General features: G+C 39.8%; 1 protein-coding gene across 4 annotated transcripts; it reads left to right on the top strand.

Annotated features, from left to right (window-relative positions):
- Positions 1-1,275: 1,275 nt before the first annotated feature.
- DHX35 (DEAH-box helicase 35) lies at positions 1,276-45,900 on the top strand. 4 transcript variants are annotated; one of them, XM_020798448.3, is made up of 23 exons: positions 1,276-1,373; positions 7,553-7,686; positions 8,957-9,049; positions 10,962-11,039; positions 16,517-16,621; positions 20,188-20,249; positions 21,795-21,864; positions 22,516-22,575; positions 23,122-23,234; positions 23,453-23,677; positions 25,039-25,135; positions 28,059-28,217; positions 29,389-29,599; positions 30,379-30,503; positions 32,623-32,677; positions 35,723-35,818; positions 36,692-36,786; positions 37,619-37,696; positions 39,156-39,285; positions 40,517-40,598; positions 41,120-41,191; positions 42,363-42,474; positions 45,003-45,900. In XM_020798448.3, the coding sequence occupies exons 1-23, from the start codon at positions 1,334-1,336 to the stop codon at positions 45,045-45,047; spliced, it is 2,337 nt and encodes a 778-aa protein (XP_020654107.3). In that variant the 5' UTR covers positions 1,276-1,333; the 3' UTR covers positions 45,048-45,900. The 4 variants fall into 4 exon arrangements, with proteins under 4 accessions (XP_020654107.3, XP_020654106.3, XP_020654109.3 ...); XM_020798447.3 differs by having other exon boundaries at positions 42,363-42,501; positions 45,003-45,193; XM_020798450.3 differs by lacking the exon at positions 23,453-23,677.
- Positions 45,901-58,335: the final 12,435 nt, after the last annotated feature.

Here is a 58,335-nt window from a genome sequence, read left to right as displayed (position 1 = left end):
AGTGATCAAAGACTTTTCAAATAAAAATGTTTTGGCTTGCTGGTGAAAGGACATCAAGTACAAACTAGTCTCCTTCTGTAGGGAGTACAAAGTCTGGAAGCAGCAACCAAGAAAACCCTCTTTCTTGTCTTCACCAAGTATGCTTCTGAGGGTGGTGGGGCAGACAGAAAGATCTCTCAGGATCTTTAGGCCCAAGGAGACATTAATCCACCCATCCATCCAATTTCAACCCACTTTTCTCTATGTGGAAGTACTCAAGACAACTTACAAAGGGTCTAATAGTGACAAAGATCCACACATAGCTTGAATCCCCAAAAGCTGATATGTCATATAAACATTCTTGAAGTAAAACTCAGATCTTACCAGATATGTATTTATCACATGCCCTTTTAGCACCATCTTCCTTTCTTCTTTCATTTCAGTAAATTGTACAGTATGTAGCGACATAAACCATCAGCAAGATTCCTATGATACCTTAAAGACCATTTTATCTTGCCCAAGCTTTTACAGACTGCAGCCCAGTTCTTCAGAAACAATTCCTATCCCCGAAGAAGCTCCAAAAAACAAACAAAAAAACCACCCCCCAAAAAAACCTTATGTGAATATAACTTGTTAGCCCCCAAAGTGCCCACGGACTTTTAATTTTTAAGGCTAATCTTAAATTTAAATCTTAATTAAATTTACTAGAAGTTCTATTGCGTTTAATGGGGCTTACTATGTACGTGAATAGCCAAAGGGGACAATCCTTTGGATACTTTCTTGAAGTAAACCCACTGAACATACTATTTGGAGAAATATTGGTTTTGGAATAATTACGCTATTTTCATATGGCTGAGGAAGCGGACGTGTCGACGAAAGCTCATGTTAAAAATCTAAGGTAGTCTTTACGGCACCACAGGTTTTTGTCTTGTTTCGTTCTGTTTCTTTGCATTTTGCCTGATAACGCTTGAGTTGTTAATTTTGCAAGCCTTTAAACCGTACAGGGCTCTTGAGGGTGCACGCAACCTGTAGGTAGGCACGGACAAAGGGGAATTCAAACCTACATTTAGATGTTCACGTTATTGCAACGGAAATAAGCATCCTGTTTCCTCCTCTACGTGCGAGCAAGGGCACGAATTTGCTAACCCCTCCCCTCCCCCCAAATGGCAGCGTTTTTCCACCGCACTCCATCCCCGTCCTCGGCTCCGCAAGGAGAAGAAGTTGGAGAGCAAGCCTGAAGGAAAGTAACCATGACAACCGCTGGCCAATCCCGAGCCTCCTCCTCGTCATGTGATTCTACCGGGCCGCGCTGCGGAGAGCCCTTCTTCCCTCCCTTTCGACCTTTCACCCCAAGATGGCGGCGCCCGTCGGTCCGTTGAAGTTTTGGAAACCAGGTGAGGACGGAACCTTTCGGGAGGGACGGGGAGGTTTGAAGCGGGACAGCGGGGAGAATAAACGGACAAGGGAGGAGAATTCTGCCGGGCTTTCTCCCACCGAGCCGAAGGACTTGGCCATGCCTTCGAAGGTGCAGGGGGCGGGGTCCTTCTTTGTAGAGGACAAGAAGGAGGGGATCCCCTTCATTGTTCTGGAGTTGAGGGGTTAGCTTTCGGAGTTTACCTCCTTGGTTACCCATTGAATGCGTGTGGAATATGGAAACTTAAGGCTCTGTAGACACAAGTTTGCAATTGCCCTGATTGATGATAGGAGAAAAGAGCAGTTTGTACATGCTCAGGAGCACCTTCATCTCTATTAACGAGGCACATACATCAAGAACAACAGATTGGAATAACAGAACTGTAGATCTGGAAGGGACACAAGGGTCATTGACAAAGCAAGAAACCCCACAGCTGAAGCATCCTTGGCAGATGCCTTCCTAACCTCTATTTAAACATCTTCGTGAATTGAGTCCACCGCCCTGTGTAGTGTGTATTCCATGGTAGAACAGCTCTTACTGTTAAGAACTTCTTCCTAATGTCTAGAACAATTATATTAAGCTGTACCATTAATGGAACAGTGTGTGTCTCTTGATGGTTCAGATTCATTTTTTTAAATTACATAATTGCAGGGGTCTCTTGCCATCTGAAGTGGTGTTAAGAGGTACTTAAATGCATCTGATTGGGCTTAAACTATGTGGTACTTCAGGAGGCTGCTGCTTTGAATTTCATTCTAAGAAACATTCACAAAGGAATCTGTTTGGCTCAGTGGGGGTAAAAGTAAAAGAAGATACAGTCTGACTTCTGTTCTAAGAAAACATACTTATTTTCACTTTTCATTTAGACCAGCAGTGCTTGGAAAGAAATCATACTATCAGCCTTCGCGAATACAATCAGACTACAATCTGTAGAATTTATTTCTGTTGAAAGATAATAAGGAATATACTTTAATTTTTCCCATCAACTGTTCTTTGGTTAAAAAACAGCAACACACATTGCTTATTCTAATTGATGTTAATTATTGCCCGATCAGTACAACAAACTGCAGAAGGCTATCCTGTATACTGCATTAGTTGTACAGAACTGTAATGATAAAATGGGATGTGTTTGTAACTTGGCACTTTGATGAATAGAAAGGACAAGGTTTTGCGTTAATGGACATTTGAAAATTACAAATAAAACTTGTCTATGATTAAAAGGCCAAGGTCAAAATTCTCTTCTCTCTTGAAATTGGATGCTGATCTCATTAGCTCATTGCTTGTGAAACAGTATGTACATTAGTTATTGTTGAGATAGCACTCTAGGGTTTTCTGCAGTGCTAAGCAATTTGCATACCATGTCTTTGATATTTGCATTATGCTCTTGAGGTGACTATTCTGGCATGAAGGATAATTAGTGCACCTTTTTAATGTGCAGGAGTGAATTTTTATAGGCATATTAATGTTTACTTAAATTAAACAGTTGCTCATTGCTAGGCATGGAGCAAACCTTCCTAACATTTATGGAACAATGTGTGGAACAAAAGCTTCTCTTGTTAATTTCTACACAGTCACAGGTTGCTTCTGGTCCAAATTGAGAGAACTGGACTTTCAGAAAATCAAAATCATAGCCTTCAATATCCTGTGGATGTCTTCTTTTCACAACTGTTATTTTCACTATCATTGGAGCAAATTCACTGTGATTCTAATCCCACATATAGAAAACTAAGTGCCATTGAAGCCAGTAGAATTATTTCTGTATAGATATTCCTAGGACTGAACTGTAAGTCAGGCTTAGATCTTGGCATTTTAGTGCTTCTCAGCTGAAGAATCTGCAGCAGTGTCTGTCCTTTTATGAAACTGTAGAAAGGTATTTGATGTTAGTAAAATGTTGTGTCAGTAAATGCTGTTACTTGTGACTGTATTTATTTTTTTTAACAGTTGGTTTTATACTGTGTTTCTTTTTGTAATATACTAACAGACCATATCATTTAATCCAGATAAAACTTGTTAACAGTTTGCCAGGTCTGTGCAAGAATGCTTTGCAACTGAACCTCACACATTCACTGGATATGCTAATTGCGGCATCTTCTTTCTCACCAAGGATTTTTACAGATATTGAACAAGTCTTACGGATCATAAAGGAAATTTTAAAAACCTGTCCCTACAGAGAGGATGACAATAATAATAATCGTGCAATGATTTATTTATAGTAATAAAATAATTGTGTGCCACTGTGGTGGCGCTGCAGGTTAAACCGCAGAAGTCTCTGTGCTGCAAGGTCAGAAGACCAAGCAGTCGTAAGATTGAATCCACGCAATGGAGTGAGCACCTGTCGCTTGTCCCAGCTCCTGCCAACCTAGCAGTTTGAAAGCATGTAAATGCAAGTAGATAAATAGGTACCACCATGGTGGGAAGGTAACAGCGGTCCGTGTCTAGTTGCGCTGGCCACCTGACCATGGAAACTGACTTGGAGACGGGGATGAGCACTGCGTCCAAGAGTCAGACATGACTGGATTAAATGTCAAGGGGAACCCAAGTGCCATCAAGGCAGTCCTGACTTATAAACCTTTTCAGGGTTTTCTAGGTCAAGAATATTCAGTAGTGGAATACCATTTTCTTCTTCTGGGGGCACACTGGGACTGTGCAGCTTGCCCAGGGCCATACAAGCTGGCTGTTGTAGGATGCACAGTTCGGGAACTGAACTCCCAGCCTCTTGCTCTGCAGCCAGATATGTAACTCATTGACCTATCCAGCCACCCAGGATGACCGTACCCTAAAGATAATCACAGACCTGCAAAGTATTTCAACCAAAAACATTTGTGATAGGCCAGTCCCTTTGAACTCAAGGAATTCAATTCTCAAGAAATATGCATACGTTCAGGCTGAGAGTGCCAGTTGTATAGATAATTATATGATAATTGCACATGCATGTGTTGCTGAATTTTATATTAATTAGCATTACGTATTTAGGAAACTGCTATATGATAGCAATCTGAAGTACAGTTAATGGCCTCTTCCTGTGAAAGATGCAAGTTTGTAAACACAAATAATACTTACCGTATATGTGTTGTATATTAAGTTTGTGTGTATTAGTTTACACATTATATTTATTATGTAGATAATTAGTGATCATTCATAGTTTAAAGTGCTCGATGAAAACATAAGTAAAAATCCAAATTTTCAGCTGAAACTGATACATCCACTCTCTATATTTTGGCATACTCCCCCCCCCCCCGATATAACTTACTGACATGAGCTGAGTTATTGGACATATATCAGCTCTTTGCATGTATATGTTTAAAACAGCATTTACAGTAGTGCTGTAAAGATTATATTATTCACCAAAGGAAGTGAAGCAGTTAATTCTGGATTGTTGTGCAGTCATTTTTGCTTTGTTGTTACATACAATGATGCAGAAAGCACTGAGAAGACTAGTTCAGCTGGATTAAGACTGCTGTGTGAGGGTGTAAATTATGACTCAAGTCTTTGCTAATAATTGGTGAATATCAATTGCTCTCTGTTTACCTTTATGTCTAGATGTTGAACAATTATTCTTATTGGTGTGTAAATTAATACCTTAAGAACACTTTCAGGGAATTTTGGAAATGTACTTAACAATTTCTTATAACTGTGTTTGTGTTTCATTCTGAGAAGTCTCAATAAGGTAGAAAGTGGGGAGGGTATAATGGAGTCCTGTAGCACGGTCCTGCGCACAAGAAGAACAGTGGTCCACTGTTATCACCTTCTGAAGTAGAGTGGTATGTTCTCTTGCAAAGATAGTGGGGTCAACAATCCGCAGCAGTTTCATATAAGGCGCAGAGGTTTCCTGTCTCTCCTGATGACAAGGGCAATTACAACCCTCTTTGTCCTGAAGGCAGATTGAAAGGGATCTAAAGATATTTCCCATGAAATATAATCATAATAGCTACCACTGCCATATCCTTTCTCCCAGATTGATTAATTTGACACTGGTGAATAGATATTAATATTAGCTGGAAATGTAGATGATATCTTAATTTGAGGCTTTCAAGCTGATACAAATTCTGCAAACCGTATAGCCCTGCTGCTACAATTTGTTCGCTGTATCAGATTTTAGGGTTTATAGTTAACAGTTTTCTAAATAGACTGAGAAACCTGTGAATGGTTATGAAAAGCTGTTTTGTAAAAACTTGATTTCTAGGCAGAGAAATCATCACAACCCATATGTGACTTATTCTTCTTCATGAAAAGCGCTATGCATATGGACAAAGCCTTCAGAAAGCTTTCAGAACTGTGACATGTAAAGGTGTAAGGACAGACTATTCATATTGTCTTTAAAATGGATCTTGAATGCTTAGCCTACATCAACTTGGAATGATTGGAGATCTCTGTTTTCTCTTTTTGTTATCCTCAGTTCTTGGTCTGGATTCTACAAATTAAATGGCGTAGCAACAAATGGGAATTTGCAGGTTGCGTATATCCATAATGAGGTTTTTTCCCCTTGTTCCATCAGTTCCATGATCCAGCACTTAGAATTGTCAGTACAGTAGTGTAGTTCTACTAATATGCAACAGTCCTCAGTTGTTTAATGATAAATGCTGCGTTCAAATATACGTTATATCCTTATTTGGAATTAAGCTAATTCTGAATTTAGTGAGGTAGACTGTGTAGATACACTGTACAGTACTCAGTTCAGTAGGAATTACTTTGTAGTAAACATACATAGGATTACAGCCTGCACATCCTTATTCAATAAGTGTGTTTTGAGTGGGAAGCTTCTGTACATATTTACTTGAAGGAAGTGCCGCTGATTTCATCATTTATTTCTTTGGTAGATTTGTATTCTACACTTTAAGAAAAGTTTTCTAACAGGATAACCTAAAATAACTAATATATAATAATATAATATAAACAGGTATGCTGATATAAAGAATATTGTAATTAAGATGAAAAACTCTCAATCACAGTAACTTTAAACAGAGGCAGAGAGGAGATTCACTAAATAGCACTCACACTCTGTCCCCCAACTAGAGATCACCACATAGCTGCACTTCAATTAAAGTTTTCCTGGGTATGAACAAACTGGAGTACACAAATCTATTTCCAATGCCTCTTTGGAATCCTTTAGTGATAGAGCCTGCCCAGTGCCAGTTAGAGCATAGTCCACAAATATGAGGGCCACCACTAAAAAGGCTCTGTACCTGCCAACCTAATTGCTTCCACAGGACTTGGAAGTAGACTTCAGTGGTGGCTCACTGAGGTGGGTAATGTTGGTCTTTCAGTTTACATGGTCTTAGACTACCAATACTTTAAACTGGATCTAGAAACATGTTGGTAACCTCTTTAATGGGTGCAGCATTTATTCTAGCTATCTGACACTCAGTGGTTCTTGGATGGCTGAATTTTTCACCGGCTTCTGAACTGTGTAAAAGCAACCTTCTGTTGCAGGCATTCACCATGTATGGATTTAACAGTTTAAGGTGGTAAAAAGAATTACTGCTTGCTGGTATTCTCAGAGCTTTACTTTCACTGGTAGCTGCCTAGAGTGGTCTTTCGACTAGACAGGCAGAGCATAAATACAATAAACAAACAAACAAACAAACAAATAGTTTCAAAACTTCTGAAACATTGTCTTGGTCCTTAAGAGAGAGTACACTGCATCTAAGACTGGTTGGAAACTACTATGTAGTAGTCAGTTTTTCCCTCACTGTACCCAGTCTCATCTGGGTTAAGCTTCAGATAGTTTATCTTCACTGAGCCCCACACTACCTAATTCAAGAGTTCCACAGCCTCTGAGTAGATGGGAAAGAAAAGTAAATATCTGTCTTATCTGCACATTGATGACATATCAGCTTCAAATAACTTTCACAGCAGTTTCAAGTAGTGTGGGTGACATAAGTAAAGTGTGAGGTGTCTGACAAGTCAGCAACCATGCATGGAATCAAAATCCTCTTGCACCATCGAGACCTGCTTTTTCACACTGAACACTGTTCAAAGCATGTGCATCCAAACACACACTTATATGTTCTTTCTGCGGTGTAAGTGGGAAACCATTCTTTCTCCCATGTACTTAACGGTAACTTATTGGGCCTGTTTTTATTATAATTGTTTGTATTTGTGTTTGTACAGAAATATTGTCATTCTAATTACAGTATGTTTTTTATTTATTTCATTGTGTAGGTACAGAAGGGCCTGGTGTCAGCCTTTCTGAGGAGAGACAGAGTGCTTCTGAAAGCTCTGGTGTTTCGGTCATCTATAACCCCTATATTTCTCTTTCTATTGAACAACAGAGGCAAAAGCTGCCAGTTTTTAAGGTATGAATTTTCATGTTACTTCAAGTTGAATTACTGTGAATGTTATAATTTCTCCATATACAGTGGTGCCCCGCATAACAGGCGCCCCGTTTAACGACGAATCCTCATAGCGATGTTTTTTGCGATCGCATTGCAATGTTTTAAATGATAAAACATCACCTTGCGATGATCGGTAAGCTGTTTCGCTTACCGATTTTCGCATAGCGATGTTTTCCTAACAGCTGATCAGCGGTTCCAAAATGGGCAGCGGGTAAAAAAAATGGCAGCCCGCAGTGTTTTCGCGCCCATTCCTCGCTTACCAGGCAGTGAAAATGGCAGCCGTATGGAGGATTTTCGCAGAATGGTGAGTTTTTTGCCCATAGGAACGCATTAAACGTGTTTTAATGCATTCCTATGGGCTTTTTTGTTCCGCATAGCGAAGAAACCATATAGCGCCGATTTTTCCGGAACGGATTATCGTTGCTATGCGGGGCACCACTGCATTTTAAGAATATGAAAATGGAAATTGATAATCATATAGGACAGTTGTATACTTTTATCATCTTTTGGCAAACATTTTAAAGAACATTCAGTTTAGAGTATGTGATTGTTCTGAATGGACAGAAATTTTTGTGGGGGACATTCTGTGAATTCTGAATGGACAGAAATTTTTGTGGGGGACATTCTGTGAATTCTGTGTGTTTTAAGGACTCTGTGCTGGATTGTATCATATCTGGTGGAGATTGCATGTCTTCCTCAACTCCCTGTGCTGCTGACCAATCTGGCAAAGAGGCAGGAGGATTAGTCTCCCAGCTCAGCTGCTTGAGTGGTCAGCAGCACAGAGAGGAGGGCAAACCCATCCAGGTTACTTCCGTGATTGGTGCAGTGCAAATGATGAAAGCCATGCATGTTGCACCGCAGGCAGTAAGTGGATGGCCTGGTTCGGTGTGTGTGTGTGTGTGTTTCCAATTGGCCCAGCCACCTGTGGTGGTGATATTCGTATTCGTCTCCCCTGGGAAACGAATATGAATCTCATCTATATAAAGAAATAATAAAGAAATAATAAAGAAATCATAATAAATAAATAAATAAATAAATAAATAAATAAATAAATAAATAAATAAATAAATAAATAAATAAATAAATAAATAAATAAATAAATAAATAAATAAATAAATAAATAAATAAATAAATAATATTCCTGTATTATTTTCATTGCCCTAACTTTTAGATTAAAATTTGTTTTCTCCACCACTGTAAAATCACTTTTGTGTATCCATTTTTGTTTCAGCTTAGAAATCACATCCTTTATCTGGTAGAAAACTATCAGACATTAGTAATTGTTGGAGAAACAGGATGTGGGAAAAGCACTCAGATACCTCAAGTGAGTATGAAATAATTTATATTTATTTTAAGAGTTTATACCTTACCCTTCAATCAGTTTCCCAGATTAACTCCCAGAATCGATGAGCAGCCTAAACACATAACCTAAGGTTAACATGGCGCAGATCATATTAAAGCACATATGACAAAATAAAAAGGTACTTATTAGAATCCTCTTGCTGTACCTTTATAGGACAGGAGGAGGAAGTCTTTAATTACTGAAAACTGCTGACGACCGTGAAGTGATCTCAGGTGGTGGCACTTTTTGGTAAAGACTTCCATGTCCCATTCTATATCTCTCATGGGTTCCTGATGATGAAAGAGATTGTATGGGAACCTTAAGGACTTTGAAAGAGAAATCTTAAATCATAGGTGCTGCTGTTATCAGCCTTTTGTGTTGTAAGTTACAGCAGCAGAATTTTAGCCAGTGGGGACTAGAAAAATCACTTCAGAAACATTCCATAACTGGAGCATCACCAGTATGCAGACGTGACCATTTCAGTTCATCAGTGTATCTCAAGTAGCAGGGGAATCAGGAAAGAAATCTTAATGTACAGGGAGAAACACGTGAAGACAGCTGATTCCTCACATATCTTATTCCCAAACTGTGGTCAAAATCCTCTTGCCTAGCTACACAAATGGTGTAACATTTGGAAACAAATTGCCCCAAGTTAAGAAATCTCTCTGTCAGTTGCCCATTGAGTCATACAACTCAGTATATAACTGATAATGTCTACAGTGATTTCTTAACTTGTGGCAATTCAAAAATTACACTGTTTATGCTATGAAAGTGTAATTAGGTAGAACTTCAGCCCATGGGTGTAACGAAATGGAGAGAAGATGATGATCATGATCTAATCAGAGCTAATCATGCCTAAATCTGATTAGTGTCAGTTGAAACTTTGGCATGTGGCTAGTTCTCTTCAGTTGAAATGAAGAAGATTTTAATATTAGTAATTATGGCTGGATCTCATGCACTGTATTGAGGGAGCAGTCATTGTCCTGAATCCAGGCTCAGTTATGCTTAAAGGAGGCCCAGTGAAATAAATGACAATTTAGTTATGACTAACTTGTCCCATTGATTTATTTGAGTAAGTGTGACAGCCTGGCTCCAACACACTGTACTGTATATGAAAACACCTGTCTGTGTTCTGATGAGTGATATTCTCTAAAATATGTTTTTGTTAATTAATGTATGCAAAGAGTTATTACAGAAGTCTCTATAGTCTTGGAGCCTTTTTTTCTTTTTCTAACAGTGTACTGAATGTTATCCTTCATTAACTTTTTAATGAATTTCCTTTCATCACCTTAGTGGTTCTTTTTTTTTTTTTACATTTAGCAATATACCTTCCTTCCCCTTCTTTTTGATCTTAACAGAAGCTTATGATTAGAGCTACAGTTTGCTTCCATCCGCCAGAGGATTTCCTGAGTTTTGTTCAGGATCCTCCGTAGTTTGAGGGGCAGTTTTGGCCAATTTCCTCCCCTTGCAACTTCCAGTGCCACCTTCCGTCTACTGACTGAAAGTATGGGAGCACAGATGGCTGCCAAGGGAGGTGAGAAATGGCTTAGAATCTCCAACTTTCCTGCTGTCAGAAATGCTTCTCTGAATCAAGAGTCGTCCGTGGAAGGAAGAAGCCTTTTTAAAATTTTTGATAGAAGGCAAAATCTAAATTTAATATAAGGTGGATCCAACAGAAAGATAGTGTAACTACTCCAGTGGCAATATGAGAGGGGAAAATGTATTTCTCCTTTTTCTTTCAGGTCTAAACAAATATAGGTTAACTGCCTTAATTTGCTCCTTTATAGTTTGTTGCTATCAGGGAGAAAAAGGGAGGGGGAAAAGTACCTTAAAGCAGACATTTGCTTATTAATTCTAAGTTTTTATATCATATCAACATTTTCCCCTATCACAGTATCTAACAGAAGCTGGCTGGGCTGCAGAAGGGCGAATTGTGGGAATAACACAACCACGTCGAGTTGCATGTGTTTCAGTAAGTACTCCCAGTTTTAAACATTATTCATTTAGACCAGTGGTTCCCAACCTTGGGTAACCCAGGTGTTCTTGAACTGCAGCTTCCACCCAGAACAGCTGGTGGTGAAGACTTCTGGGAACTGCAGTCCAAGAACACCTGGTTACCCAAGGTTGGATAACAGTGATTTAGACAATGTTGTAAGTATTTCTGCTGTTTACATAGCACCTGACATTTACAAAGATTTTGATCAACTTTGATACAATTCAGAACATTATTAAACATTCTCGAGTTTCATTAATATCTGTGTGATAGTGGGACTGGAATTGAGTTCTGGAACTGACTGGCTTTTGGCAAGGAATCTAACAGGTAAAAAAATAGTAAAGGCCATATGTTTTCACTAGAAATGTTTATAGCTGCATTGTAGATGGGTTTTCCCCTTTTGGTTATTCTTTCTGTGATGTATGAAAACCTATATCAATCATAATTGCACACAAGTTTTGATAGAGATTTCCTTATTGCTTTTGACAGGCTTGCTGAATATTATTATTCTGTGGAAGATTAAGTTGTAATGCTGTAGTTGTAACTACTTAGTGTACAAAGTTACGTTGTAACTACTTAGTGTACAAAGCTATCCTTAATTCTGACTCAAGAATACCATAGTTATGTATTTTTGATATCTAGACTAATAACTTGAAAAGAGAAAGATCTCGTTGCTATTCATCAGCATAAAGCAGAAGTAGGTAGCAGTTGATTTGTAAGTCTTAATTGCTGCTGTAAATAGATGTTGGTAGCCTGCAATCTTGAAAATGTGTGTTGTATTTTAAAAATGAGGATTGAATAGCAGTTTATTTATAGTAGCTGCAAAACAATCAACCAGCTTTCCAGCCGGGCCTGAGAGCAAGGTCACTATGCAATAACATTACAAAAGAATTTCCTTTATGCCTGACAGTTGAATTTATTTATGTTGCAATGTATTAATATGACTGGAGGTGGTATTTGCAGGTCTTATAACTGACGCTCTCTGTAGCTACAGTACTCTGGTTTTACAAGACCTTGGTTTTACAAGGCCTCAAAATGCTCCCAGGACAAAAAAAAATCTGGATGGCTGCGGCTGGTTATTTCTGTTACAGAAAATGCTTACTAAAGCTGAGCTCCAAAGAGCTATTTTGGGCATGCTGAAGTACTTGTGCATAGCTTATGTAATTTTAGTGAACAGAAGACCTACATGTTGCATCAAAAAGTGATTTGGAAAATGTTCTGTTTCAAAACAACTTTGCCATCTGCCATGAAGGTAATTTCAAGAAGTGTTTCGCATCGGTACTCCTCATCACTCACTTAGGTGTGCAGGAATGGTTATATAGTTCTTTCCATCCTGCTAGATGGAAAACTCTTTCTAGCAGTTTGTTTTCTTTTCTCCACATTTAGGTTGATGGGTTTAAACTACCTCACACTGGAATGGTTGCTAAAAAAGTCTTTTGCTTAAAAAGACATTTCAATCAGATACGAGATTTTGCTTTGAGAACTCAACACCAAATCATATATTTAGGTCTCTCAAAATTTGGCAATTAGGAAAGAAAAAAACATTCTTGGCCAATATTGGAAAAAGCAGACAATGAGTAAAAGTTCTTTTGGATTTATAGTCCCTTTGTAGGGCCTTGTGTTAGGCTGTGTAACATAAGAATTTTGTAGCTCTTGCTCATTTCTTAAATAGATTTTTTTTCAGTCCCATGCTTTACGAAGTTTGGATTCACAATGCACATTTTTTAAAAAAATAGTTTCATCATGGACATTGAATTTAGAGAGATGCTTCTTTATTTGTTAAAATGTGATGTTACAGACAGAAAACTTATGTATACATAATTTTTTTTCTTTTTCATTGTTAGTGTCACAGTTATTGAGATTTATCATGCAGCCCATTTGGACAAATGAGCTTGAAATATGCCTGAATATTTAAGCCTTTGGCACAGAAGACTTCTGTGGATACAGTTTACGCCTTTGTTTATATCACTCTGTAACTAATTGAAATTGATTTTTAGAGTGGGTTATTTATATGTTATACTGTACACCAATATGCCATTGTTAGACAAACTTGATGACACACAAGCATGAAACAGAAAGGGCAGTAGTTCAGTTTTAGAAACTATGCAAAATATTTTTTGTTTCTCCAGGACAGATCATTGCTTTTCTATAATACCAGCCCTGTTTGGGAAAATTCATCCACCTTTTAAAAAAAAATACTGTATGGCTTTCAAAAAAGTAGTTTCTTATTAGCAGTTTCTTATTAGCCTATTTCTTGTATCTTTCTTTACTATCAGTGTATTCAAATACAGTGCATTTTGGCTCTGAAGTACAGTGGGGTCTCTACTTAAGAACTTAATCCGTATTGGAAGGTGGTTCTCAAGTTGAAAAGTTCTTATGTTGTATCTGCATTTCCCATAGGAATGCATTGAAAACCATTTAATCCATATCTGCTCTTTTCCGTCCATAGAAACTACAGTGGAACCTCTCCTTAAGAACTTAATCTGTTTTGGAATGGTGTTCTTAAGTTGAAACATTCTTAAGTTGAAGCAAAATTTCCCATAGGAATGGACTGAAAACCAATTAATCCGTTCTGGCTGTTTTTTTGTTATGTAGAGGTGCGTTCGTACATTGAAGCATTAGTTCCCATAGGAACTAATGCAAAGCTGGTTAATACGTACTCTACCACTAGGGGGAGAATTTTTTTTTTAACCTAAGATGACCTACGGTTAAAAAAAAGAGCAGGAAAGGTTTTTTTTTCCTGTTCTTATCTTGGATTTCTGTTCTCAAGTAGAAGCAAAATTTAGCAAACGGAGCTGTTCTTAAGTTGGATTGTTCTTAAGTAGGGACGTTCTTAAGTAGAGACCCCACTGTAGCTGTTCTATGAGATGTTTGTTCACTACCTCCTCCCATCCACCCTCCTTTATTGCTGTTGATTATGTCATTATTTATTTCTTTGATTTCTTTATTAAATTTATATACCACTCATCTACTCAGAACCAGAACTCTTGATGGTTTACAACAATACACAAAAATAATGCATAATAAGATTTTTTTTAAAAAAAAAACCAATAAAAATATAACTACCAATATCTGCAACACAGCAGGATAAGCAGTAATACTTTTAAGAAAAATATTAAGGTATTCCATTGTTTTAGGTTCTGTTTCTTCTTTCCTCCTCCTTTCCTTAATTAAGGAAGTCTTCGCCAAATCTTCCGTGCAAAGCAATGTCTTTAGGAGTTTCTTAAAGGTCCAAATAGAGGGGGCCTGGGGTATTTCCTGCAGGAGGACATTCCAGATGAAGGGAGGCACTGCGAAGGAAGTAGAAATCTTGGTGTCGGTGCCTACAGATGTAAGGCCTGAGAAGGCTTTGCAGTATGATAATATAAAAAAAGATTGTGGTTGCAATATGACTGAGTTGGCTCTAAGAAAGAACTATTTGAGTAGGTATTTCAGTCTGTAGAAAACTGTGGATAAATCTAACTGAAGCAACAAGGTTTAAGGTTACATATGTACTGTTTGCATAGATTTATAACTAGAGATGGGGGGTATTTGTATTTATATATGAATATCCCCACACAGCTGGACTTAAAGAAGGTCCGGACGCTGGGGCTGGACTGTCCACTCATGCGTATGGTGCTGCTGGTGCCCCACTGATCCTTCCAGTCGCTCCCAGAGTGCCACTCTCTTTCCACTCTGGCCACTCAGCAGCCGTGCAGGGAGACTCGTCCTCCCTCTCCCTTCCTGGAGTGGCTAACCGAGCGGGAAGAGAGTGATGTTCTGAGAGCGATTGGAAGGATCAGTGGGGGCGACACAGCTGGACATGTGAGTGGACGGTCTGGCCCCAGGGGCTGGACGCTTGTTAAATCCAGCTGTGCGGGGATATTCGTATTTGTACACAAATACGAATATCCCCATCTCTATAATGGAAGACTAAGAAGCTAATCTAATCTGATGCTAAATTTCGATAATGTATAACTTTTGTTTTGCTTTGATTACTGGGTCACCTCTGTTGAGCAGCTGGTGGTTTTTCAGTTAGCCAGCTGCTTGCAGGCTACAATCATGAATTGGTATGGTCTGAGGGGTAGATGGGACTTATTTTCATAAAACAAATAAAATAATACAAAACAAATGTTTAATTCTTCTTCCATATATTGCTTTCATAATCTCTCTCACTCTCTCTCCCCCTCTCTCTCATTCTGCCACCTTTCTACCCACAGGGGACCCAAGGTGGCTGACAACAATTAAAATTGTACAGTGCTCACATTTTTAAAAAATACAATTAAAACTATATTTTAAAAAACATTTGTCAATATTCCAAATATTAAACAGATTTCTTAAAAAATCTAGATCAAAACCGGTGTTGAAAATATTTTAAAAAACAGTTTTTAAATCTCTATATTGAATAAATATAGCATTCCTGAGACTCCCCATTCATTGCTTAAAAGCCTGCCTTAAAAGCAGGGAGGCCAGCCCAGCTTTTTGGGGTGATGAATTCCAAAGCCTGGGAGCAGCCGCTGAGAAGGCCTCCTCTTGTGTGTTTGCCAAATGAGTTTAGGGAGGTGGTGGAACTGAGAGAAGGGCCTCCCAAGAAGATCTTAAAAGCTGAGAAAGTTCATATAGGTTGATAAGATCCTTTAAATAGCCTGGACCCAAGCCCTATAAGGCTTTATAGATAATTAACAGCACTTTGAATTGGGCCTGGAAACAGATTGGCAGCCAGTGAAGCTCTTGTAATAAGGAAGCTATATGCTCCCTCTAACAACGCCAGTCATACATCTGGCTGCAGCATTCTGAACAAGCTGAAGTTTCTGAACACTCTTGGAAGACAGCTCTACATTGCAGTAATCCAAACAAGATATAATCAAGGTATTTGTCTGGCCAGATCAGACATCTCAAGAAACTGGTGCAGATTCCTAGTCATACATAAAATGAACTAGACAAGATTTAATCAAATTACCCAGAAGCAAGTTTAATCAAGTACGTATGTCTCAAATTAACTGTATATTATTTATTCATTAAATTAAATTCATCATCAGAGAAACTGAATAAAATATATTCCCATCAATTTTACTAAAGCAGGACAATGCAAAGACTCCTCAGATTCCACTATTAGTATGCCACAACGTAGAGTGTTGCAACATAGATCTCCTGGATCCAAAGCTCTTCCCTTTTTCTGAAGAGGGGCTTAGATTGACTCCTTGAGAGGCTGTTTAGGTAACTGTAGCCTTCTTATCTTGAAATCCTAAATGTAGTTCTAGTGATTCTAAAATAAGCTTCTAGCATGTTAGAGATAATTACACTGAATATGAGCAAACTTGCTGAATACAGACATTGTAGCTCAGCCTGACTTTCATTTTTAAACATCTGAGTTTTTTGTTTTGTTTTTAAATAGTATAATGTAGTCAAACAATCAGTGTTGAGTAATTAGAAATGTACTTGCTCTCTGCTGTGTTTAATACTACCATATCTACCAGATTGCAGGCCGGGTAGCTGAGGAAAGGGGTGCCTTGCTAGGTCATGAAGTTGGATACTGCATACGATTTGACGATTGTACAGATCCACAGGCTACAAGGATCAAGGTAATCGATTTGAACAAAATGCTGGTGGCTCACAATTGTTTAATTGTTCTGCATCAGGTTTTCAAGGGGAATGGCATAGTCGTGCAAACAGAAGCCCATGATATTTTGTGAGAGTGGAGAGAAGACTCTTGCCCAGACACTGGGGTTTCCATGTTGATCTGGTAATTGTGAGAAATATTTGGATGAAACAGCCTTCCACATTTTGCCAGAGGAGATAAGAGCAGTCCTTCACACAAGTACCTTTGTGGGTTCAGGGATGGGAGTCTGGTACCACAGAAGGTAAAGGTAAAGGTTCCCCTTGACAATTTTTGTCCAGTCATGTTCGACTCTAGGGGGCTGTGCTCATCCCCATTTCCAAGCCATAGAGCCAGCGTTATTTTGTCCGAAGACAGTCTTCCATGGTCACATGGCCAGTGTGACTTAGACACAGAACACTGTTACCTTCCCACCAAGGTGGTCTCTATTAATCTACAGTGGTGCCTCGCTTAACGAGTGCCCCGTTTAACGAAAAAATCGCATAGCGATGGCTTTGTTGCCATCGCTTTTGCGATCGCACAATGATCTTGCCTATGGGGAAAAATCGCTTTGCGATTTTTCCCCATAGGCACCATTTTCCCCCAGCTGAGCAGCGGGAGCTTTGAAGCCCCGCTGCTCAGCTGGGGGAAAATGTCGGCAGTGGGCTGCGGCCTCGGAAGGACCCCGAAGCCACCGTCCCCTGCCGACAATTCCCTTCCGAGCTCCGGGGACAGGCTGGGGGGTGAATCGGGGAGCTTGAAGCCTCTCCGCGCCGCCTACCCCGGCCGTTCCCGGACTTCTGGAAGTCCGGGAACGGCCTGGGTAAGCAGCGCGGAGAGGCTTCAAGCTTCCCGATTCACCCCCCAGCCTGTCCCCGCCGCTTAAAGCCTCCTTGCGCCGCCTACCCAGCCCGTTCTCGGGACACCTAGGTGTCTGAGAACAGCCTGGGTAGGCGGCGCGGGGAGGCTACTGGCATCGGAGACAGGCTGGGGGTTGGACCGGGGAGCTTGAAGCTGATGTTTCTCCTTCAAGAGCAAAAATATTCCTTGTAGAGTCAATTCCCCCCTCCCCATCAACAAATAGATATGGTATTTATTAAATAGATAAAACTGAAATGGTAAACATGTTCCGTGTTCTCAAAAGTCATTTAAATGTTAGAAGGAGCCAGAAATCTCCTTTAGGGACTGAACATACTGCTTGTTTACAATCTAAGTTGGGTGAACAAAATGTGTGTTATGTGATGCGTCATCTCTGTGCTGTGAATGTATCATGTTTTCAAAATAATATGAATGCAGAGTGTTTTAAATCAATATAAAAGCAAATGGTTAGATTACTTGTCACATAATTTCTGCTAAGATAATATTTTCTCACTGTTCTTGAGCAGTTGTTGTTCTCTAATTTTATGAATGCTTACTCAGAAGTGATTTTGACTGAGTCAGTTGGACTTCTTCCCAATTAAATGTGTAGCATTTCAGTCTTGATTTATTGTCTTGCTGATTAATCATAATTCATAGCTGCTAATATGTGTATGTGGCTGATGCTGACTCTCACCTTCCTCCCTGGTTTGGCCCTCTTGTTTTCCTTATCACACATCTGTGTGGCTCATGTGACCATTTTTCTTACCCTTTCTGTGTATTTCCTTTTCCATGCAGCATTGCTTTTTTGTATGTAGATTCACACTGAAACTTCTAGTTATTAGAATAGGTAGAAGAGGGAAGGATTAAACCCTTATCTGAGTAGATTAAATTAGTATAGAGTTTGCAGAAGAGTTTTTCAGTCCCTTATTCTGTCCTTGAAAAAGAGCTGTCTGCAAGATAGGCAAAACCTAGACCATACAAAAAGTGGCAAGTGGCCTGAACCAAGGGATAAGTGGGGTACACTCCATAGACTCCACGGGGCGCAGCCTGCAAGAGATGCTCCTAGGGGCCTTGGTGAGAGGTTCAAAGATTAGCTTACTGGGTCGGCATCTATCCTTAATCTGCTGAAAAAGAGACAACCTTGGTGGGAGCATCTTCTTCTGAGTAGAAGGAGAAGTGGGAACACTTGGGGCCACTAGGGCATAAAGAGAAAGAAGGAAGAGCCTGGATGCAGGAGAGCAAGACAGAGGAAGAGGTGAGAGGAGAGGAATAGAGCAGGGCCTCAGAGCCAGCAGAGAATCCCTGTGTCTTGGCCATGCTCTCTACTTTTGATACCTGCCTGACCATCCATCTCTGTCCCCAGGGACTCATGCTTGGAAGTACCATTTCAGCTGGAGTTATGGCTTCCTAGACCATCCTATGGCCAAAGAACCAGAATGCCTTGGATCAGGTGCTGAATTTAGCAGCCCTCTCCACCCCTCACATCTTCACCCACACCAATCCAACTCTGTCACTGGAGGTGGCATGGCCAATTTAAAAGTCTGAATCAGCTAGAGTGGGACCTTCATGGTCAATGACACCAGCAACCAAGGGCCAGGGAGCTGAACAGGATTAGGAGAGGGATGTTAAGCCAGCATGGATAGTGACTTAGCTGCCAAAGTGAGATGAACTTGGGGAAGGGAGGGTGGTGGACAACACTACCCACCTGGGACAGAAACGACTGTGACATTCTTCATGGGTCCGGGGCTCAAGGCCTAGGCCCTGTGTGTATAATTCTGCAATTAAAGTAGCTTGCTTGTTGTCTAAACCACTCTCTTTTGCCATGATCAACCCCCACACCTTGCCCATGAAGGGTTTGGGGACATGCACCCAGGGATACAAACCATGTTATAGTTCCTCATTCCATAAGCTGCTGGCAAGACTCACTGTTGTTCTCTATTTACAGATCTTTCAATTTGAATTGAGTTCCATTTCAATCTGAATACTTTCTGCTGTCTGTATAACACAAGTTCACCCTGGTCACTCTGCTGAACTGATAGTAGGGGTTCCCAATGGAAGCTCAGAAGAGGGTCATCCCCAATCAGTTAATGAGAGGTTGAATTATCACTTTTCAGCCTTAACATGTTCATGCCTACCAAGACTAAGCAGAACAGTGACTGACCCAGCGGCTTGGCTTGGATGTTATATTTTGGACTTCATGAACCATGTGTATGAAGCTGGGGAAAAGCATTCATCTTCTGAATATGGAATATTCATTTCTCCTGCAGATGTAGGAATTGGTATTTCTTGGTGTGCCTGCTGAAGTAATTAAAAATTATTTCCTGTCACTTACACACAGCATTAGAAAAGGCAAGGTGTTAGTAATGAATGCAAGAGAAACAAATGGAACTTGCTGTTGGATTGTGGATTGTTTTCATTGTTTTACTCATGCTATTCTCCATGATTCTCCATTCCATTTCCCAACCCAGTGTTTTCTCCAAATGCCAGTCAATAGCCTGTAGTCATTGAGCAAGTTCTTTGTCCTCATAAAGCTCTTCATTCCATCTTCAAGATTCTACACATCTTGCTGTTTTAGCTTCATAGGGATTTACAGTCACCTTTGAGATTTTGAAGCAGAGAAAATGACTTCCTTTTCTGTGGTTAAAAGTAATTTAGAACAAGTCACAGACCCTGTTTTCTCCCACTGTGTTTTAGTTCCTGACTGATGGAATGCTGGTGAGGGAAATGATGTCTGATCCATTATTAACAAGATACAGGTAAACAGCCTAGCCATAATTTTCGTGTTTTATACATATTAATGAGGTAATTTATTTTGGGTTCATATTCATCCCTACTTGTTTTCATTCCCTTTTGTTGCCTTCTCTTTGTTAGATTTTAGACAGATACTAATGATGGAATTGCTTGTTTCTGCTTATTATTCTGTAACAGGTCATGTATATTAATCGTACTACATAAAGAATAGATAATATATGAAAGGTTCTTGCAATATTGACCATGAAATTATATAGCCAGTTTATGTGAAACTTTACAGACAGGTTGTCCTCATCTCCTCACTCAATAGTCTAAAAGCAAATATACCACATATATTTATTATTCTGTTGACTCCTTTTCAGGCTGAGGCTCCCCAAAGCAGTTTGCATAAAATTTTAAAAGACAATAAAAGTAGCAAAAACAGATTAATAGAGAAAATGAAAAACTACATAAAATGCAGCTACTGAACACCCTGAAAAACCTTGCTAGAGAAAATGGCACTCACTTTCCACTCCTCCCCTATATGACAAACTTGATGCCAGTCAAGCCTCTGTGGGATGGGTCTTCCAGGATGGGAGTGCCACAACTGAGGCCCTTTTCAAAGCTCGGCCATGATTGGGCAAAAATTGTCTTAATTTATGCATGGTCTCACAGAAGGGGATTTGGGAGGGTATCGCAGTAAGATACAGAGAAAAATAGCAGCTAGTAGTGAAAGATTCAGGGTATCTACATCAAATGAACATCCTCTTTTCAGGTACCATCATGTTTCTCTCAGATGAAAATTAAGGATAATTTTTTTTCATAACATCTCTGAACCTCAAAGAATAGTCCAGAATGCCAGGACTATGATGTGGAAAGTACTACCCAAATCTAGCCCCTGGTCATATGAATAATTGGGTTATTTGAAAGCCATTGAATAAGTTACAGACCAGAGTTAGCAGAATCAAGGTGAACCTGTGAAAATGCAGCTTTTTTACTGACACATTCTTTTGCAAATGTGGAGAAGAATTGGCACCCTATGTTTTGAAAATGTAGTTTTGAGTCTTCTTTGAAAGTAGCATCATTTGCATTGCAGTGCAGCAATCTAATTAGGATGCTACCAAAATGTGTCCAGATGTTCTCTGTCTACAAAATGCTGCAGCTGGCATCCTGTCTCCTGTTACTTTTGCTATCAAGGCCACTCAAAATAGACAATGTGTTTTTTATTGCCCACCTAATTCAGACATACTACCTTCAATTTATCTATCCTTCTGGATTGAGATTGAGTTTCTTGACTCTTATCAGTTCCATGAAAGAAGCTAAGGACTTAACTTCTTTAATTTTAGCACTTGCAGAGTTTTTTCACAGTAGTGCTGTTGCAACTCTCCTAAAGTTTTAAATTCTGTGAGTCAAAAATAATGTGACTTCCGGGATCATATATCATGCCACTTCTGTCATTGCAGTTATTGTAGCTATTTTGGACTTGCTAGGTTGATGTTTTATGGTGGCCTTCATTTATGCATTTATTAATACCTCATGATTGGAACTGTGTTCTTTCTCCTTTGTTTCAGTGTCATCATGTTGGATGAAGCTCATGAAAGAACTCTTTACACAGATATTGCCATTGGTCTGTTAAAAAAGGTTAGATTTGGATTGTACTTTGCACACCCAGACATTGATTTGCTCCACTAGGTAAAGAGTTGTTACATTTTTGTAGCTCTTAATTTTGAAATTCTGTTCAGATACTCTTATCAGCTGCCAGCAATTTGTCAGCGTATTCCTATGACCATATTTTCCATCCAGGCCTATCACTACCCCTTGACCCAATTGTTTAAGGTAGATCAATAATCTTTGCCGTACAGACATTTGGCAGTGTGGCACTAATTATCGATTCATTTTTAAGGATGAATGCAATTTTTGAATGAAAGGTGGAAATGGCATACTGTTGATGGAAATATTGATGGAAATAGTGTACTATTTCCTTTAAATGCTGCTTAAAAGTTCATAAGGCTGCAGATGAATTGCTTTGGTATTGTTTCCTAAAAATATTTTCCTGGATTTGTTTAATAATTTCAGACAAGATACATCAGTGATAGAGCACACTTCTCCAGTTTGATTTATATTGGATGAGAGTACTTCCTTTTTCCCAGCCAGATGTGAAGGAATGGATAGTTCTCTGTGAAACTGAGAATGAAATATGAAGCAAGGATTTTTCATAAATCATACAGTCCTTTTTAGGAATTTGTTATATTGATCATAATGGAAAATATTTTCCTCTCCTGTATCTCACAGATTCAAAAGAAGCGAGGAGATCTTCGCTTGATAGTAGCATCAGCTACCCTGGATGCCGAGGTAAAATTTATTGATTTGGTTTTCACTAATGTTCTTAGAGTGGTGTTTTTTGAAATTATTATTATTATTGTCATAGAAAAATTAGGCAGTTATAATTCTTGTTCTATAGAATTAGGCACCATAGCCTAATCAGTACAGTCTGGAACAGAGGTACAATCTCCTAGAAACCCACCTTGGCTAGGCCAAGTCCCGCCAGAATGAATGACTCTTACATAAAAGACACTATTTTTTATATGCCTGAAAAACGAATGCTAAACTTTTCAAGCCTCATTTGGACTCTTGTATACCCTCAATTATAGTGCTTTTGTAAAATACTCTGTGAATTCCTCACCAGTTAATTTTTAGGAATTACAGTGGTCCCTCGCTTAGTGATCAATCCGTTTAGCGACGAAATCGCTTAGCGACGCTGTTTTTGCGATCGCAAAAGTGATTGCTTTGCGGATGTTCTCTATGGGGAAATTTTGCTTTGCAATGATCGCAGGGAAGCAATCTTTGCTTTTTTTGAAATAATATATTGATGGTGGTAATTTTTTACCTTTATCCTAGAAATTTAGGGATTTCTTTAACCAAAATGAGACCAGTGACCCAAGCAAAGACACCAGCATGATCCTCACTGTGGAAGGACGGACATTTCCAGTGGATGTCTTCTACATTCAGAGGTCTGTTCCTGTTTAACACTTGTAAGTGGTGGCTAGAGGAGCATGCATCTGTGATAGCTGCCTGTCAACCAAACGTTTGGGTGGTAAGGGAGTGTTACAGAACTTAGATATACATTTGAAAAATGTCTTACATGGGCTTTGGTACCAGCACGTTAAGAATGTAAACCTAAGTCTGTTTTCCAATTGAATGTGTCTTTCTCCTATTTTGTGAGCAACAGGCGCAGACTTCAGTGGAGGAGGGCTTCGGGAACCTTCCCCCGTCCCCTTCTGCACCGGCCAGCTGGAGCAGACTTCAGACGAGTGCTACGGGGACTCGGTGGAATCTTCATGCTTTTCCTCCCCTGGAATCTTAGTCCTTCCCTTCCCCCTCCACAGAAGGGATGTGGGCAAACCTGGCAGCACCTTCATGCCCTTTCTCCTCCTCCAGAGAAGGAGATGGACAGGTCCGATGGCAGAAGTGGGCTCGTTTATTTACCCCTGCACGCACAGTGCTTGCTTTTGCACTTATGCTGAGCAAGGAAATGTGGGTGTCATAGGCGGATTATCATATATTTGTGAATCATTTCGCTTTATGTTCCCTTCCTACCTTTGCATTAGACATAGTTGAGGAATGCAGAAGTAATAAGATGAAATTTCCTAGATGGGTAGCAACATTTGTATATATTAACTAAACTGAGAGTTCTGTGGCCATTTCAAAGTGAATGCTTTCTCTTATGGTATCGGCTTTTATAGGTTAATCCTTATGTCATTAAATGTATGACATGATGCATACATACGGCACTAGAGTAACTTATTCATTTTCCGTACCTTGAACAATTTTTGGAAAGACTATTACGGCTGGAAGAGAGTTTTGAGTCTTCCATCTCTGCTTTTCTATTTTATATTAAAATTTTAAAAATATTTATTTGCTAACTCTACTCATGTTGAAAGTTTTGCTAGAAAACCAGGATAGCTTGTTAATTGTAATGGGGTGCCATTTTAATAATTGGCTTCTGAGTGATACAGATAGGGCTAGTTCATGCATGCACATACGTCACTTGATTTCTATGAGATTGGTGCCTGGCAGCTAGCTGTGTAAAATTATATCACAGGAAAGCATTTTGTGTCTGTAAGGAAGTTCTGTTTTTTTGTGTTGCATCTGTGATGGGCAAATATGCAAGATTGTTTGAGTACTCAGTCATTGAGTGCTGAAGTTCTACATGTGATCCAGCCCATCGTGGTTTGTTTTTTAAATTCCGAAGGCAAAGAGGTATGCTTGAGTTAATAGTCCCTGTGAAAGACAATGCAAAATTTAAAATCCCTCTTTTTCAGAAGCCTTTTGTAAGAAAATGCTTTTACACTAGTTAGGTATTGCAGATCCTTCGAATCAAATTTGGAAAATTCTCATATAAATGTTCGGATAAAGAATTTAAATGTGTACTTGTATAGTGCTTTATATTATTTACACACAACTGTTAGTACAAGCCTTTTTTTAAAAAAAATCTGCTCTTTCATACAGTCTGAATAAACTACTTACTGAAATTTTTCATTGTTCAAAAATAAATTTTACAAGTATAAAATGCAATGTAAATAAACCTGGAATGTGTGATACTTTCAGAGACACAGAAGTAATAATTGTAAATGAATTTTGAAGAATTCAGGAAGGACTGGGCAGTGAATAGATCATGAACTAGGCATATTATGAGGATGTGATATATCTGAATTATTTATGAAAAGCTAACTATATACTGTAGTCTTTTTGTTCTACTGATAAAAGGAAGTAATGGCCTCATGTACTTAAAACATCTACATTTTCCCCCAACAGTCCTGTTCCAGATTACGTGAAATCAACTGTGGAGACAGTCATGAAGATTCATCAGACTGAAGGTGATGGGGATGTACTGGCATTTCTAACTGGCCAGGTAGATAAAAAGCAAAAGTTTGTCCTCCTGAAGTTGTTCATTTGGTTGAAGATCATTCATTTTATTCCATGTTATTTAGATGTATTCTTTCTAAGGACATTATGCCTATGCTGTTTAGAATTATGCTAAACTAGGGTATACCATAGTGGTTCTAATGTGTTTTAGGAATAATCAAAGTTAGGGAGAGGTCTTCCACTTATCCCATCCACCAGTATGATTTTGTTTCAGTGTCCAATGAGATTGGTTGAATTGCCATTCAGCTGGGGCTTCCCACTTGCTCTTCTAGCTACTTTACATTAATAACATGCATATTTCACATTCCTTTGTGTTAGTTTCTTCAGATATAATTCTTTCCACTCAGTGCTTATAGGTGTTCCAGTCTCAGATGTGTCTGAACTGCTGCTTCTGTGCTTAGATATCAGTTTTAAAGGATGACAGTAGTGATATGTGAGAGAAGGAATGAATGGAAGACCTTAGCACTAGGCATCATGCCTGCTGTTCTCTTCTGGCACCGTGCATTTTTCTGTTTAGACTGAGGAAATTTTAGCACAGATAATAGATTGTGTTGTCAGAGCTAAAGCTTAGTACTCATATACAAGCAGAGTTGTGAAATGATTTGCCTTATTGAGCACACTCCATGTTTTTGCTTTACAGTATAAAGAATAACAATCATGTGTCATCAAGTCAATTCTGACTTACAGTGACCCTTTTCCGGGCTCTGGATAGAGAGCACTCAGGAGTGGTTTAACATTCTCCTTTTTTTCTGGGGGTGTGCCAGGATTGTGCTGCTTGCGCAAGGCCACACTGGCTGACTGTGGTTCATAGGAGGCATAGTGGGGAATTGAACTTCCAGCCTCTGGCTCCACAACCAGATATGTACACCACTGACTAAAGATGGGCATGAAGTACTTCATCTGCTTTTGTCATAATTTGTCTGTGCCGCATGTTCCTTTCCCCCACCTCACTGGCACATCCACTCACCAGTTGGTGCATGCTGCTCTGTCCCTCTCTATTGTGTGATTCTTCAGCAGCTGGTTACTCAGAGGAGGAGATAGGGATAAGGATTCCCGCAGTGCTACCTTTGCGTGACCAGCTGCTGGAGGCGGCAGAGAAGAGAAGTCTGGGCTCCTGCCTGGACTGGAGAATTCCACAATGGGGAGGGACAAAGCAGCGTGCACCCACTGTTGAATGGAAGTGCTGAAGAGGTGAGTGGGGGAAAGGAACATGTGGCAGCTGTGCTGATGCACAGACAAATTAAGAAAAAGGGGAACAAAGTACTTCATGCCCATCTCGTACCATTAATCTGTTTAGCGCTCACATATATTGTTAGTATAATTTTTAAGTTATAGTGTATTGGCTTACTCTTCTTTCTTATGCTATTGTGGGCATAGGTACCACTTTCTGTTTGTTCAAGAATATTTGGGATACATTTTTCCCTAAAGAAGAATAGAACAGTAGAACATCTATAGTCCCTTTTGTTTCTAAGGTTATTGCTACAGCTGTTCACATGCTATAATTGAAGAGTCGAGCTACTTTTTTACCACCCTTTTTAAATGTTTCTTTTAAAAACAGAAAACAAAATCATATAAACCTAAAACCTCTAATAGCACATAATAAGAAGAAAAGACACAGTGTAAAAAACACCTACAGGTATTGTGCTCTCGCCACTCCACCAAAACTATTTGGAGGTATAACCAGTTTTTCCTCCCTCTTCTATTCCCATTCCAAAATTGCATTGACTCTTGTGAAGGTACACATCCCTTCCCCTCAATAAACAGAATATATTTTCCCCAAATATCTGTAAAAATATGCTCACTTATCACCTCCTTTATTTTGGTACTACATGTTAGGTAAAGGTTCCCTTGACATTTAGTCCAGTTGTGTCCGACTCTAGGGCGTGGTGCTCATCCCCGTCTCCAAGCCGTAGAGCCAGCATTTGTCCGTAGACAGTTTCCGTGGTCACATGGCCAGCGTGACTAGACACAGAACACCGTTACCTTCCCACCATGGTGGTACCTATTTATCTACTTGCATTTTTACATGTTTTCGAACTGCTAGGTTGGCAGGAGCTGGGACAAGTGACGGGAGCTCACTCCGTTGTGTGGATTCGATCTTACGACGGCTGGTCTTCTGACCTTGCAGCACAGAGGCTTCTGCAGTTTAACCTGCAGCGCCACCACGTCCCTTAACTACATATTAACTTATCATAAATAGGAACAGTCCAGCTGCTGAGGGGTTAGGTTTCAGTGTTACAGCTTTGAAATGTAAACTGAAGAATCAATTTGCCCTGTTTGTTTTGTTTTGGAGCCGCCCAGCAGTCATAACTTGGAATGGAATGGAAATATACTATTAAAACATCTAGAGTTTGAAGTCTGACAACACTTCAAACTCAGTAACACATAATAAGACACCAGGAGATAATGTATAATATAATATATATTACATGAGCTGATTCATACAGCATAAAGAAACAGTGATAAGGAATTCTTTGTGACTCACAGAACTAGTATTTCCTGCTTCTCCTATCACATGGAAAAGCAGTTTCTGCAGGATGTATGGTGCACATGCAAGTCTTGCAATCTGCAGGAAAGTCATAGTCCAAGCAAGAAAAAGAAAAGGAGACGTCATGAAAGCATCCTCTTTTTTGTTAATTCTTTATGTGTGAAGTAGATTCAGATACTGGTTGTTAGGTACCCTTCTGTTCTAAAGTATACTTGCTCTAAAATCTGTAACTGAATAGGGAAACATCACTACTGTTACTGAAATCTTGTCCACTAACAGTTGACTCTTAAAATATAATAAACAGGAACAAAGTCAAGGAAAAAATGTTCACATGTCATCTGTTAGCATTCTTGAACTGCCAGAATAATGGTTCTGAAACTAAATGTATTTTGATCTTCCACTTACCTTGGTTCCTTTCTAGGAGGAAGTAGAAACTGTTGTTTCAATGCTGATAGAGCAGGCACGCATCCTTGCTCGAACAGGAATGAAGAAACACCTCCGCGTTCTTCCTATGTATGCAGGCCTGCCTGCTTCTGAGCAGATGAAAGTATTTGACAGGGTGTCTCACAATGTCAGAAAGGTAAAACTATTTTATTTATTGTTGTAAATGTACGTCTTCTCTCATGTCACTTGATATACTGTGCTGTAGAGATTCTTTGGATTCTTTCACCATGACACATTCTCACTGAATCTAGCTTAACAATGACAGAGAACTTGCAGTTTTTTAAATTGCTTGGAAACACCCACCTATTGTTACATTGTAGTTGGTTATACTTCATTGACTCATAAAAATTCTAAATAAAAACAGGACTGGTTAGCCAGTGTGGGAACTGTGGTGCTGGGCAGATAGTTCTTTCTGATTCAGTAGGGATCTCTTAACTCTACAGAATCCTTATTGGTATAAATACTCCACAAATTGTTTGGTAATTGGTTGTTGTAGGTTTTTTGGGCGGTTTAGTCGTGTTCTGAAAAACCTCCAGAACACAGCTGAACAGCCCGAAAAACCTACAACAACCATTGGATCCCGGCCTTGAAAGCCTTTAAGAATACATTGTTTGGTAATTACTCTTGCTTGAAAGGGACAAATAGCAACCTTTCCCTTTATCCTGTAGCAAGGCTGTTTCCCAACCCTTTATATGCTTGCTGGATTTTCTGTATATGTTGTAGAATTGTCTAGAGATCTGTCCCTCAAACATTGTTAGTGCATGCTTTGACTGATACTTATGATTGCATACTTTAGTAACTAACGTATGGAAACTTAATGCTTGGGGGTTGTTTTTTTAAAATAGCTTGAAGTGTCTCGTTCCTCTTAGCAGATATTTATCTTGATAGTTCTAGTTCTGGATGGGAATGTTTCACAACTGTGTCTTGCAGTCTCTAGCAAGTCGTCTTATTTAATGCAGCGGTCCAGAAAAACATTATTGCTCTTTTCTAGTTTGCCTAAGCCCTATGCAGCTATTTGCATACTCACTGATAGGGTTTAGAGTGGGAAGAGAGATGCGGTCATGCATGTAAATGTCTGACAACATTACAGTCTATCACTAAACCAAGCATGAAGGCCTAAAGAGGGTAGTTGGGAATTTGGCCATATAAGACCATGTCACTGCTGGGGATGTGCTGTAGTTGCATTTCTGTGTTCTGTCTGCATTTTACCTGTACACATGAGCAGGTAAACGTTTGCATAGGTTTCTATTTCTTGATCAGTGAGCACAATGAATTAAAAGCAAACTTGTTTTCTTTGGTCTTTTCAGGTGATAGTGGCTACTAACATTGCAGAAACATCCATTACAATCAACGGCATTTCATTTGTGATAGACTGTGGCTTTGTGAAGCTCCGTGCATATAATCCCAAGACAGCCATTGAATGCCTTGTGGTTGTCCCAGTATCAAAGGCATCAGCTAATCAGAGAGCAGGCCGTGCAGGCCGGAACCGCTCAGGAAAGTGCTACAGACTTTATACAGGTGGAGTTTTTATTCTTTGGTGCTTAAAATCTCATGAAGGTCTTGGATGCAGCTAAGTTTTATGTTCCATAATAAGATTTGTGAAAGAGATTTAAAGCAATATGTGCAGCTTCAACATTACTTGAGTGTACCCATGCAATCTAAACACTTATAAACTTTCAATGTAGAGGACATAGAGAGTTAGGTTTATCATAACAAAATCAGTTCCACTAACTCAAATATATTTTCCCATCCATTCTTCCCACTGTAGTCTGTCATGCCCTCTGAAGGGCCACAAAAAGGAGCTTTCCTACATCTTTCTTCCTGCTGCTCTTGTTATTCTCCTCTTGTTCTATTATAGAGGTTCTCCTAGCCCTCCAAAGAAGTTTTTGGGGGCTAAGGATGTTAGGGGTTGCTGAGGGAGGAAAGTCAATGGAAGTCCCTTTCTGTAAGGTTCCTTCTCTTGTGCTCAGGATCTGAACCACATTCAGTTAGTTGAACTGATTTTAGTTTACCTTTTAAACTGAACAGTTTTGTGCTCTGAAATATTTTGTGACACACAACTCATCTTTGCATTCAGATCCGAGTGCTGTGCCTTGAATTCTGAAAAATTGTTTTGTAGATGCACTCCTTACTGCTGCAATCAGATCTGCTGTTTTGTATATTCCAACTCATTGCTAAGCATGTTAGTTATCATTTGGAATGCCTTGGCTTTGTGTCTCTGCCTGTGTGTGTTTTTGAATTAGCCTTATGGATTTATATTTAAGTCCTAAGCTGAAAGAGCTTTATCCTTTCCACAGAGGAAGACTTTGAGAAGTTGCCACAGTCCACCATTCCTGAGATGCAGCGTAGTAACCTTGCGCCAGTCATCTTACAGCTCAAGGCTTTAGGAATTGACAATGTGCTTAGGTTTCCCTTTCTCTCAGTAAGTAAAGGATCCATGTTTAACTTTTCATATATTGTGTGATTTATCAAATTCTTCTATGATAAGAGTTACATTAGAAAAAGACCTCAGAATCTGTTTCTTTTCTGTATTCACATGGACCATCTTCTCTTTAGACACAGAGAAATAAACAGAGCCTTGATTTTAACGTTTTGTTGTAGACAATCACAAATCCTATGAAGGCAAATGTGTGGAATTTCATTGAGGGGAGTAAACAGACTAACACTGGAGAGAGAAATCTTTCTGTCAACAACTCCATTACTTTGTTCATGTTTTGTGACAGATGTGAAGTAAGAGAAGCCCTCCCTCCCTAGCTGGCACAGAAAGTGAGCAAGCTGGTTGTGACAGGAAAGGCTGGACATCTTATTTGAAGTGCCATCCTTTGAATCCACCTGCCAGCACAACATCTGGCTGTGTCGTCTAGTGAATTCTGGAACATGTAGTCTAAATAGCTAATTTTTCTTTTTCTTTGTATTCATTTTCCATTAGGTAGGGGAAGATTATAGGGAAGAGGATAAATGGCTAATTTTTCAAAGCTCTAGAGAGGATATGATGATCCAGCTTTTTCTGTCAGCTCCTCAGATTTTCGGACACAACCTCTCTTCTTGCATGTTAAATTAAGAAACCCAATGGCAGTGGCAAGGAATGCTCCATGCCTCTTCTGTCACCGTACAGAGTTTCTAGTCAATAGACTTGAAATCATATTGTTTTATTTTGCTTTTTGCTTGATTTTTAGCTATGTGAGATGCTGGAAAAGCAGGGACAGTGCTGTTTGCTCTGTTCATTCTGCACTAGACCTTCTTATGAATAAAAAGCAGGCTGGTAACTGCTGAACATGTTGGTTTGCTTTCATTTTCATTTTCTTTCCCCATGCTTCACGGCCATTCTTTGCAATAAAGATACAAAATATTTGTTGGAAGGAAAGAGGCCAAAAACAGCTACTTGCATCTTCTCTGAGATTACTAATAGGTAGTCAGCAGATCATCAGAGGTCTTATTGTCAGCACAAGAAGAGAATTTCGAATTACTGGTATACCACCAGACATGGCTGGTGAATGGTGTTCCTACTATGTGAGTCACAAACTGAATGCCTGTGCTGAGGAAAGCTACTGAAAATATTTTGGTTGTGAAATGCCTAAACCAGAGGTAGGCAGCTTCTAGAGGCTCAGGATCTACATATGCTCATCTGTGAATAGTGGAGAACTGTACCCACTCCTGACACCTCGCTCCTGCGTTGTGATGGCTGCACAGTTGATAGATTGGCCTCAAAACCCCTAGTGGGGTTCAGGGGCTTTCAACCTCTTTGTTAAAAAAGAGAATTGAGGTGTGAGAGGAGATCACCTGAGAAATCTAATCCATATCTTGAGTTTTGTGGAAGGAAGTGTTCTTGTTGTTCCTCTCACACTAGAGATTCAACATCAGCACCATGGCTATTTTGACTCTGGATGCAGCAGTTCTAAATAATAGTGTTGTGTTGTATCCAAGTAAAACTCTGAAGTTTTTCAGTCAATAGAATCCTGTTGATTAGGAAAATGGGTGTAGGTGCAATTGTGTAAACTGCAATGGCAAATTGCCACTCATTATGAAGTTATCATTTGTATTGCTCGCCATATGTCAGCTCATGTTTTTGTGGTTCATCAACTGATGTGTGACAAGGGATACAAGCTGTGACCTGTTAACTAGTGACTATTTGCTGCTGAAGTTTGTGTCATCACACATTTGCTAGCTTAACTAAGCATGATTTTGGCCAAGAAGTTTCTCCCCTTCTGGTATTTTATTTTTTGTTTATTTTACTTTCATTGATCAGCCTTAACTATTGTATCTGTCCTTTTGATTTCTCACAGTGTCTCCAAATTATTCTGGCTTTCTGCAATTTGTGATTAATGATTTCTTGGTTTTTATTTGTTTTCTTTAATCTTTTTTCATTGTTCCTCTCTTCATCCAAGAAACCTTTACTAAGCTGCATAATCCCACATTTCCAGTGCATCAAATAACAATTTGTGTGAGTTCATGTTTCCATGCTTTAGAACTAAGGGACATACAAGGAAAAGATTTGGGTAATTTAAATCTTGCTTACCTAAATTTATTGACTTTCCCCCCAGCCTCCACCTGCTCAATCAATGGTACAAGCTCTGGAGCTACTCTATGCATTAGGGGGTAAGATTACTTTTTCCTGTGGTAAATTTTCAAGAAAATATTCAAGTTATTACCTCTGCAAAACAAAGAGTTCAGATGTTTGTGAGGGTGCTAATTTTGTCACATTGCTATACTTATACAGCAGATATAAATCCATTAACTAGATTCAGAACCTTCTATTTCTTAATGAACCAACATGAGAATGAAAGCAGGCTTGTCTTTGGTATACTTTCCTGTTCTCTGTGAGTAACAAATACATGCATCATTTTGGGTACATCAGATAGCATTTCTGTTTTTAATTTAAACTCCCAGGGAACACAAAAATAGTCACTGCCAGGAAGAAAGATCTGTAACTATTATGTGGTATAATCCATGTTGTAATATTTCATGCACATTCTTTAGAGATCTCTGTTCATCACCTTTAAAAGAAATAACCTACTGCTCTAACCCATGAGTCTCATTCGTTGATGTTCATGCAGTGATAGTTAACAGTAGGTTGAGGACACTGCCCTAAAAGATCCCAGGGTAGGGAAGTTCTTGCCAACAGCCAGATAACTGGATTTAGGCAGTTGGTTTTCAGTGGATCAAATATTTTACACCCATTATTTTCAATCACAGCTTTTCTGTTTGGCCATTCATATATTGATGCATCATTGGTCCTTGTGTTTGTTGTACATCTGTGGTTTTGTCCCAGTGTATGGATAAGGATTAAGAAAGTGGCCCTGATGTTCTTATTTATTGTATATTGTTTGACATAAATAGGGGTGCTTTTATGGAGGCTAAATAACATAATGGAAAGATACATACCTACTGGAAAATTCTTATAGAGTACTTCTAGTTGATATAATCCTGAGTAAGGTCTTGGATTTTTTGCTCAAAAAATCTTGCAGTCTTGAGCAGATCTATAGAAAGGCCAAACCATCTTCTCTGTTTTTTGTCACATGTGCAAGCTGCATGATGGAATGTTACCAGCATTGTTATTAAATTCTGTTAAATGTTCTCCACTTTTAAGTTTAAAAATTTTGCTTAGAATGTTATTGAGAGTACCTCTAATTCTCTAAGATTTTGGGTCTTTGAGATGTTGGAAGATATAGTTGTCTATCAACAAAGGTGCCAGTTTCAAAATTGTCAATGATTCTAAAAGTAATTGGGTCTCCTTTTATATTACAATTTTCAGTTATTGCTTTCACTTGTTGTTTACAAGGCAAATGAAAAACATGTACATAGTGCAAGGGAAACCAATGATGCATTTTCATTTGTTCTTCTTAAAAGTGATCACTTGTGAATAAACCTTCCCCCCAGGACTGTTAATAGGAACAACTGGCAATGGTAACAGGGAAAGCAGGAGTTAACGGTGTCATGTGTTCATCAGAATACTTTGCCTTTTCCATTCTTAGACTTAAAATCATTTTATTTTAAGGAAGGTTTTTCCCCTTCCCTCCCTGCAAATATCCGAGTGAGTAAAAGAGAAACTAACTTGATATGAATACTCATAATACTTAAACATTTAATGGTTGGGTGACTCTCCCATGGTGTGCCTTGTTAATAGCAACTTTGGTAGATTGCTCCAGAGGAGTCTTCTTTGTAGTACCCTGTTTTCCCGAAAATAAGACCTAATCTGAAAATAAACCCTGGTACGATTTTTGAGGATGCTCATAATATAAGCCCTACCCCCAAAATAAGTCCCAGTGAAGTGAAACCCCACCCTCCACCATTGTGTAACATTATGCAGCAACCAGAAGATGACATGACTCTATTTGAAGAAATGTTGATTGTTGTACATGAAAAAAATAAAACATCCCCTGAAAATAAGCCCTAAGGCGGTTTTTGGAGCAAAAATTAATATAAGACACTCTCTTATTTTTAGGGAAACCCGGTATATGTTATGTGGCCAGATATAATTTGGAGTTGGTGTAAGATCTGTTACAAAGCATTGTTACGGTCAGCCATAGCATTACCTGTCCATCACAGCTGGGAGGGAAAATCTCAGCCAATGAGAGGGCGGAGGGTGGTGCAGAGGCGGGAGGAGCTGTGATATATAAGGTGTGTGTGAGGTGTGAGTGGGTCAGATAAGGGATGAGAGATTGCTGACTGGAACTTAAGATGAGAGAATGAGCTGAGAGTAAAAGTGTTCTTAGAGTCAGTGAGAGTCAGTGAGAAAGAGTCTGTGATAGCTAGTGCCTGAGAAACAGTGATTGATTATTTCTTTAATAGTAATTTACCATTCCTTTATGTTTGTAATCAATAAGCCAAGTTTTTGTTTTGAAAGTTATACTGGCCTTATGCATGATTTATTTTATAAGGAATGGTTGGTGGCAGTAAAATGGAGTAAAGTGTTTTAAAGTGACGTGGCGACCTCCCTTTGTGAGTCTTGAGGAAGGCCATCACAAGCATATATTGTGAAAATGTACATTAAAAAGAAACAAAAGTGTAGTGTACACATACATACACATATTTTATGTGAAATGTACCCGTGACACCAAAGCAGATCTGTTTTCCCTCTTGAATGTAGATATGAGTTCTAGTAGTAATTTGTTTGATACTGCTTTCTGACATCAAGATGAAATGATAGGTGGATTACCCATGAATTAGAATGTTAGTTCTCTCTTTTTATAATAAACAACAGCTTGTGCATAAGGCCCTGGAGCACCTCCAAACACCATCCTAAGTGTTGCAAAATGGCTTGTTCCTAATTATTTTTGCAGGTTGCAGATTTTGTGCTTTTATCTTTCACGGTGTAGTTACCCAGGCATTATGCAGAAAACAGGGATAGGTTTTAGCTAGAGTTTTACTTCTGGAAATAGCACATACACTGTCACGAGCTTCTCTGTGGAGAGAGTCATGCTTTTAACACCTACATGATCTATTTGTTTCCAAATATTTTATAGCACTATGTTGAGTCATCTGTTCAAGTTTGATTATTTACATCAGCCATATGTTTTTGCAAGCAAGATGTATTGAAGAATAAAACTGTCACACCCCAAATCTGTAAGAAACAGAATTAGGTAAGATCAAGTCAGTAGAACGTATAGAACCATGAATAAATGTTACTTGATTTTTCTTCAGGGCTTGACAAATACTGTCGTCTCACTGAACCTCTTGGAGTTAGGATAGCAGAGTTCCCTTTAAATCCCATGTTTGCCAAGATGCTCCTAGAATCAGGTAATGCCAAATTCACGTGCTGTAATTCACTTTGCTTTTGTTAATTTCCTACACACTTTGGAAATAAGGATTCTTTACTGGATTTGATTTGGGGGGTGGTATTATTTACTGCTCATTTTTTCTTAATAGTATATAGACACATTTGACCATGAGGGCTGAGAACTGAGCTGGGAGGGTTGCATATAAATTTATCCCACAAACAGTCCAAAACCTAGTTATGTCCAAAGTATGCTCGATGAAATTGGCTGTGCAAACATCGAGACTTAATCCCTCCTCTCTGTTACAGCCACTAAGGTCAGCAAGAACATTGTTGTGCCATTTGTTCCCTAAGGATTCCATTTAGATGGTTGTGCATTGCACTCATGCATGTATTTTTCTTGCCTATTGTTTCCATCTCAGTCCTTGCAATCGGCTAAAGTGCCCATATGGGTTATCTCAAAAGCAGCATTCAGTGCAGTGCAAGGGGCTACAGTTTTTGTGATACAAGTCAACAGTAAAACACTGATTATAGGATAAGTTGCCCATGTCTGTTATAATTGGCTATGGATCTCAGTCTCTCTGTTATCTCTCGCTATATATTATATATATCTCTCTGAACAGTTTTGGATTTTCTTTTCCCCAGTCCCTAGAGGTAGAACTAACTAGAATTCAGAAGTAAACATGTGAGTTATTGAACACAATGGAAAAGTCAATTGCCAACTTTGACACAACTATGCCCTGCTTTGTAAATCCAGTGACAGCAGTGTCATTGGCTGCTATACCCATTTTAATCAGGCAAGCATCAGGAGCAAAGTATTTTCTTAATGGTTCATTTGTATCGGTAGCTTGAAAATGAACAGTCTTCCCTCTCATTTTGTCTCGATAATTTTGCAGGAAATTTTGGTTGTTCCCAGGAGATCCTGAGCATTGCAGCGATGATGCAGATCCAGAATATTTTTATAATTCCTCCAAACCAGAAGGCACAAGCCGTAAGTGTCATTGCTATGCTCTTCTGGCTCTTTTACATACAGATGAAGAGGAGTGGATTTCCTGTTTGAATTCATGTTTTGAGACACCTCAGTGACAATTGAGAGGCTTCATATAAATACTAAAGTGACCTTATGAACCACAGATGCTTTAGTGACAAAGCCTGTGACAAAGTGATCCCTGTTTACATCTCAGAGTTAGACATATATATTGAAATTCCTTAATTAGAACCTTAATTGTAACAAGAACAACATACTCTTGGCTAGACTACTGATCCCATGATAAACAACATAATGAATCATCTTCTCCCAGGTCACTTGCCCCTCAACAAAGGTCAGCTGGAGAAATTATTTTGCATATCTCACCTGCATCTGAGGAATGGCTGAACATATGAAAACCTGCTCCTGTTGTGGTGCCTAGTCTATGTTCAGCCTGATCGCTTCTGTACTGTTTTTATTTGCCGTTTGTTTTTTCTTAATATATATGCATATGTGACCATGAGTGGTGAGAGCTGGACTGGACATTCTGCATGTTGGACTGCTATTGCAATGCCGAATGAAAATGTGTTTGTTCTTCTTCATGGTCTCTGTGACTCACACAAATGAGCTGGGTGTCTGGTTGTGTGAGTCTGCAGATGACTATATGAAGAAACACAGATATACCTAAGCAACGTGTGCTTTCTGACAAGATTTTGTCCTGCAGGTTGCAGAATAGCAAATGCTGGGGGAGGGGTGCTCTTGCAGATTCTTGCAGAGGATTTCATTGGGATGCTAAGGGAAAAAGTGTATGGGCACTATTTTTAAAAAATCCTTGCATTAATTTTTTTTCTTGCAGATCAGAGAACACAGAAAATTTGCTGTAGAGGAGGGTGACCATCTCACTATGCTTAATGTCTATGAGGCCTTTGTCAAAGTAAGCGGAAAGCTAACGGGTGAAAAAAAAGATGATGCTACTAGTCTTGAAACCAGTTGATATATATTTCAGAAGACCAGAAAGATTCCAGAATGGTAACAGCCAGGCCTGGCTGTGTTTTGAAGCACTTGGCACTAAAATTCCACCTAGTCCCTGAAAGTCATATTCCATTTTTTGTTGACTTACGATATTTCATAGTTGTGTCCTGTGTCCTGGAAACTTTGTTCTTCTCCATTAAGAATTATGAATGTTGCATGTTAGATAAAATATTGAAAATGAATGCTGACATTCTCAGTCTGAACACATTTATGTCCTCAGCAATCTGGTGAACGTCTAGAGAATGCACTTGTAGACCTGCTTATTTCAGTTCTCTTTAGTGTGTACTATTTGTTCTTTAACTTAACACTCTAACTATGGAATTCCTTCATCTAAAATGGTGTTCAACTGAAATTTAGATTCAGAATGTGGAGAAACTGGATAGTAACAAAACTTTGGCTTTGTATACCCTACTTCCATAATATTAAGGAAACCAAACTATGGAGCAACATCCAATGTAGTGCTGACAGAACAAAGTCTTCTTGGTATACGGACGTGGGATCTAGGGCTTGGGAAGGAGAAACTCTCCAACTTAATGACAAGCTGTTCCAGTGTCTGCAGAACTGGCATGGAGTTTTCTGTACCTTCTATTGGCCATTAGTGACTGCCTCATCTTGGACAGGGGGTGGAGCTGCAGTTCATATATGGAATACCCTTACTCTAGCAGACATACTGGAGAGTGGACCTGTGGAGAGTTATTTGCACAAGGAGGTATCAAAGGTCTCCTTGTGTAAGTTTTAGAAAGGTACTACTACTTGTTCACCTGAGTTGCACAAGCATACTTGCCAAAGAAATGAATTAGTTAGGCACTCCCAAGCCAACTACACCAGAGCACAGAGTGCTGTCCTCTGAAGATGCCAGCCACAGAGACTGGCGAAACGTTAGGAAGAACAACCTTCAGAACACGGCCAAAGAGCCCGAAAAACCGACAACAACCAAATGAATTATTATTATTATTATTATTATTATTATTTATTTAATTTATATGCCGCCCACACTACCCAAAGGTCTCTGGGCGGCTTACAGCATTTAAAATACAATAAAGATATGTACAATTAAAATACAATTAAAATATATATAAAATTGCCATCAGACCCACAGTTAATATTATTTCAGTTAAAAGCCTTCTGGAACAGGAAGGTTTTGACCTGGTGCCGAAATTTGGAGGGGTGTCAAGGATAAATTATAGGCCTGACCAGAATCAAATGCTGTTAATGAGCAACCATGTCTGTCAGGTGTGCTGGGAATGAGTCAGGGTGACTCAGCAAGGATGATGCAACCCAGAATGATGTAAGCATTAGTGCTAATGCTTTTCTGAAACTGGATTTTCAGTGCAATTTCACTGTTCCTTTTTCTTTTACAGCATAATAAAAGTTCTCAGTGGTGTCAGGATCATTTTCTGAATTACAAAGGACTTGTCAGAGCCACAACTGTGCGAGAGCAATTGAAAAAACTTCTTGTCAAGTTCAAAGTACCAAAAAAGTCAAGTGAAGGTATGAGCCAAGGGAAAGATGTTTGGCTACTTCTGTGTGTTGAATTTCCTTTTTAATACAGAGAACAGAACTGCCTACAAGAGTCTTTGTGTGCCTTCATAGCACTTGTTGACTTAGTTTCCTTACTGTTGAGCCTACTAGCACTCACACATTGAAATATTTCACTAATGTGCACTGTAGTTTTATTAGCATGCTATATGATGCTAGGCAGGTGCTAGGCAGCGCTTTGTTTCCTGTAGCTTGCTTCTCATCTGTTAAAACCTCTTTGTCTCTGACTACCTTATTTGTTGCATACAGACATTCCAAATAACAATGTAGTGTCTGTTTTTTTTTAAATTGAGACAATACAAATGACAATATGGTGTCCTTTTGAATACAGAAGTGAACACACCCAGCTTGAGAACTGTTTGTCAAAGAAGGTGCTTATTGAAGGAACTGCAAGCAGATCTAACATGAATTAAATTTGTGCATTGTTTGCTTACAGGTATCATAGTTCATGAGTGAATATTTAAAGCTTATAATTTGCATGTAACTACATAAAGATTCATATCTTGCCTTCCATTGAGTCATCAGGGTGGCTTAAAGAATTCAATTAAAAAGATCTCCTTCCGTAACCACATATCTTTTACCTTGAGAAACCCAGACGACATTTCAAGAAAGTATGGGATCTTCAAGCCCCAGTCTCTTTTCAGTTTTCCAGATTCCATTTAGAGTTGAATGTAAGGGGTTCTTTCTTAGCTTTTGCTTGTGCTCATGGTGAGAGATAGCACAAACCACCAGTTTGGCAGTTTGTACCAGTTCATTTCTTGGTCAAACAAGTGTTCGGCACTTCCCAGCCCTGCGTCGCAGCTACCCAGTCAGAAGCAATGCCTGGAGAAGGCAGGGCAGAGACGCTGGTGGGGGCTGACTTTTGAGTGGGCACCTACCAGAAGAGGCAGGGCTGAGAAGTGCTGAACACCTGTTTGGCTGAGGAAAAAACAACAACACAAACTACCAAAAGGGCGGTTTGTGCCCATCTCTACTTGATTGATAATCTGCAATAACTCCAGAAATACAGAAAAATGATATTTCAAAACTGTTGAAGTTATGTATTTTAAAATTAGTCCCTGGTCAAGTTTTGAGGAGAAACGTAGTGGGAAGGAGAAAGCCTCAGCAAAATCATCATCATCATCATCATCATCATCATCATCATAAAAAATTGTGAAATGACTGGTCCACTTGTTAATTTTAGGTGATCCAGATCCAGTTCTAAGATGTATAGTTTCCGGGTTCTTTGCTAATGCGGCCAGATTTCACTCTACTGGAGCCTACAGGTAAATGAGCGATTCTATAGCAAATCCCCCATGTAAATGTAAACATCACTGTCCTGCTTTAGGTTGTGATAATATATCCCAGGCCTAACAGTGATGGCGGAGAGAGCAGTTGTGATCAGAAGAAAGGAAGTAGAGGGGAGGTAGTTTGGATTAAATTTGCCTTTGATGAAGGGATCATAGGAAGTTATACACCATTAAGAAATAGTAATTGATGACAGACCCTTCCTTGTCAGATCCATTCATCAACTGAAAAGTTGTCCTTCTTTGCTTGAAATAAATTAGCTCTGTACTTCCTAGTTCAATTGAGCTACACCAGGGTCAGAAGAAATTACAGCAGTCTTCATATTATTTATGGGAGTCCCTTTGTTCTCTCTGAAGACAACTTTGTTTATCTGTGATCAGGGTGATTAGTGAGGAACAAGTGTCTTTTCAGATGCAGACATTTATTAGCCTGGTTTGGCATGTTATCAAGTAGTTACAATAAATATGAAATTCCAAAATAATGCTGTTTTTTTTTCAAGGACTATTCGCGATGATCATGAACTCCATATCCACCCCACTTCAGTGCTGTATGCAGAGAAGCCTCCACGTTGGTATGTTAAGAGAGTTTCCATACTACTTGCACTTGATACTTTATACAGAGTCATATTTTCCATAGCATGTAGCGCATCCAGAACATTATGGCTTCAAAATACAGAGTGTGACATAACATTTGTTCCCTTGGAATGTTATTTGAATATTTATCTGAAAGTATGCATGTGAAATTCAGAACTTGCTGTTCATACCCTTTGTTTCTGAAGGATGATTTGAGGTGCACCAATCAGTACTACTGCATTTTGATGGTGACCTTAGCACTCTCCGATGACTGCTTTTCACAATTTAACACTATTGACCTGTTGGAGGATGGTCACAGTGCCTTTAAGACAGGTGGAAATAAATATCTGTATGGAGTGTGTTTGTGTATATAAGCAGTATGGCCAATATCCTGTGCAGTATTTATGTATGTGGAACTCCAGCTGCAGAAGGTGCTTTGACAATGAGTTGCTGGGCATATATCAGAACTGGCACCTCATCAGAACACCATGACTATTTCTGCAGTTGGTGCTCTGCAAATATTCTACAGGATACTGACTTACATTTGTAAATTTGTCCCACATTATGAATCAGTTGAAAGGGACGTGGTGGCGCTGCGGGCTAAACTGCAGAAGCCTTTGCTGCAGGATCAGAAGACCAAGCAGTCGTAAGATCGAATCCACGCAACGGAGTGAGCGCCCGTCGCTTGTCCCAGCTCCCGCCAACCTAGCGGTTCAAAAGCATGCAAATGCAAGTAGATAAATAGGGACCACCTCGGTGGGAAGGTAACAGTGTTCCGTGTCTAAGTCGCACTGGCCATGTGACCACGGAAGATTGTCTTCGGACAAACGCTGGCTCTATGGCTTGGAAACGAGGATGAGCACCGCCCCCTAGAGTCGAACACGACTGGACAAAAATTGTCAAGGGGAACCTTTACCTTTACCTTTATGAATCAGTTATTGGAATGAACTGATGGATAGCACAGTGATTTAGGTATCTCATTGTTGAGCCAGAGGCTGGGAGTTCAATTCCCCACAGTGCCTCCCTCACAGGACCTGGATTCGATGATCCATGGAGTCCCTTCCAGCTCCACGATTATGTTGTCTTGGATCAAAACCTCAATATTGTTTTGAAATACTTACTCTTTTTAGTGCATGCTCTTTATAACACATTTATTTGCTGTATTTTTAGGGTAGTGTATAATGAAGTTATACAGACCTCAAAATATTACATGCGAGATGTAACAGCCATTGAATCTGCCTGGCTGCTGGAACTTGCCCCTCATTTTTACCAGCAAGGAACGGTACGGGCTCGGCATAGACTCCAAACGGTACCATTGCCGTATTGGCAGTTCTTCTTACTCTACCTTTTCCTGTGTGTTCTGCATATGGTTTCCTTTCAGATAATTTGAATTAGGTTGATGTTTGAATTAATTATGACTTGAATTCAAGCTATCTGATGGACTGCTTCTCCACATATGAACCTCCTAAGATCTTTGGAGGAGATCTGTGTCTCAATCTCATCATCCTCACAGGCATACCTGATGAGGACAGTAGAGAGAGCTTTTTTGATGGCTGCTTCTAGGACGAGAAGAGGAGGTAAGTGTGTGTGTGCACACTGTGGGCTAAGTTGCAGCAGTGGCGACCACGGACAGCTGAAACCGGAGATATTGGCTCTGTGAATACTTACTTTGCCTTTTGAGATAATAATGCTGACAACAATTGGTAGGATTACAGAAGATATTCTATCAAACGGATTGGGAGTTTGAATTGCACTTAAAAAATTGTAAACTTTGATTTTCAGCACGAAGGCAAGGCATATCTTTACATTTACAGCAGCAGCTCAGGGGTAGGAGGGGAGTTGCAGCATCTGTTTCAGAGAGGGAAGCAGAGGGGACCAATGTGCAATATGGTGTTTTTGAGTTCTGATATTTAGTCTTGAGTGATATTTTAATGCCACTATACAGGAAAGTTAACCTTTAGGATCTATGTTAGTACAGTACTGAAGCAAAAGGTAGCCTATGATTACATATTGGGCACAATGTCTTGTGAATAGGAAGTGCTATTAACTGATTATAAGCTGTGTGGAATTTGAGACGGAAAACAGTGCTTAATATGTGTGTCTTGCCTATCATCACATCCCGTCTGAGCTGCATAAATTTATCATAATTGGCAAGATTCCAACAGAGTGACGACATAAAGTAGCACGGGCTCTATGCCAGTTTTGGCACTCCTTCAGTAGTTCCACTTCTCACCTTAAAATAAAATTGTAGACATATTTCACGAATTTTGCTTGTCCAAAAATGTGGCTAAGAGCAATATTGCTCCTCTTTTTGAGGAAAACCAGGTACTGTACTAAGTAGAACATACCAAACAATTGTAGTACAGTTCTTACCTATGTTTCTTCTAATAAAATGAGACCTATCACTAGAAAGTTATCTTGCTAGAAATATTTGATTAGTTAATTGAAATGACACCTCTGTGGCTGTAGAGTACTTCACATTCTGTACTTAAAGCTACAGTGCCTTTAATATGATATGGGCATACCATTTAACATTTAATTAATCTCCCCCCCCCAATCCTCTGAAGATGCCAGCCGCAGAGACTGGCAAAACGTTAGGAAGAACAACCTTCAGAACACGGCCAAAGAGCCCGAAAAACCCACAACAACCACTAATTAATCTTAATTTGTATGAATGCTTGGGCATGTGTCATAAATTACTCAAGGCGTGTTCCCCATTAAAAATTGTTTTAATTAATTGTTTTAATTAATTACCAGAAGTCCAAACATTCCCCTCATTAGTAATCCTACAGACAAGCTGAAATCCTGTTGCACAACTTTACACTGCACAACAAGGATGACATCATCAGCCATGGTTGGGGGCAATAAAAAGCTTTCTATAACACAACACACACAGTATGGAAATGCCCAAGACTCCTCTTTGTACAGCAACAGCCTTTGAGGACTGCAGAATAGGAGGGACAATGATTTAAAGCTGGAAAGCATCGTTAACTCAGTTCTTTGTTTCTTGGCTTTTCTCAGCTGAATGGACTTCAAGTTTCTGTGCTTTTTGGGTCACCTTCACAGTGCTTTTGTCCTCTTCACTGATCTTCATTTCATTATTCTTTGTCCTTTATCATACTTCGGCACTCCTGCTAGACTGCTGGCCTATAGCAATCAGATTCTCTTTTTTCAGAAGTGTCCAAACGGTGAAGGTGTGCTTCTCTCTACAATGGTCTTTCACTTTGTATCCTTTGTTTAAGAATGGGATATAACACAGTGTTTTCCCAGCTGCTAAGAGAGTTGGGGCATTTGCCCAAGAAATTACTTTCTCCTTCTAGGGCCAGTGAAAGAATTGATGTTACCTGTGTGGGAACAGCAGACAATCATGCCCAATGACTGCAAATATATCATAACGCAATGGTCCATAGGCAGGAACCAGCAGTATCACACTGGATAAATAAATTCCAAGTAGTAATCTAGCTGTTGATCAGAGGCTCTTTCTGGTGTCCATCAATCAGATAAGAGCAGAACCATTGGTGGTTTGTCTAGTGGTCAATAAGAGTTCAGTGATTAATTGCTGTAGAAAATATTTTAGAGAGCCAGAAACATATGTTTTGTATTCCGTAGTAAATTCAAAAAGAAGATGCAGGATAAAAAAAAAGTTTTGTGATTTTTGGGTCAAATATTACATTGAATATTCCAAGAATCTTGTGTCTTATTTACTAAATGAGTAGTTAGCCTTAAAAATGCTGAGTCAATACTACAGTTTAAACTGAATATTTTATGAATTTGTAAAATTAAAAAAAGGGTGATTTTATCTCATTCCAGCATCTTTCTCTGAAGGCCAAAAGAACTAAAGTCGATGACCACTGACATCCTGTTTTCAGCTTATGATGTTGAAATTGCTGCTGATTTGAAACCGTGCTACTGTCCATCCAACAATTAGTTGATTAGCAACCTGACCCCCTACATCAACTATAAATATTGAAACGCCTGCCTGCCAGGATCCTGTAGGAATTTATGCATGACCAACACATTGTAACACTGAAGTAGGCCTTGCATTATGGACATTTTATTCAACAATCTTAATTATAATGACTGCTCTTGTTCACTAAACTAAGCAGAAAAATGAACATTATAAAAGGAGACATGCACAACTATATGGAATTTTGCATAGAGCTGTATTACACCCTTGGGGTGGAGGGGTGGGGGGAAGATACCATGTCCTCGGAGTGAAAAAAATGGAGCTCAGGTTCCTTTGGACCACTGTGAAAGCTGTTGGCCGTCCTGGACCTGCCTACAAAATGTAGGCAGATTTGGGATCACAAGCAGAGCCTTGCAATACTTTAATGGGTTGTAATGAAAACCTTGAAACTGTGACTGTGCCTAACTGCTGTGATTCCCCCGTCCCCCAATTTTTCTTTGAAGCAATAGATTTCTAATCTTCAATCAATTTCAATTTCTTCTTTTTGTTTTCCCCCTCCTTGCAATGACTCTGCTTTTTTTCAAATGAACCTCTTTTCATAAACTCAAGGTATGATTAATCTACACAAAAAATTTGACGAATGAGGCTGATAAGGCGGGATGTGTGTTCTGTTCACAAACAGGACAGACGGTGATTGTTACTTGCTTGCCTTTTGTTCAAGAAATTTTCAAAAATGAAATTGAGGCCAGGCTCATACAGAAATATTCAAAATTTTGAATGTAGAATATACACACCTCTTTTGTGTTATTTCTGTGGCCTTACAAAGACTTCCTTCAGCCTGATACTTAAGATTGTTGCCAGTCAATAGCCAAGAGTTGGTGAGCAAGAAGAAGTGAGAAGAAAGGTTAAGGGAAGGACCTTGAGTGGGAATTCTTATTTGTTAGACTGAAGGGAAGGCAGTCGAAGGAGTGTCCTAGACTAGAAAGCAGATCAGTGGCAGAACTGGTGTTGAAAACCATTTGGCATCCCACTAGGTCATTTTGAATCTGTTTCCTGTTATAGCAAACAAAAAGCACTCCTTATCTCACTCTAATGCTGTCAGTGCAACACAGAAGGGAAAGATGCCCTGTGAAAACAGCCACTTTAGAATGTTTTCAAGGGGATTCAGTTCCTTGCATATAATGTAGGGCACTAAGCTAAGTTTAACAAATGCCAAACTGTGTTTCTATATATCCAGAAGAATATCTTTATATCACTCACCCTATCCTTTCAATTTTTGTTAAAACATTGTAATCTTTGCAGTTGTGCTCAGACTGCCTTCCTCCAAAGTGAACTAATCTGTGCAGCATGCACTGATTAAACTGTGCATTGGCTTCTTTCCCACAAGAACTTTCTTCCCTATGTTGGTAGTATAGTTTTGGATAAATATGTATTTATTTTCAAACAAAATTTAATCGACAATGATGCACTTAGAAAGTGTGGATTTATGTTTGTTCTTACAACAGATATTTTGTTGGAACGCCTTACTCTTTCACCCTCCCTTTTTAAATGTATGTAAATTATATTTTTTTTACACAGAATAAAGGTCTTCCTTCCCCTAGGTATGCATTGTTAGATCTATATTCCCATTCTGCTTTCTACAAATCTGCAGAGGGGCTTCTCTGTCATGATGTGGTCCGTGCAATATTTTTGTGCTGTATATAATTGGCAGCTTGACTAAATATCATCGTAGCCTTTGGATTTCTATTTCTGTCTCAGTATGTAAGCTCTGCTGAGCCAACATTGTCTTCTATTGTGTACCGTGCAATGTCTGGAATATTGTGGACAATCCATTATAGGCATCTGACTTACTGTTCTCTTTCAAGGAACTTCCAAATTCCTAGATACAAAGTGTATAAGCTTTCATGTCGCTTTGTCCTCTGTTAACAAACTTTAGGGGGAAAATAAAGTTGTGGAATCAAGTAATCTTGGAAACTTGTGCCAATTAATGGAAGCTAAGTATCATAATCTTTTAACAAGACTGTATTTCATTGCTGTCTTAATCTTTAAACTGTTTTCACTCTGAAGAATAAATTAGGTGCAAATGTATTTGCCAGCAAATGGCAAATTTGTCTGTATTATAAAACATAAAACAAATTTATTTGCCAAAAAGATCTGAGATCTATGTAGAGGGAGGAGTGTGCTTTGGATTCTAATGAATCCTGAATTCAGAATTTAAATGGGCTAATTTGGACAGATTCAAGAAATGCCTGAATTAAAGTGGGACTACTCTGAAGTAGAAATTTTACATATGAACACTTCTAAAGATTAGTTAGCAATTCAAGTCCAGAAGGACTAAATTACACAACATGTCTCCCCGGGACATTGAAAATGCAATAAGATGTGGGTCAATAACAGATGTAGAATACAGTGAAAAGAAGGCTAAGCATTTAGCATTTTCCAGGTAAGAAAAATTCTAATGATTTTAGTTTGTGTTTTTTGGGGTGCATAAATTTTTTTCCAAGAACAGCAATTTCAGAAAGATTTTTTTTGTTAGCTTAAACAAAATTTTATGATAGATATTATTACTTATATTTTGCTTTTGTCAGAAAAAAAGGTTTGTGCTTATGTTTAATTAAATTTTTAAAATTACACATTGGATTTTTTAATTAAAAAGACATGATTGTGATAAATGGTAAGGCGTGAGAGTTTCTCACATTGCCAAAAAGTAGAGAACCACTGATCTTGATTGAACACTGAACAGCTTTTATGAAGTGAACCAGCCCTTTAGATATTTTTTCTTTAAAGGAGAAAGGAATTTTTTAAAAAGGATTTTAAAAACAGACCTTATGCACACAGTAGAGATGTGAGTGTTTCCTTAAGAAACAAAGGAATATTCTGGTTTGAGATTTCTGCAGCTCCACAGGTTACAAGCAACTTGTTTTTGTTAATTATTCATCAAAAATAAACACAGGGCTTGGTTTGCAAGAGGAGTGTGCATCACCACTATCATCATCATTATTATTCAAAAATACCAGGCACAGTCAATCAAAATTATAAAAATATTGACTGGCATCATACACAGTCATGGCCAAAAATATTGGCACCCTTGCAATTCTGTCAGAAAATGCAACCCTTCTCTCAGAAAATCATTGCAGTTGCAAATGTTTTGGTACTCACATGTTCATTTCTTTGGTTTGCATTGGAACAACACACACACACACACAAAACAGAAGAAAAGTCAACTCTGATACAGTCCCACACAGAAACCCGAAAATGCACTGGCCAAAATTATTGACACCCTTAACTTAATATTTGGTAGCACCCCCTTTGGAAAAAATAACTGAAATCAATTGCTTCCTACAACCATGAATTGAGTTCCTTACACCTCTACTGGAATTTTGGACCACTCTTCTTTTGCAGACTGCTCCAGGGCCTTCGGATTTGAAGGATGCCTTCTCCTGTTTTAAGATCTCTCCACAGATGTTCTATGGGATTCAGATCTGGACTCATTGCTGGCCCTTTCAGAACTCTCCAGTGCTTTGTAACCATTTCAGAGTGCTTTTTGAAGTGTGTGTTTGGGTCATTCTCCTGCTGGAAGACCCATGACCTGTTAGAGATGCAACTTTCTGACACTGGCCACGATGTTGTGCCCGAAAATTATTTGATAGTCATCAGATTTCACGATACTGTTCACACAGTCAAGGCATCCAGTGCCAGAAGCAGAAAAGCAACCCCCAAACATCTTTGAACCTCCACCATGTTTGGCTGTAGGGACTGTGTTCTTTGAATGCCTCATTTCTTTTTCTTTAAATAGCACCATGATGCCCTTTACCAAAAAGCTCTCTTTTTGTTTCATCTGTTCACAGTACATTCTCCCAGAAGGATTGTGGTTTTGTCACATAGGTTTTGGCATACTCCAGTCTTGCTTTTTTATGCCTTTGTGTCAGCAGTGGTGTCCTCCTGGGTGTCCTACCATAGTGTCCCTTTTCATTCAGATGGCAATGGATAGTGCGAGCTGACACTGTTGTACCCTGTGTCTGCAGATCAGCTTGAATTTGTTGGGAAGTTAATCTGGGTTCTGTATCCACCATTCAAACAATCCTTCATTGTAATTTTTCAGTAATTTTGCTCTTCCGTCCACGTCCAGGGAGGTTAGCTACAGTGCCATGGGCTGTAAACCTCTTGATATTGCGCACAGTGGACACAGGAACATTAAGATCTCTGGAGATGGACTTGTAGCCTTGAGATTGTCGATGTTTTTCCACATTTTTTTTCTCCAATCCACAGACAACTCTTTATACTTCATTCTTTTCTCCATGCTCAGTGTCACACACAACACAAAGGTTGAGTCAACATTTCCCCATCTTAACTGGTTGCAAGTTTGATTACCCTGTTTCCCCAAAAATAAGACCTAACCTGAAAATAAGCCCTAGTATGGTTTTTCAGGATGCTCATAATATAAGCCCTACCCCAAAATAAGCCCTAGTTGAATGAAACCCTGCCCTCCAGCATTGTGCAGCAACCAGGAGATGACGATGTTGTTGTTTAGTAATTAAGTCGTGTCTGACTCTTCGTGATCCCATGGACCAGAGCATCCCAGGCCCTCCTGTCTGCCACTGCCTCCCAGAGTTGGGTCAAATTCATGTTGGTAGCTTTGATGACACTGTCCATCCATCTTGTCCTCTGACTCTCTCAGCCGCACAAACTCACGAGTGGGAGTTAGATCAAATAATTTTCCTTCACATGTTCCAAAGATGGGGAAAACTGACCTTTTTGCCTTCCCACAAGAATCAGAAATGCAAGAGCTATTGCTCCCATGCCGGGATTGGCAAACACTCCCGAGGAGACGCATTCGTTGGCCGCTGGCCCTAGACCCTCACATATCTCTTCCCACCATTCCTCCACAAGGTAATTGTCCAAAACCCAACACTATCCTCATTGCTGCTTGGTGTGCGAGACAGCCCTAGTTCCCAGTGCTACACCACCTGTCTTTTGATGTCTATCACCTCCCCCGCCTACCACACCTCATGCAAAACAACTCCCAGATCCTTCATCCCGACTTACCTGCTCTGCACCTGGCAGCGTGGAGGGTTCTACCTCCTTGATGGATGTTCTCCGTCAAGTAAAGAAGCCCTCAACTAGAAAAGATTACCTGTATAAATGGGAAAAAAATCAACCTTTTACCCCTTCCTGCCGTCAACCTGTCTCTTTCCACGGTTCTTCGATATTTGCTCCATCTCAAATCTTCTGGTCTCTCTCGTCTGTTAGAGTCTATCGGGAATCGTCTCGTACCAACCACTGACCTCTCCAGCGGCTCCTTTTTTCAGACATCCCACACGCAAGCGCTTTTTTAAGGGATTGCCACACACTTACCCAGACGTTCACTTGCCCTCTCCACAATGGTCCTTGACCTTAGTCTTGTTGCAACTCACTAAACCTCCGTTTGAACTGCTAGCCTCAACGGATCTCCATCTACTTTCCTTCTAAACGGCCTTTCTCGTTGCAATTACTTCAGCTCGCTGAGCAAGTGACCTTGCGGCCCTGCGCCATGATTATCCTTATATACAATTCTATCCTGATAAAGTTGTTCCTCGATGTCTCCTTCCTTCCTAAAATGGTGTCTCAGTTTGATCTCTCTCAACCACTTGTCCTCCCATCTCTCTTTCCGTCACCATCCACAACCCATGAATGATTTTTCCATACTTTGGACGTCAGGAGGGCCCTCTCCTTTTATTTGTCACAAACGCAATCCTTTTTACGTTTCCCACACTTCTTTGTCACTCATCAGCTTCCTAACAAGGGCCTACAAGTCACCTCCCAGACGATCTCTCGCTGGATTGCCTCTACTATTTGGCTTGCATACCAGCTTGCTCAACAGCCAGTCCCTCAAGCTATTCGCCCTCATTTCACCATGCATTTGCAACCTTTACAGCATTCCTGCGTGGTGTGTCTCTCCCCGACATCTGCACTTTGGCTACATGGGCACAACCATCTACCTTCATCCAACATTATAGACTAGATGTTCGACAGCAGTGTGATGCGGCATTCGGACATGCTGTTTTGGCTTCCACCTTGGCGTGACACCGTGCCTCCGGGTATGACAGCTTGCTAGTCACCTACAGTGTGATTCACAGAGGCCACAAAGACGAACAGCAGGTTACTCATCTGTAATTTTAGTTCTTCGAGTGGACCTCTGTCATTCACACATCCCACCCAACCTTCCTCTGTCACGCCATGTAATATTTTTCTTTTTGCGGCAGTTGACACAACTGAAGGGAGAGTCCTGGTGCCAAGGTACGGGTAGGGGTCTATTCTAATGTCTTTTTTGCTACCGCAGAAGCTCTAGAATAATCTGAAGAGGCTCCGTGCAGGCATAGATCACCCACAATGTAAATCACAGAGGTCCGCTCAAAGAACTACAATTACAGGTGAGTAACCTACCGTTGTTCACCATTCAGTCAATATCTTTGTAGGGCCTAAAAGCATGAAGTTTTTACCATATCTATGGTGGGGATGGCATGGGTTACCTCAGTTTTAGCCAACTGGGAGCCAGGCAAAGCTGGTTCAAAGAGAATTGGAAGCAAGGACGCTGACAGAGACCTCTGAGCTTGGAGGCACTCAAATAACAAATTGAACAGTGAATATCTTAAGACGGCTCTGGTTTATTGTCCAGATCAGTTCAGTGGAAAAAAATATTGGGAGGCTGAACAAAGAGATGGGCTCCTTTAGCAGATAAATGGGCTGATCATTTCATATTGAGGAACAATCTCTAAAACATAGTTTACTGCACAGCTGAGGACTGAAGCATTTGCTGATGCCAAGAGCTCCTGCTCTGACCCTAGGCACGAGAGGAATTAAATGGTGCGCTGTTTTTTGATGGTTAAACTCCCTGAAGAAGACACACCATTTGTTACCGGGGCTCTGATGAAGTAAAGTGCGGTTTATATGTACAAGGCCGGCCTTCAACTCATCTCAGAATGAATGGAGAGGTAAAATTGAATTTTACACTCCTGCTGCTATGATTAATGTCCAAGCTGTCAGGTGCTGTTGCTTACCACCAGGTGGCACTGTGGCTTTACGATCCTCCCTATACTGTCCACCCTTTGCCCATTTATGCATAGAGTTGCCGAAGGGAAGGGAGTCTGCATAAATGAATAAAGGTTGCGAGAATAAACCTGTTACAGCAATAAATTCCCTGTGTGCCCACCTCTGTAAAATCCTTTGATACGAGGCAGTACCTGACAAAGGAATAAACTTGTTAGATGAATAAAAGAGCCTATGTATGTTAAATCATAGCTTTTAACAGCACAGTCCAACTATAGAGCGGGCTCCAAAACAGAGTCCTCATAGTAATTGCATTGCATTTGGTGGGGGTGGCAGGCAATGGTGTGGGGGGGTGCAGTACTGAAGTGAAATCAAAATACTAGCAGAGAGAGAAAGAGAATTGAGAATACAGTGGTGCCTCACTTAACGAGCACCCTGTTTAACGACGAAACCGCTTAGCGATGAAGATTTTGCGATCGAAAAAGCGATCGCATTGTGACGTTTTAAGTAGGAAAAAATCGCTTTGCGATGATCGGTAAGCTGTTTCGCTTACCAATTATCGCATAGCGATCTTTTCCCTACAGCTGATCGGCGGTTCCAAAATGGCCACTGGAAAAAAAACATGGCCGCCCGCTGTGTTTAGGGATGGATTCCTCGCATACCGGGCAGCGAAAATGGCCGCCGTATGGAGGATTTTCGCTTAAAGGTAAGTTTTAAGCCCATAGGAATGCATTGAAGGGTTTTCAATGCATTCCTATGGGCTTTTTAAAATTGCTTAGCAATGTTTTCGGTTAGCAGCGATTTTTGCTGCACCGATTAACATCACTAAGCGAGGCACCACTGTATGTTCCACTGTCAGAAAATGTCACGTCTTCTATAATTTTCAAAAATTATAATAAATATAAAAGTACAGCCCAGAATATATGAATTGTCTAGTCAGTGGCCTTGTTGTTAGCCATACTTTCTAAAGCCCACTTGATTTTGCTCTCCAGGATGTCTGGCTCATGGTCAGCAACCACAGTATCTGGATTGTCGGGGACATCCAGATCTTTTTGGATAATTCGTCTGTGTATTCTTGCTGCCACTTCTTCTTGATGTCTTCTGTTCCCTACCATTTTTGTCCTTTATCATGTCCATTTTTGCACAAAATGTTCCTTTAATATCTCCAATTTTATTGAGCAGATCTCTGATTTTTCCCTTTCTATTCTTTTCCTCTATTTCTTTGCACTGTTCATTTAAAAAGGCCCTCTTGTCTCTTCTTGCTGTTCTTTGGAAGTCTGCAGTCCATTTTCTGTAACTTTCCCTGTTTCCCTTGCATTTGGTTTCCCTTCTCTGCTATTTGTAAGGGCTCATTGGACAGCCACTTTGCTTTCTTGCATTTCCTTTTCTTTGGGATGGTTTTTGTTGCTGCCTCCTGTACACTCTTACGAGCCTCTATCCATAGTTCTTCAGGCACTCGGTCCACCAAATCAAGTTCTTCACTTCCACTGTGTATTCATAAGGGATTTGGTTTAGATTATACCTGACTAGCCCAGTGGTTTTTCCTACTTTCTTCAGTTTGAGCTTGAATTTTGCTATAAGATGATCAGAGCCACAATCAGCTCCAGGTCTTGTTTTTTCTGACTGTATAGAGCTTCTCCATCTTTGGCTGCAGAGAACATATTCAAACTGATTTTGGTATTGCCCATCTGGTTATGTCCATGTGTAGAGTCACCTCTTGTGTTGTTGGAAAAGAGTGTGTATGATGACCAGCTTGTTCTCTTGACAAAACTCTATTAGCCTTTGCCCTGCTTCGTTTGGAACTCCAAGGCCAAACTTACCTGTTGTTCCTTTTATCTCTTGACTCCCTACTTTAGTATTCCAATCCCCTATAATGAGAAGAACATCTTTCTTTGGTTTCAGTTCTAGAAGGTGTTGTAAGTCTTCATAGAATTGGTCAATTTCAGTCTCTTCAGCATTGGTGGTTGGTGCATAAACTTGGATTACTGTGATGTTGAAAGGTCTGCTTTCGGTTCGTATTGAAATCATTTTATCATTTTTGAGATTGTATCCCAGTACAGCTTTCCCCACTCTTTTGTTGACTATGAGGGCTACTCCATTTCTTCTATGGGATTTTTGGCCACAATAGTAGATATGATAATTGTCTGAGCTGAATTCGCCCATTCCTATCCATTTTAGTTCACTGATGCCCAGGATGTCAATGTTTATTCTTGCTGTTTGACCACATCCGGCTTACCAAGGTTCGTAGATCTTACATTCCAGGTTCCTATGCGATATTTTTCTTTGCAGCATCAGATTTTCCTTTCCAGGCACGTCCGCAGCTGAGCATCCTTTCGGCTTTGGCCCAACCACTTCATTAGCTCTTGAGCTATTTGTCCTTGTCCTCCACTCTTCCTCAGTAGCATGTTGGACACTTTTCGTCCTGAGGGGCCCATCTTCCAGTGTCATATCTTTTAGCCTTTTGTTTCTGTTCATGGAGTTTTCTTGGCAAAGATATTGGGGTGGCGTGCCAGTTCCTGCTCTTGGCTGTCCCTCCACAGCATAGCCCATAGCTTCTCTGAATTACTCAAGCCCCTTCGCCACGACAAGGCAGCAATCCATGAAAGGGGCTTACATCATTAGAAGACAATATTAAACCTAGCAACAGTGCATATATAATTACTAAAAATGATTTTTTAAAAACCACACCAAAAAAACAAAACAAAACACATAAGCAACACCAAAAGACATTCAAAGGAGTAATGCATAATGCAATTAAAAAGCCCACTCAGGCAGCCAGTCACTAAGGGAATGTTTGCCTGTAGAGAAAGATCTATGTCTGCATCTGGAAGGACAGCAAAGGTGGATGGAGCAAGCCTGGCTTCCCATGGGAGGGAATTCCAAAGTCTGGGAGTAGTCGAGTTGGCCTTGACCGGCTAATTTTTCACATGAACTGCTGTCTCCAAGTTCTCACAGGCACAAATAGAGCTTTCAAGACAGAAATGGGAGCACTTTTTTTCTTTCCAAAGTGGGGAAACATGATTCTAGTTCCTACTCCTGGTACTGTTGGACAACACTGTTTGACTATCCTCCTTTTACATGTTATTGAGAAAGCAGTTTTTGGGCCTGTATTTTCAGAATCCCCTTAGGCAGGACAGGAATTTTGGTAGTGGCAGTAAAGAAACCAAACAGTTTTAAAGCTCTGATAAGCAAATGGATGTTACTCCCTGCCTTTTGTCTGTGGCAAAATGGACTGGTTCTAAGGCAAGCATAGAAGAATCCTATCAAAGTTCGTATAAACTCACAGGTAAATTCTACATAGATCAAACAACCCTTAACACAAACTGAGAGCAGTGACAACTCTGCAATAAGCTAAACTTTGCCAGATGGCTCAGGTATTTTTTTAAAAATTGGGGTATTAGTTGTTGCAGAGTTTTGAATTTCTGGTAAAATTTCTTTTGTTGTGCAGTAGAAGTACAGAGGAGAAAAGCTCCAAATTCCCTAGATAGTTCACTCCTTTCTTATTAACTGACAGTTAAGCTCTCAGTAACTCACTCTGAGACATTTTTTAGGAGAAAGAATATAAAGGTTTCATTACTTACAGTTGTGAACAGTTCAACAACAAATTAACAAACCAAACAACTGCTTCCAACAGATGGAAAAGACAGAAAGGAACACTCACCGGAGAGGCTGTCTTTGAAATTCAAAGGCAGGAAGAAATGATTGGTTAGTGCTGGATAGATGGATAGTAGACAGGAGATATTTGTATTTGTATCCCTGGGGATACAAACACGAATATTGGCACCATAGGTGCCTAGGAAAACTGGGCACTTCCCCGCCCCCAAACTGGCACTTACCGCTTTCCATATAGCTTGCACAGCTGACATTATTCTTGTTGTGTCAATTTGGGAAGCAGTCCAGCTGGCGCTTCCCTGCCTCCCCGTGCAGCTGTCCACTCAGCAGCTGAGTGGGGAGACTTATCATCCTGCCTCCTTACCAGAGTGGTTCAGCTGCATAGGGAGGTGAGAAAGTGCCATCTGAGCTGCTTTCCAGATTGGCACAACAAGCATTATGCCAGTTGTGTGTGCCATGTGGCAAGCGGTAAGTGGACCTGCCAGTTTTGGGAGGTGTCCCGTTTTCTCAGTCTCTGTGGTGCTGATATTTGTACTCGTATCCCCGGGGTTACAAATACCCCATGTCTAATTGACAGACACTCCAGCTCAGAAAGGTCTCTCCCACCCAAACAAAATACAGGCAGCACAGGAGGTTGCAAAACTCCAATGTTAGTATCTAACACTTTGTGGCTGAAATGTTTCATTTAATTAAAATGCAACAATTTAGGGCCTATGGATAAACACTGTGTTTTCACTAGGTTTGCCAAGCCTCAGGGTGTCAGCTGGTGTATCAGGCAGTTGTGATGCTTCTCTTCAGAGCAAACAGCACTGGAAGATGAGATACTTGGCAAGTTAATGTCAGGTGGATTTAAACCATCAGTACAGAAGTCCTTCCATTTTCAGCTGGAATGGGGGCTTACTGGCTGTTTCTGCCTGTTGCTCTAAATGGTCCAAAGAGCATGCATCCATAGGGTCTCTCCCATGTCCCCTCCACTCACTTTTGGCCTTTCAGAAAACTAGAGTTGGGTGCATGGAGCCATTCAAAGCAAGACAAGGACTGAAGCACCAACACTACAGTTTTTGCGACTTTTGGTTTCAAAAGTCCTGGCAGTAGCTGGGGCGTCAAAAATCTCTCCTCTCCCAGCTGTTGCCTGCTTAGGCTTTGTGGCGTCACAAGAGTCCACACTTTTGTTTCAGATTTCGGCCTGAAATCCTAGGGAAATTGGGACCTTGCAACCATAGTTTTCATCTTCCTGTTTCTGTTTGGAAACCGTTATATTCTTTGAGCATTCTACATTATTATGTAAATAGGCTAGTAGGCCTCTCCCTCACTATTTTAGTCATGTCTGTTATGATTGCCCTGGTTACAGTTGTTACAAAGGAAGGCTTCAAGCTGAGTTTGAAAATGACTAGTTGAAAATTCAGGGTGTTCTGAGATTTCTGAGCAGTGATCTCCAAGTATTCTGGGAATTTCAGCCAACAAAACTAAATCTGCACACCTGTAGCCCATTCCCTGAAGGGATTTTGACTTATTTACCTGCACCATCAGCTTCATCAGCTTCCTGTTTTGATTTTTGTTAAAGAAAGGGCGCTGCAGCAGTGCTACCTGGGAGTTATAGTCTCACTAACTATTAGCCTCATTAGAAGGTGCCTCCCAAAGAACTGCGACTCCCAGAAAGTACCACTGCAGCTTCCTTAAAAAGAAATCAATAACAGGAAGTGGGGCCGGTGAAGCAAATGGTGCAGTAAATAACTTGAAAGCCACTATTGATGTGTCTATGTGAAACCTACTGTTGTAGAGATCTGGCTTTGTGGGATGCAATAACCAAAATTCTTGAAGACCTATGAATGTATTATAACATTCAAAGCAAATGTGATAATGTGAGTTCAGGCGCACACACCCAGCACAAAAGACCCTCTGGAGCTTAAAAGCATAATAGAAAGAAGGCGAAGAAGTAACCAGAGTGTCAGGCACTGTAATACAGAGAAACCCACACACCATAGCAAACAACACAAAAAGGACAAAATTTGAAGCTGCACCAAATCAGCCTCAATAACCATACATACAGCCGGTGTAGTCACAAAGTCTATCCCCAGAAACAAACAAAACAGTCTCCCTCAAAACCCAGAAAAATGAAATAAGGCAAAGCAAAAAAAGATTACAATCAAAGCTCCCCAAAATTAAAATAACTTAGAATATAAGGAGATTTCTTTCCCCTTGATACCTTCTCTTCTCTGACTCTGTCAGGCAACAGGCAGGCAAGCCAGATAGGAGCAAAAATAATTAAAGGAAGGAAATGACCACAAACAGACAAACAGTTCTAAAAAATGTAAAAAGGGGGCTGAGAAATCCCCAAAGATATCAGGTGAAGAATATACCAAAAAAAAAAAAAAAATCCCAAGGAGCTACATTGACATAGGTAGGTTGCCTGGCAGGGCAGAAAAAAAAAATACTCCAAAGAAATGGAGGAGGAAATTCACCCAAAAGTCAAGGAGAAAAAAAGCAAAAAAGGGAAAGATTCAAGATAAGCAGCAAAAAGAAGAATCCAAGATGGAGGATACCCAGAGCTCAACACACAGTAATCTAAAAAAAAAAAAAAAAAGCAAAGAGCACACC

This window comes from Pogona vitticeps, chromosome 4 (genome assembly GCF_051106095.1).
Source record: "Pogona vitticeps strain Pit_001003342236 chromosome 4, PviZW2.1, whole genome shotgun sequence".
NCBI classification, from domain to species: domain Eukaryota; kingdom Metazoa; phylum Chordata; class Lepidosauria; order Squamata; family Agamidae; genus Pogona; species Pogona vitticeps.
This window is presented reverse-complemented; position numbering and strand designations above follow the sequence as displayed.

What these genes read in the sequence shown, in the direction of transcription:
- DHX35 (XM_020798447.3), top strand. Translation starts at nt 1,334, where the DNA reads ATGGCGGCGCCCGTCGGTCCGTTGAAGTTTTGGAAACCAG. An exon ending in TGTCTCACAATGTCAGAAAG is followed by an intron (nt 28,218 to 29,388) that starts GTAAAACTATTT and finishes TGGTCTTTTCAG; the next exon opens with GTGATAGTGGCTACTAACAT. An exon ending in GCAGAGAAGCCTCCACGTTG is followed by an intron (nt 41,192 to 42,362) that starts GTATGTTAAGAG and finishes CTGTATTTTTAG; the next exon opens with GGTAGTGTATAATGAAGTTA.